This window comes from Ciconia boyciana, chromosome 1, assembly GCF_034638445.1.
Source record: "Ciconia boyciana chromosome 1, ASM3463844v1, whole genome shotgun sequence".
Taxonomy (NCBI): domain Eukaryota; kingdom Metazoa; phylum Chordata; class Aves; order Ciconiiformes; family Ciconiidae; genus Ciconia; species Ciconia boyciana.
The window spans coordinates 25,012,120-25,084,208 of NC_132934.1; positions in this window are offsets into that span (position 1 = coordinate 25,012,120).

The following is a 72,089-nucleotide window of genomic DNA, read 5'->3' on the forward strand; positions in this document are numbered from 1 at the left end:
CAAACTATGCTCAGACTGTTGAAAAAGCACAGACCAAAGCTCAGCTAATGGATTTCATAAATTCTTTTTTTTTTATTCTGAAAATTATGCTGAAACCTTTAAGGAACTCAAAGTTATGATGTGTGCACTTCTTAAATGGATTACTTGAGGTCAATAGTCTTTTTAAAGTGTTACATACTTAGACCTTTAAAACTTGCAATTCATTGAAAGAATTATGTAGGGCTCTACCTCATGTTTCAGCAGAGTAAAGTGACTGTTGCACAGTACCTGCACTTTCTGATGGGAATAACTTCTTAGGAGGTCACTAACATTCAACCTTTTTTAACTTTGTTCTTAAAAGTTGAAGGTGGGGAGATACTAAGGAGCTTTTTATGAGTTACTGCATTGGCATCACCCAGAACTACCTCACAAAAGGTTAGGAAGTTCAGCATAACATCAAAACTCAGACACGTATGGCTTTTCTGCCCAAACTGTGACAGCATAGTCATGATTAAAGGCTCTTTTGGAAACTCAGAGCATTCCCCAAGCAAAACAGAAGATAACACAAAAAACAGGGCCCCGGAGGATAATAAAGGCAGATGAGCACTGACAAATGTTGCCAATCTGTTCCTCGTCTTGCTCCTCACAGCTATTCTTCAAAGAAGAATAACTTAGCAGAGAAAAGAATTTGTTCCTTTGTGATAAAGAAAGAAATGAAACAAACTAGAAACCCAGTGTTCTGCACAAAGAAACAACTAAAATTATCTAAATGCTTATTTGAATATAAATCTCTTCAAAGAAATACGAGTGAGGCAAATTCTGAGCCTCTGTTAACTGATGTAATTCCCTTGAATCGAATGATGATTTAAATTAGCTAAAACTCTGGCCTTAGAAATATTTTCCTTTTCCTATTACCAGAGAAGAGGTTCTACTTGAACAATTTTGTCTGTTCCCCCCCTCCCCTCCACACACACACCCCCTGCTTCTCATTTTCTTACAATTCCAAAAACTGGAAAGGTTTTCTCTCTGAATTCTCCTTAGCTTCCCTTCTTTATAGCAGAAGGGCTTTTATGTCTTTCACCTGCTCCTTCAGAAGGTAGTGTGGTGACTTATTCTGGAAACCTGCAAGCACTGAAGGGAGACGGTGATGATTTTATATGCACAGTGATGGATATCCAAGGACTGAGGTGCTTTGTTCTTTGCTAGGTCAGGTCCTCTGCTTCTATGTCTTCTGTCCTGTTTTCTATGGTTTCTCTGGAGGTTTTTGTTTGTTTGTTTGTTTGTTTTATTTAAACCATATAATAAAAATATCTGCAACTGGGTAATATTTTTGTGTACAACATGGCATCCAGCGCATAATTCAATACTTAATGCTTCAATGCCTTACTAGAAAGGAAACAATGCAGCCAGGTGAAGATAATCTTTTCCTTTCCCTCTGTACTTTCTACACTTTACACACAAATCCAGACAGAGAGCCAAGAATACAGGGTTTTTTTCTTTTTGGAAATACATTGTGGAGGACTTTCTTCTCTCTAGTGTTCGTTTTCTCTACCAAGCTCAGACTTCTCATGACTACCCAAACTACATCAAGTATAAGAAATGTTGAACTGAACTGAAATCTCACCTCTCAGGGATTCAGGAATGGCCCTGCAATGTGGTGTTACTGGGAGCTTTTTTAAGGACTTCTCTTTCAGCCTTTGGGTAGAGATAACTGCTTCATTCTTTCTTGTAAATTTTTCAACAGAAGTAGGACTTAATTTTTATATAAATGCCCATACTGTCACCCCTGTCTCTCCTTTCCCAGAATGGTGCCCTAGAACACCAGGCTTTTAAACTAGGTAGAAGTGTGGGAGAGAGAGGAGGGGAAGGGATAGTGAGGAGCTGAATTCCACAGCTCGTGTGAAAGCCATGGCACTTCACAGCAGAGAATGAAAGATTTCTGGGGTCAGAAAAAGAGTTCACAACCAAGGAAGGGCATAAATCTGTGGCTTAGTCATTAACTCCCTCTCAAAACCCAATGATTCCCAGGATCCCATTTGTCTTGGATGCCTTAGGCATTTTTCATTAGACACTCATTGGATGAAATGTAAAACTAATCAAAGGAGTGGGCTGTAGTCACCTCTGCCAGGGGCTGCCTTGCTCTACAAGTTTTGCTCTCCCATCCGCACCACTCTTGTGTCCCCTCACTTTGACCCTCTGACTTTTTTGTGTCTTGTGATGCCCAGTTTCAGCAGTGTCCTGGTTTCAGCTGGAATATAGAGTTAATTTTCTTAGCCGAAACCAGGACAAAGAGGCATTGATATGGGCCACAACACAGCCCTGCCTCCATACCGGTGATTGCAGCACTCACCTGTGAATGTCAGCTGTGAGATACCCTAAGACAACTCTAGGAAATGCTAAAGAGAGGACCTGAAATCATCTGAGCCAGTACTGAGTCAGAGCTATAAGTGCTTATTACCTCTTGCACTGGCACAGAGGTGACTCATTGGTACAACCTGACTGGGTTAAATGGGGGTTAGGCACTGAGAGGCTCTGCGTTTTCCAACTGGGGGCTGTTCTTGGCAATAACAGTAACCTGGCAGTACCCTGCAATAACAGTAACCTAACCGTAACCCACGCAACCTGAGAACATTAGTAGCCCACTAATTAGTAAATAATAAGCAGTTATAGCCTCAGAGTGGTTAATCAGGGCTTTCATGAATAAAAAATTCATCTCCTGAGTGCTAAACTTCAGTTTTTGGTGAAAGTGGGATTTAGGGCTTGTCTGTTGGAGACTCATCCACAGTGAGACAGGGTGAGAATAGATGCTGTTCTGGCTAGCCCACACTGACATGCCCTGTAAATGCTCTCACTAAGCTCTGCAACCAGACCAGTTCTGCCCAGCGTTCGATGCCTGGTGGAGGTGCCAATGGCAGGAGCCTGCTCAAGCTTAGCCCCTCCAGGCTCAGCAGAGGGAGATGGACACTGTCAAAAGGACCAGGGGGACACTTTCAAATGGGAAACAATTAAAAAATAAGTTATAAACGAAGGAAAAATTACTACTGGTAGTTTATAAATTACTACAATTAATTGAGTTACAGTCTAATTAATCCATATCCATTGCTTCTTCTGTCTTGTTTCCCAATATTTGGAGGAAAAGTTATCATGTGACTCAGTAGGATGCTTGTTGAGTAAGGACTAATAAATTGGGTCTTATGAATTTCTCTTAATCAAGTGCAAATCAATACTTCTTAAATGAATTATAGCGTGATTTTTGTAGGATTTGCCTCTCCCCTGCTCTCCAGAATATACCTGAAAGCTTTGACTAGTTAAGCTACAGTGAGTCAGTTAGAGTTTTCCTTTGGTGCTTAAAATGTTTGGTTTGGGGTTTGGGGTTTTTTTTTTCCCCCAAATAATGTTTACATCATAGAAATAGTCCTACTGTACTCTGCTAAGTAGAGTCCTTATGTTTTCCAATGTTTCTGTATTTTTAAAGATACTGGGGAAAAATATCCCTCCAAATCAAGAAAGCTCCTATTTTCTGTTTTGTTTGGGTTTTTTGTTTGTTTTGTTGTTTGTGGGTTGTTTTTTTTTTTTTGTGGCTACTGTGTTGTAATGCAATTACTTCAGACAAAGGACAACAAGGCTGTTTCTCGGAGATGTTGGTAAACTGATGATGTCAAGTGAATATTAATTGGTCACTGAAGCATAACTCTTTAATTGCTTCATGGAGACTATGGAAATCCTGTAACTGGTCATAAACTACAAAGGAGGGTGTGGTATCTGTGTCCTCTCTTGTTATATTGTTGTTAGCGTCATTTTTGTCCCTTCCCTTTGCCACTTCCGTGACTGCCAAAGTAACTCCTTGGAGCTGAGCAGAAGATATATAGTTAGTAAGCGGCAACCAACATTTGGGCTTTCTTCACTGCAATTAGTGTGTGTGTGTGTGTGTGTGTTGGTTTTGTTTGTTTGTTTCCAATTGCCTTGCTAATGAAGCAGTGACCAAGCTATGCCTCTCACAAATGAGGGTTTGCCCCAGGCAGCTGCTTTGCCAAATCCTTGTGCTTCCTTAGGTCACTGCCTTGTTGTCTGCCCTTTAGAGGTCCTTTTCCAAGACATCCCAGACTGATTGTACACTGCATGCACCTTAGATCATCTTTTGTGCCTGTGAATATAAAACACACTTAATCCAAATTCACTCTAAAATGCCACTTGCACTAGTAGCAGTATTTCCTGGCCTTCCTTCACTGCTACCCTCTCTTTCATAAAATGAAATTACCATAATAAGAATGAGAACAGTGTAGAACCAGTCCTAACTTCTTTCTTCATGGTAATGTTGGTTATTAATGCATTGGCGGTAGAGACAACACAGGATTTATACATCTGTGAGTTAGGCATCGGTTGTGGAGCAGGATTCAGAAGCCAGCTGGAGGAGGGGTGGAGAAAACCCCTAGAACTTCTGCATCTGAACTCAAGCTTCTCTCCAGGACCTGTACACATGAATCAGAGTTGTAAACAGTCATATTTCCATTTGGAAACTTTATCTCAGTATTTTTGCCTGCTGGTGCATTGATTTTTATAGAAAAGCAAAGCAGGACCCATCATTTTGGAGGTGGTGGGCCAGCTTTTCATGTAATACTGTCTGACTAGAGAGAACACTTCACTGAAAACAAAAAACCATGCTTCAGACATTTCTTCATAGTGAAGGCCTATGACCTGTAACCACTAAATTATGGGGCATGAAGAGGCACCTCACAGATTCTGTTAAAAATGCAAGACTCAAGGAGCCAGACAGCAAGCAGAAGCCCTCAGCAGGAGTCTGGCTTCTGCTCCCAGGACTGCTTCTGTGCTTGGTCAATTATTGAATATAACTTACCTGAATATTTTGAGATCAGAGTCTAGAACTCCATTCTATGAAGGCACTACAGATATCATGAAGCTACTATGCACTGCTGCTGCTCGCTGCTTATCTTTCTGGCCACATAACTTCTGTGCTGTAATTCAGCTCCAACAAAAAGTAGAGCGATGCCTTAACATACTTCACATTACAGCAGGTGGCTAGGGCACTCTCCTGAGAAGAGTTTAGTTCAAATCCCTTTGGCTGACATGGATAGAAATTCCCAGCCTTTCACACCCTACATATTTGGCTGTATTGCCAGTTTAATATGAAATATGCAGGTAGGTGCATCACCTTTTTCAGACCTACCTTTATTTCTGCTATATTTTTCGCATGCTCCATTACTTTTCAGAAAGACAAATGTGAGTATGTATAATACACAAACATTCATCTTTAACTGTTATTATTTTGGCTGCTTTTCTCCTGACATAATTTGCTATTTTGTAAAAACTCATTATTTACTGAATTATTTTTTCATGCATGTTTGATCATTCATATTTAGGAATCAAGTTTATTAAATGTAGTGGTCAGAAGTTTGAGATAAACTTGCATAGGGGTAGTACCTCAGCTGACAGTATGCTTGACTGCAGTCCAGCTATCACACTACTAATGCTTCAGTTGATTTGTAACATTAAAATGTAATGGATTCTGTTTGTAAATTTTATCATGACATTCCTGTTATGGAAGTTGGTATAAATATTTCTACTGTAAGTTCATTTAACTTGCACCATATAAAAGTGCTGTTATAAAGAGCTATGGGCCAAACTGAAATAACTAAGAAAGGAGTTTTGTGTAGTATGGGGTCTGCAAGGTTAAAGTTCTCGAAAAGTATTTTTAAACACAGATTTTTTTTCATCTTGGAAAAGGAAGAACTGAAAAGTTCCAGAAAAAGTAGAGAAGATTCAAGATCACAGGCTAACTGGTTTACCTGTGTGTTTCATGCTCTTGTCTAGCTGCATGCTAGAACGTTACATTTCAACCAGGCTCCTCCTGCACCCATGTGACCCATAGGATTTCTATGAGCTATTCTAGCCACCAGTGTAAATAAGCAAAGCAGCAGGACTGAAGTTTTCCAGTTTGGAAACGCTTCCACAAAGCTGCAACAAGAGCTTGAAGTCTGAGTGTGGTCGGGACTGCTCCAGTACCACCAGAGGCTGAGCTTCATATTTCCTATTTCCAAGTGCCCTGTTTCTGTGTCATGGACACACCAATAATGTAAAGTAAACCTCAGGTCTGAGCCTTCTTGCTCAGGTGGCAAGTTATCTGCTAAAGCTCAAAATAACAGAAAACCTAACTTAGCATGTGCTGAAGTGGTCATTTACATTAGACTGTCTTTTCCAGTGGAATTCTATAATGTACCAATCTATAACAATATGAGTGTTCCTGAGCATATGAAGAAACAAAACAGAGCAAACAAAAAAATCCATCCTTCAGGAGATGACAGTGTTGGTAGTTGTTAAGAAGGCTGCAAAATTTCAGTAGGCAGCTGCAACTTATGCTACACAACAACAAAAAATTATATTCAAAAAACTTTGGCTCCTGAATAATTTTAACTTCTGACTGTTACAAGCAATGATAAAGCAGTGAGTAACAATCCACTCACAAGGTAATTTTTATGGAAAAAGTTATTTTCAGAGCTGAACTGCACAGAGAATCAGATGTCCATGGGAACATTTGACTTTGTGCTATGCAGTTTGTGAGATATTTGTAATGCAAGTAAATTGTACATTTTTATTTCTTACTATTATTGTTATAGAAGCCAGATCATTATCCATTCTTTGTAACACTGCTGTAGCAGATATGTACAAGTCAGTGACCTACCTGATCCACCCACAGGACCTAAGGAATCACCCCAAGTTTCAGAATGGTGTGGTTTGCAAACACTATTGCACTTTGTCATTTTATCTTCATAACTTTTTAAAGGGAGAATTATATCAGACATGCTTTACAAGTCTGTTCTGGCGAATTAGCAATTGGTGTGATTCCCCATGGGCATTAAAAGTAGCAAAATGTACTTACCAACTTGGCAAACATGCCTGGCATTTTGTAGAATGGGGCCTTCAAAATCCATGCATCCTCACTGCAAATTTTTTTTTAGATTTTATTTCTGCATTTTATATTGGTTTTGCGCATTATATTCCACAGAAGACACATATTATCATATATCATTAGATGTAATTTTTTTAAACAGTGATGTAATAAATCATTGGAAGAAGCTAAAAAGGAATACTGTAACTTCTCCATCACTTTCACTCTTTAATTGAGATTAAGTGTCAATCTGAACTCTCATCCACAGTTTTTCAATAATTTTATATAGGCACGTAGATATAAAAAAAATTTGTGCAAACAGTTGTAATATTTTATGTATGGTCTCAAGAAAATGATTCTGGAAATGTTGCTTTCCTTTGCTTTCTTATTTTTCTTAAAAGTAATATTATTTTACAGGTTTCCCTACTTGACTTTCTGGGCTTCCCATATTTTGAGGAGGAACGAAGGGAATCAAACACACAAGTTAAGAAAAGCTACTTCAACAGAATGTTGTCAGTCAACTTGCTCAATCACTGGTTCAAATTCCTTGGACTTTTTCTGCAGGATGTAAGAGCTAACAGCAGTGTTAGCTCTTTAGCAGTTTTAGATTTTCAATATGTGAAGCTTTGCTGAAAGATCTGGACAGTGCAGGTTTACTGTTTACCATGCTTAGCTATCAAGTTCCTTTAGAGAGAGAGTAACAAAAGTTTGTGTCCCTTCCACTGTAATCAACTACAATTGTAAAGGTGGAGACAACTGACAGGATCAGTTAGCTGGTGTAAGAGAGGATCAGTTAGATTAAGCATCATATCACCTAATTGTAATCAAACCCTGCTGGAACTAGTATTTATGTGTATCAAACTGACATGATGCTGAACTCAACTTGCTTTTTATTTGTTTTACAAAACCACTCTAGCAGACTGTGTCCAGGTCTGGTTGTAATAACATCGCTGACAAATCTGAAGACAAAAATTCACATGCCCATAAATAGAATTACTTTCTGTTTATAAATACAACAGTAAAGATTGTGATTATGTTTGGTTTTGCCTCAGTCTTGTTAATTGGGGGTGATACTGGCCCAAACCTTTTTCTGTCTTTAGAAATCTGGGAATAACCCCTTTTCCTGACGAGCACATGTCCTGCCCTACACCGCCATTTTATATTTTAAATAAATCCGTTCATCCTGTCTTCATTTGAGGCTTACAATCTCACTAATTCCTTTGCATATAGGCTCTATAGATGTGAGACATGTCAAGCAATACCCACTGAAATCAGTGGAGTGCCTGTCACAGGGGACTTGGTTGCCCAAGAGCAGAACCCTATTGCCAGGTGAGATGCTGTAGGGTACCCTGAAAGCCTCCAGCCACTGCCCCAGGAGGGCAGGAGTCTATCGTGGATTCATTGTCCTACTGCCACCCCCACCACCCTCAGGCACTGAGGTTGACACTAGCTGCCTGTCTATAGCCTACTGATGCCACCCTCTTTGATCAGTAAGGGCCCTTGGGGGGCAGGATTTAAATATAATTTGCTCTTGTGTGTGTCTTCTGCACATCTCTGTTGGAGCACTGTTGAATTTAGTGGAGTTTACATATCTATGCAGCAGAACAGAATTTGTTTCACTGCATTAAAATCGGTGTACACTGTAAATCCCCAGAATCTCTTTGGCACAGCTTGTGAAACTGTACATCTCAGAGAATAGCTTCAGATCTGTGTCAAGGCTTCTGACTCAGAAACCCTCATATAATCACAAAACTGTATAAATTTCAGATAAAATAATGCATTCTGTTTCTGGAGGGTTTTTTTTTACCTAAATCACATTTTTGTGATCACAACTTTACAAATCAGCAACCTTGATATGCCTTTGAAAGTTTTCTGAAACTTGCAATCCTAAGTCTTTGCCAGCAAGAACTTAATCATTCAGTTATTTTTACTTTCACCTTTTTTCTTAATGTCTTCCCTATTCCAGATGCTCTCTGGTGTCCAGTTTTGTGTTTCAAAAGAGGACCAGAGAGACTGATGATGCAACCAGCCCTGTAGATGTCAGTGTTCTTGGCAGACTCTAGTTGAACTTCTGCTGCAGGTAGGAGTAGGTGGGACAACTCTCAAAACGGCCCCAAAAGCAGACATGTGAGAGATGGAGAAGCCTTCCAAGGTGAAAAGAAGAGGTGATGCAGTTGTGTTCACAGCTCTAAACATCAGCAGGAAAGGCAGATAATGTTCCCTCAGAGACTGTCTATGGAGACATTCAGGAAAGTTCAGAAAGATTAACTAGAGCTATAAAGTTAAATCTCATAAGTAGAATACAGAAATGAAGGGCAGGTTTGTTGAGCTGAAAGAGCACACAGGAAGGCAGGAGACTTGGCTTCTGTTTCTGCCTCTGTTACTGACCTTCTGCATGACCACCATGGTTGGCTGTTGTCACTCTTCTCTCAGCAAAAAAGTAATAAGGATATTTGCCTACTCTGAAAATGGTTTGAGATCTATCTAATATTATTATTGAGTTACTGTTTTATGGATGCTGTTATTCAGAAATGGTTATGCTTTAGAACTTTCTGAGACGGCCCTGTCTCATATAAGGCAGGAAAGACAGGAAACTAAAGGCCATCCTGTTTCTGAAAGAGGTATTTACCTCTAGGTTTGTGGTCTGGGTTTCATTTATAGATAATGGAGACTTCTATGGTTCAGTTCATCTTCTCTAAAAGTAGATGCTGTGAAAATATCACATCAGTCATGTCCTAAAATTGCTTTTTTCTTTCCATTGACTATAAAGAGCACCTAGAATGACCAGCTTACAACCGACATCAGACATTAGGTGAAATGAATGCCATCTTCTGAATTAACTTTCCCAAGCATGCCAAGACACTGACTGTTCACATAGCACCAAAATTAATCTATTTTCCAGGAAAATTTTGCTAACGTCTCTATTAACTCCTTAATTTGGTCAAAAAAAATGCTGGGAGAAGATGGGTAGTTGTTCATCTTAGCCATTTTAAAATTGAACAGTGTTTGTCTTTTGAATTTTGTTTAATTATGTGATCAACTTATTCTTCCTTCTGACCGCCACGCAAATATATTAGGTTTCCCACTGTGATAGATTTCTACATGTTTCACTTACCCTTAAACCTAGGTAATGGTGGATTACTTAGACATCAGAGGTAACATGGAAAGAGTATCAGAAAAAAGTTATTTTTTATTTCTTCTTCAGCTTGATCGGACACTAAAATGGATCAATAAAAAGTGCTATGTTATTGTATCCAAGCTGTATCCAGGAGAGAGGTCCCTACAGTGTTTAAAATTATAGTGCATACCATTATGTTGACAATGCTGGCTCTGAGGAGGTACATTCAAAACTTGCAGTGCTAGAGAGGGAAAATGCACCTTCCCACAGTGGATCGTGGACAGATAAGTCATCTTATTCTCTGTCATCTTTTCTCCTCCTGCTGTCATAGCATTTGCCTGGGGGTTGTTAGCAATGCTTTTGGCTGCAGGGCAGGACTCATGGTCACATGTCTGCAAACATATGTTTTCCCCTAATGGCTGTATGCCTTTACTCCCTTCTGCTGACATCTCAAGGCTCAACTTTCAACGGAAAGTGGAGGCTCCTCCTATGTATTTTACCTATCATTTCTATTACGTTATCTCCTCATTGGAAAGGATCAGAGATGTTGCCAGAGAGAGATGCCCGTTTCTACCCTGGACAATCGGGCAAACTGTAAAAGCAGAGGAACCTCCCCAGAACTGCTAAAAGTTTTTTTATGCTCTGTGGTTCATCAGATTCTGTTATTTATGCCACTAGTGTAAATCCAGTGCTGGTTTTTTATGCCGTTTGAAATGAGGTCATGAGCTGACTTCTTTTGTCGGTTATGGTCTCATTTTTCTATTTATAGATACTGAGATATAACAGTTTTTAAAGAGAGCAGTAATAGTGCATTTGCAGCATATGCTATTGAAAAGATTGCATTGCAGAGGTTCAGAAGCATGAAAACAGCAAAAACAGCAGCCAAGCTCTCCAAAGAGAAAAGGTTAGCTAAAATTGTGAGTTCCTCTCATTGTGATATCTTGCCAACAAGTCACAGATGTACAACACATGAGCAAGTGAAAAAGTGATTATGAGGGTTATAATGGCAGCCCTGAATCCATAATGCATAATGCATTAATCCCAAGGTGCATTTGTGCATCTGTTAAGGTATTTTCACTAGTACTGTAAGAGCTTTTAAAACCATTTTCTGAACTGTTTAGCTCATTTGCAGTGTTTAATTGATATTTTATATTTTTGTCCTTATTACTTTCTGACATTAAGCCATGACACAATGCATGAATATATTATAGTGACAGTTGTTCCAGCTTCCGTTTGTGATTCATCCCTGTGAGCCCTGTCATAATTTTTGCATATTTCTTTGTGCCCTCTTCTGCTTTTGCAGAGTCCCTGAGACATTAAGTTGGCCCTAGCTAGGCATGGTAGTGTATCTGAGTCTGGGCTTGCTTCCCTAGAGGCTCATGTAAGCCAGAATGTGGCCTAAGGTCCTTTGCTGAGAAATAAAGTAATTTCTGTTCATTTCTGCTCTTCCTCTTGTCATACAAGCAGCATTCTGTTCCAATTTGTCTTTGATCTCTCTGATCTCTCAAGTAACACCCAGACAGTTCCTCACTGAGTTTATTTCTTCCCTTACCAATTTTGTACAAAATAAAAACTGAGATTATTCTTGAACTACAGCAGTGGGAGTGAGAAGAGATTCTGGCCCAGTGATCCATTTCCACCCTCACCTATCTAGGTGCTGCTCATGCTGATTTAAATGACGGCTGAAGCTGGTCTTTTGCCATCTGAATTCTAATTTCTTTTCCAAGCTACCACATCTCCCTGCTGTATTTACAGAGAATACCACATCCTCCCTGCTGCCTTTGGCCTTGAGGCCTAAAACTTATCTTGCTTTTGAAATTAGTCTTTTTCTTTGTGTTTCCTTTTTTTTTTTTTTTTTTTAATACCATAATCCCAAATTGCCAGACACCCCATACAGCCATTTATACCAATGACACACAAGAATAAAGCGGATGGGAAAAGAAGAGTTGTTAGAGTGACACTTGCTTGGCTTCAGTATGAGGTACTCTATATATGGTGGAAGTTAATGGAGACCTTGTCAGCACAATTAAGTCATTTGTAAGTGGGGAGAAAAATAAAGCTGTATAATTCTCCATTTATCATCTCCCTGAGCTGTTCCCTCCCACAGCAGTGATATCACCAGCACAAAGCCCTTCAGACAGATCTTTATCCTGACCAGAATGATGCTCTCTGAGCTTGTTGCTAACCCCTTGTTTCAGTCTCCTCTGAGGTACAGCTTTTTTTTTTCTCAGTCAATGTAGATTATGTTCACTGTTTCACACCTCTCAGCTTTATGAATTATTTCCTTTAAAAATAACTCCAGCAGATATGTCAGCCATGATTTATTCTGTATGATATTATAACAAATTGCTTTCATGAGCTGATACTTTGCCAGACATTTTGTGGCCTCCAGGCCTGAGTCCCTCTGTGTTCACCCCAGTGTAAAGCAGGCATCACTGAATTCACTACTGATAAGCACACGGGTAAAACCAGCATCTTTGAAAACAGAACAAGATCTTAAACTAACTAAGAACAAGATCTTAACTAACTTAAACTATCACCTTTGAAAGGTGATAAGTGATTTGGGGCATAAAATTTGAGGATGCATGAAATGCAACTTAAAGGAGTCATGGTATGACAAAGGACAAAAAGCCAAGTGTGGATTCATTTGGTAGACTAAAGAAATATTAGCCTGTCCATCATTTAAGTTATCCAGTGAAGCATATGGTCCTGCATCAGATACTGGAGAACATGACTGCAAAATCCCACTGCTGTTCCTGGATGAGCCCCCACATTACAGAGCCACCACCTCTACTCCTTTTCCATCAGCAAAACTCCTGCTGACCTTGACAAGAGCAGGTTTGTACTTTGGCAAGAGCTGCTTTGAACTGTTTGAGTCTATTTTATCTTTTTATTCTATTGCGTTGGAAGGCAAATAAGTACTTAGAGCTCTAGATAAAGCACCACACTTACTGACCAGCATAATAAAAAAGACTGATTGATTGATTGATTGATAAATTAATTAGTACCTAATAGCCAGAGGAGTTGTGGAGAGTTGTGCAGGCTGGAAGAGATCAGTTAAATGTTAAGCACACATGAGAGAAGGATGAGGTACAGTAGTGGTATATAGGAACACATGTACTGTGGTAAACAAGAACAGAGAGCAGAAAGAAAGGTGGATGAATGTCTTGAGACAAGCCAGGTGCACAAACACACATTTAAAAATTAGAGTTAAACGAAATGTTTTCCTGAGGCTCTGAAATGCGGGATCTATAAAGAAGACACAGGGCTAGGACAGAACTTGCAGTTCCCTTCAGTGTCTGGGGGTTTTGCATCTCAAAGCAAAGAACACCCACACAGCTGGTGGCATGGGCAGATGCAGCTCTGACAGCCCCTACAGAAAGTGCCTTCAGGTTTATTGTGTGATGAGGTAAGGCCTTTGCATTGGGTGATGTGTGGGCCATGACTGCATCATGGTGCCATAATGCACCTTCTGAGCAACCTGGGCAACCTGTCTGGTCTTCTTTGCTACTGAGGGAACACAAGAGGAGGTGGTGAAGGCACGAGTGTGAGGATTAATGGGATGTCAGAAGACTCCCTTGGCCTTCCTCATAAGTTTGATCCTCACTGGAAGCTCTTAGCTGCCAGAATGAATATTAAGGTTACTCATCTGAGACAGTCTGATACCTATCCTGAAGCAGTAATATGTTATTTCTGAGGCAGTAATATATTATTTCTGCTATATAGAGTGGGAGGATGCAGAAGGACTAGGGGTCAGATTCAGTAAAGTTATCTCTACCTTTAGAAACCTGCATTTCTCACTAACAAGTTACTGGGCAAAACACAGAAATAAGGATCGAATTGTTCCTTAAACATCTTTAAATACAGAGTCATTGCTATCTGTCTTCCTTTTACTCTTTACGATTGTTTAAATGATGCTCTCGAGTCCCAAGGTATAGAATATATTTTTAAAGAAACTTCACAAGTTTGCTCCTCATTATATCTTTATACAATATACAGTAACCTTATTTGCCCCCAAATTGTCCTATTCAAATACAGTGAATAACCTGAATAACCTCTGTGTGAACCCTGATCTTTATTATCTTGCAATTTCTGTTGCTCCAGTGTACTCCTTTTATCATCTCTGTGACTAACAGCAGTTTCCTTTGAAACCTGCTCAGTTGCTTCTCTCTGTGTAGTCCTTTATACTGGCAGAAAAGGCATCTGTCCCCTAGCATTTGCACAAACAGTGTGGAGCTGCCATTCGCGTGTTGCAGGCGCTGTGACTGTGGGATAAGTGTGGGCCCCCCCGCTCCGGCCGCCGGGTCAGGAGTGCTCTCCCAAGCCCCACGGCCTTTCTCAGCTCCACGGCTGGGAGGTGGAGAACACGTCAGAGTGTTCTCCGAGGTACTGGCAAAGCACCTCGCTCATTTTACACCACCAGCATCTCCCCCATAACGCTAGAAAATTGTTCCAGGAAAAAAACATTGCCAGAAGAGCTTTTGCAGTAAAAGGCAGGCAGAATCATCAAGGTGGTTTGGAGGGGTTATTTCTGAGTAAGCTAACATTCTCGCTCTTTGTGAATGTTTCTGTGCTTGAATAGTTTTACCCCTATTTTCTGCTATTTTTATACCCCTTTTCTCCCCGAATCTTTGTTCTGGGACATCTTTACAGAACCTTACCCATCTTTTCTCCCTGGAATATTTAAGCTGATGTCCACTAGTGTACTATATGCCAACATTTACCATGGGGAGTATCTTTCCTTCTGTACCTCTTAATCAAAAGAAAAAAAATTAGATGGAATGAAAAGTGTGGAGGCCCAGAGTGACAGGGGAAGTCAAGTTAATTCCGTTGCTTCAAAACACAGGAAAAAAGGTGTGCCAAGTCCCAGTAAGATTGTTATTTTGGTGGTGCTGGTAGAGCACAACATACTGATGCTAATAGGTGGAAACAAATCCTGTCTCACAAAGCTCATTTTACTTTAAGCAGGAGCTGAGGAATTGGCCCTCTTCTCTCTATGCAACTTTCATGAGTCTGGAATTGGCACAGCCTCAAGCTCCACTTCTAGTCCCAAAACAAGATTTCGAAAGCAACTTAGCTTCTTGGTTTTTCATCGTCAAGGAGACTGGGCCATTTCAAGACCCATTCCATAATAAATTACTACTAACTGCCAGCTGTTAACAAACTCAACATTGTCTCCCTTCTGTATAAACAGCTGTGTTACAAGAACGAAAGAAAAAGGGAGAGAGGAAAGGGCTTGTTACAGCCCCACGGTGCCAGTGAACTTCATGTGCTCTGATTTGTGAAGAATTCAGCGATTGTGTTTTAATAGAACATGAAAGTATTGAAATAGGAAAGTGAGCAAGCATTAGATGACCCTCAATATTGTGATATGTTTTCTTGCTGCATGGCAGAGCTTGGACCATGAGCTATACAGAAAAAACTCCTTGCATCTCCAAAGTACATATAGACTATGGCAGAGTGCACTGCTCATTGGAATAACTTATTTGTCCTTTCAGTACTCAGAGTTTACAAGTTTGATAATGAAGCCTGTGGGAACAGTATCAATACAATCAATATACACAATACTTCTACAGAAACTTCGCAGCAACAATCTATCAACATACTAGAGAAAAAAAGGTTCACTAAGTTGCCTGTATACTTCAGTAACTCAGAATTGCTCAGCTCTAATGCAACACTCGCTTGCCAGGTCAATCTGGTAATAGTCATTGTGACAAAATGCATTTACATATGTGCATCAGTGAACAAATTTAATGATGTTGGGTAGCACAGTAATAAGAAGTTGTGCAAAATGTTTTGCTAGAGACTACAATGAGGTGGGACGTGGATAAAGCATGAAAAAATTCAAGTATTGAAATTAGGCTTAAAAAAAAGGGTTTGAAAACACAAACCTCTTTTGTGCCACTTGAAATGTACTCTGCTGGCAAAGCCAGACACAAAGCAAAGCATTCTGAGGCACCGTCAAGGGTTTGTTAAAATATGGCTGGACACTGAAGCAAAGCCAATTTACACAGTACCAGTTGGCAAGCACAGGGGTGTTTATTCTGCTTGATAAGCATCTCCTTAGTAACTCTATGAGTCAATAAATTGGGTTGATGAGCAGCATGTGGGGGAAAAATCTTGAGTGCCATAATAGTGCAACATGGAGAATCTTAACTGAATGTTAGGAATAGTAACCTGAAATCAAGGCTGCAGAGGTTGCTTTTTGCAAGGGGATTCAGGGTAAGTATGTGAAAGGTGAATAACGAGAAATATGCAAGGGAAGATAATGGGCCAAATTAGCCTGCAGCTCACATCCATGCGTATTTCCCTCTGCTTGCTCAGGTTAGATTCTGAACCAGTTTTCCCTGTTTGACAGTCCTTTATGTGAATTGCTGTTGACTGAGTGCCAATAATTGTGGGAAAATGAGGTCTTTGTTCAGGTGGGGTATATCTGACCCATAGGCAAGCTAACATTTGTAATTGTAGCTTAAAGGATTTCTTTACATCTCAAGGCTAATTTGGTTCCACGCCCCTAACAGCTACTGTATTCGATGCCATTTACCAATGACAGACAAGGGACAGGTAATAGAAAGACTAAGCAGTGGAAATCCCATTCCTGAGATGAAGTTACATAGGAATCCCTACCACCACCAGGGCAGGCCTTTATTGTTGATCACAAATCTGTCAAAACCTTGATTCTTGTTATGTATCTCTCCTTTCCCAATCCTTTACTTCTAGGCTAGCCTCTCTGGGGAAATTTCAGATGAGGTAAAACTGCCTGAAATGATCAGAAATAGTAATAGCATAGAGAATGGAATTTTAAATTCCAGCCATACATTTAATAATCTCCATTGCTGTCTAAGGGAGCCAAGCATATCTAAAATCAAATGCAGAAGGTCTAATGCATTAGATGAATAGCCTATGAGGTCACAGAGAACAGTTATGATTATCTAGTCTGACCTTTTGAATAACTCAGATCCTGCAGTTTCACCTAATCATCCCTACACCAAACCCATAACTTTTGATTACACTATGACAGATATTTCAGAAACACATCCAGAACAGATTTAAAGAATTAAAGTGACAAAGAATCAATTGTATCATTAGTAAGCTGTTCCTGTGGTCAATTACTGAAGCTGATTCACAGAAAATGTTGGCAGAATCATGCCCCCCCTTCCCCCCCCCAAGTGCACTCTGATGAAATGAAAGTGCTCCACAAAATGCTGTAGAGTGGTGTGGTTTTGCTTCAGGTAAGAGAAGAGTTTCAGGTAGACAAATTAAAATTCTTTATGTTTTGAAATGGCTTCACTAGAAATTCTGATTTTATATTATACTATAACAAAATGAAATAAATGCATTCCAACTTCCTGAATTTTTCTTTACTAAGAAATTTGGATTCTTGGGCTTCTTTCAGTCAAAATACAGGTGTATATTAAAAAGAGATATTTTATACTCTTAGTTGTTCCAGCCATTTATTAATTACCCTCACAATTAAACTCTCTTAAAAGCCAGGCTGAACTTGAGCTGAATTGACTTCAACTCTAGACAGAGGATCTTGGTTTTTATGTAGTAGTGTGCCTGATGACCAGCTTTTACGATTTTCTTTATTTCTCCTTTGTGAACAAGTCAATTTTTTAACTTTCTCCTGGAAAACAGGACAGATTGAGGTTCTCTAGACTCTCAACAGCAAGTGGTTTTTCTACACTTTTAATCCTTATGATGGCTTTTTTAAGCTCTTTCCAGTTTTCAGCATCCTTTCTAATCATGTGATTATGTTATTACAACAACCACTGAACTATTGGCACTTTTTACATTCAGTGTATAGTCACTGCCATTAACTTCTAACAAGCCTCTTAGCTCTCTTCAGTATTGTATTAAGATTTATGTGATCAAACTTAGGGAGCATTGCATCTCATCTTAAGGATGCTTAAAATACGGTGGATGAATCATGCCCTAAAAGTGCTGACTTCTTTTCATTGACTAAAAGTGGAGCCTTGATGACAGCTCAAAAGTAGACATCAGCACTGTAGATATTGAAAGGTAGGCGGGATTAATTCCTTTGCAAGAAACCAACAGTCTGAATCAGTTATTGGCTCAGAGACATATAGTTTCTAAATCTTTTTTGTATTATACTTACAACAGTTTTCTTGTCTTTGTGTAAATGGAAAACATATTCCAAGGTGAAAATGATGACTCATCCACCCATGAGAGTTTCTATCATTGATTTAAAATATTTTTTTTCTATGTCCAGCACTGACTGTTGATAGAGTCATTCAGGCTAACCAGAGTTTAAATGATGAAATTAGTATGAGAATTATATTTTAAATTCAAGTCTCACCAAAAAAGAAAAGCAATGGCAGGGGGATAAGTTTATGTATCATTGAAAATTGTAAAGACACCTCTAAGTTGCACCTGAACAGTCAGTGCTGCTTCCCACTATCACAGTATTTCGCTTCCTGCATGTGGACACAGCATTTCTGCTTCACAGGAAAGACAGGCTCATGTCCCTGACTCATAAGACTTAAAAGGTTTTTCCTTAAAAGCGGTTTGTCTGCTCCATTTTTGGTCTCTCTAACAAGGCAGTCAGTAAGCATCCATGCTGGATGGTGAGTCAGGAAATTTGTAATTTGTTCTCACAGAATCATAGAATCACAGAATTGTTTGGGTTAGAAGGGACCTCTGGAGATCATCTAGTCCAACTCCCCTGCCATGGGCAGGAACATCTTTCACTAGACCAGGTTGCTCAAAGACCCATCTAACCTGGCCTTGAACACTTCCAATGATGGGGCATCCACAACTTCTCTGGGCAACCTGTTCCATCCCTCTGATCATTTTTGTGGCCCTCCTCTGGACCCTCTCTAACAGGTCCATGTCTTTCCTGTACTGGGCACCCCAGCACTGGATGCAGTACTCCAGGTGAGATCTCACGAGAGCAGAATAAAGGGGGAGAATCACCTCCCTCGGCCTGCTGGCCGTGCTTCTTTTGATGCAGCCCAGGCTATGGTTGGCTTTCTGGGCTGCAAACGCACATTGCTGGCTCATGTCCAGTTGTCCATTTATCAGTATCCCTAAGTCCTTCTCCACAGGGCTACTCTCAATCCATTCATCCCCCACTCTGTATTGATATTGGGGATTGCCCTGGCCCAGGTGCAGGACCTTGCACTTGGCCTTGTTGAATTTCATGAGGTTCACATGGGCACACTCCTCAAGCCCATCAAGGTCCCTCTGGATGGCATCCCTTCCCTCAAGTGAATCAACTGCACCACTCAGCTTGGTGTCATCTGCAAACTTGCTGAGGGTGCACTCGATCCCACTGTCTATATCGTCGATGAAAATATTAAATAATATTGGTCCCAGTACAGACCCTTGAGGGACATCACCTGTTACTGGTTTCCAGTCGGACATTGAGCCATTGACTGTAACTCTTTGGATGTGGCCATCCAGTCAATAAACTACTAAACTTCTCAGTTACATCATTGTTCTATGGAAGTCTCTGACTAAAGCACTTCATCACTTATTTAGCTTCTCACCTTTTGTCTCTCACTATAAAGTCTGGAAACTGGGTCTCTTTCTTAATATGCAAGTGCCTAAAGCAGCAGGACTTTCCTCTGGGGCCTCTAAACTTATTGGGATGAATAAATAGGTAAATAGTGTTAACTGTTGACTGAGAACTCACTTTACAGTCATAATGCTCCTAATTGTCAATAAAGGAAGAGTTGAGATCCCAGACTGAGTAACTTCTGTGCAGAGAATTCCTCCTGGCTTCAGTGGGACTTCTCCATACGCAGAGGGATTAGAAGACCAGATGTTTGGGCAGGATCTGAGCTGGCATCAAAAGGGTAAAAAGCTGTACAACTCAACCTCATTTGTGTTATACAGTCAGCTTGTCTCCATCACAATTAAAGCCTGTTTGTCTTTCATATCACAAGAGAATTATTACTTTGTTCCATGCAAAAAGGGCTATATTGTGTAGTAATAATAAGAATACATTAAAAATATTTGAAATGTTTTAATCATTTCAAGTATGGAGGATAATTTATATCCTTCCATTTCATTTATTTAAAAATAACTTATTTTCAGGGATTTTTATTGTATTAAGCATATAATAAGTATGGAATGAAACCATCAGATCACTTACTGTAGTGTATTATGCTCTTCAACAGCTATTTCACCCTAAGGCATGGATTAAATGGTGTCCCATGATAATATTTCTTCCTTCTTTGTTTATATAATTTCTTATGGTATTTTCTAAGTCTGCCATTCTTGTTAGACCGGTATATTATTCTATTTTAGACAGAGAAGTTAATATTTTCCAATTTCTTGTGACAATATATCTTGATAAAGGAAATGAAAAATGTAATTTTTTTTCCTCTTTAATGAAAGACTGACTTTTATCCAAACTATACTAAGTTAAAATAAATTTATAGCTGAAAGTCCAGAATTTGCTACACTTTAGTAGATATTTCATGGAAAGCACTGTAAGAAATAGGCAGTAAGAGCAGGATTTTGAGATACTGTTTGAAGTACCCTACAGTATTAAAGATTATAATGATATCCAAATCTGGCAGGTATAACTCAGGACTTCTAGAAAAGCCAGACATTGCAGGAGGTGGAGCTGGGTGTGATGTCTTAAGGCATCTCAGATGGCACTAATATTTACATAAGTGTTGGGTGTCTGCTTTAGGATGAGCTGAGTTGCTCTCTATGGTCCATTGACTGTGTTAACTGAAACTTCATTAACTTTGACAAGAGACTAGACACCTAATGGACAAGGAGACATCTACATTTAAATGACTTAATCTGCAAACTGAATTCTATCCTCAGCCAAAAATGGTTGTCTAGGCTTCCACTGATGCCATTAAAGTAGCATCTCCTTAGGTAATTCATCCAGTCTAGACCCCATGACTCACCTCCTACAGATGCCTCGTTTACTCATACCTACTTTAGTTTATGTGCCATAGAAGCAATATGTAGTCATGTAGGCAGAAAAACAACCTTTGACAAGAAATACTGTGTCTACCTTAGAGAATTTTCATTACAACTGTGCCTAGTAGATGATCAGCAATATAGACATACACTGATTCCCTCTATAGCTGTAATTCCACCCTTCTGTGACTTTGAATTATGATGTTGCTTTTAAAGTAAGTAATCACATTTCAAAGGAGTCCTGTATCTTTTGGTGTGTTCTGAGGGACAGACACAAACACAGCCTAGTTCTTCAGGGCAGTGTTTGGATGTCTTAACTAAAAGGCCATGGTTTCTCTTTAGGCAATTCCTTACTCTTATTTTCTGCATTGCCTCTACATTTCCTCAGAAATGAAACAAAAGATTTGTGAACAAATACTCTTGACTGTGACACCTTATCGCTCTTGAAAAGGATTAATTTTTTTTTTTTTAAATTAACCCCTTTAAAAAGTTATAAAAACATAATTGGTTTAAACTTTTTATCAATAAACGTGAGGATTGATTCTTTCAGATCTATAGCACAGAACTTTACTGCTTGAGTTAGCAGTAACTTTAGAAGCCATAAGAGTTTAAATTTCCTTTTGTGGGACATCCCCTAGCAAGAAAGGGCATCTGGTGCAGGACATCACAGTAGCAAACAACTGAAAGAAGAAGAAATTACTGGAAAATAGCTCAGTCTTTGCTTTTTTGAAATGGAGTAAGCTTGTTTTAATTAATATGTAAGCACTATGGGAGGATAGAGCATGTGTAGTATTGTTCAGTGTGTGGTCCTGTCAGGCACAAAAAAACACTTTTAAGCATGAGTAAACTATGCTTCCCAGACGTTTACAGTTAGGCTAAATTTTGTTTTGTTTTGTTTTATTTTTTTAATAGCAGGGATAGCAAAAGGTTATTATTCTTCTGGCAGTTTCCAGTCAAAATTTCAAATCTTGCTGGGCATCTCTTTAAGAGGTTATAAAAATTTGTGAGCAGGAGCAAAGCATGATATCCTCTAACTTATCATTGGAAATGACTACACAAATGTTATTTAAATGTATCAGATAGAAAGTCCTTCTGTGGATGACACCAATTTGGGAGAGTGCCTAATTTTGGTTTAAATTATTAGGAAAATGAAAATAAAGTATTAATAATTTACGTTAAGAAGTTGTAGGTGCTGATATCTGTGCTGTTTACTGCAGTTTCAGTCCTGGTGTACTCATATGAGATGCCTGCCATGCCAGAGTAATTCTTCTGAAGACAACAGGGTAGGTGGATTATACATGTTTTGAAATGGATATGCGCTTTGTCACTCCTGAATCTAAGAAGCCTGAAGCTGGAACTGAATCACACTGAACGATACCTAACATACAATATTCCAGCTGTAGAAATACAACCATAGCCTTTTGGCATCTGCTGGGTATGAGTAACAGAATTTGTAAGATTTGGTACTAAGGGGTAGCAGTGCATACTGAATGAATGCTATACAGTCTCACTGCACAGCAAATCTTGGAGTATTAACTTCTTTCCAATTGCTGCATCCTTATTTAAATCCACTGCTGCAAACTGGGATTTTACCCTCTGTAAGTGTTGCTGTACTTTTATAGAAACCATTACACGGGTGTCGGATGCTCAGGATTGGTCCTGCAGGGCAACAAGTCAGTCATGCAAATTCTTAAAGTTAATAAAAGCTACAATACAGTTTTCTGGAAAAAAGGGTTTCATTTCCCCATATTGCTTTTTGAGGGGTTTGCTGAGCCATTTTGCTGATGTCACATTGCTCTCTAAATCACCCAAGAAACTTACATGTGATGTCACCATTTGATCTTGGTAACAGGCATCCACTTGCTATGAGAATGGAGAATAAAGGAATAGCATGGGGAAAGGGGAGGAAAGTAAAACAACAGCAGTTTGGAGTTTTGGAATATCCAATCATTCTAATATATGCAATACATACTTTATAACAATCATGCTTCAAAGTTTTTTTTAAAAATGCCAACTTAATCCTTGCTCCTCTGAAACCAGCTCCTCCTCTTCTCCCAGCTGTCTGCTTAAGCCATCTATTATCTGTCATAAAAGCTCTTTTAAAAAGCTCTTCCTAAATGGGGAGATGCATAACAATCTTGTTTTAATATTCTTAGTGAACTAAACATTATTTGGCTATTGGCATGAGACTGCTGACTCCTGACAAAGGTCATGCTGGGGCTGGACAATCTACTTTGTCTAGAGGATTGACAAAATAAGACCATCACTAAGGAATTATATGTTCCAGTTTTTTACAGACACAAATGATTGCATATGCAAAAGAGCAAATCTACAATTAAAAGTAACCTTGAGACATATGTAAACCTTTCCCTTATGTTAGTCATAAAATTCATAAATAAAATGCTCTAAAATTAGTTTTAAAATTTAAAAGCTGTCTTGTAATAGCATTTTATTGCTCCAGGGTTATAATAGCATTCTGTCAAATTATACCATAGCTGGCTTAGAATGGACTCCTGAACCACAGCCTGCTATGAAGGAATACTAGTATTTCTTAGAAATTATGATGTTTAGTAAGAATTGATTTTCCCAGCTCCTCCTTATGCCTTTCATCAGCTCTGGAAAGCTCTTGCTATCTATACACTGAAATTCTCTCTAGAAGAGCTTTCTAGAACTTAATAAAGTTTTTTTAACCAGATGTAGGAGTCTTTTGGAAACTAAAAAATGTATTTTAAGATTTAACAAAATGAATTCTCCAAGAACATATTTGTGGTTTACTTTGAATATGGCTTTAAAAATTGTTACCTGTGGAAGCCTGATGATTCTGTCCTATTGAAATCCAAAATTCTGTTTCATAAAGTTAATGTTAATTTAACCTAAAAACTATGAACAAATGGAAAGGCTAAGTAGGTACTGGCTACAAAAGAAGCGTAAGTGTGTTATGAAAAATATTCTCATCTCTTAATGGGCTAGAAATCCTATTCTTGATTTCTGTTTTCTGAAATAATTTAATGCTATAACACAAAGGAAATGCAAGCTAACAGTGAAGACTTCTAGCTCCCTTTTTAAAATGCATACTGTGTCACTGCTGTTGCACACCTTTGATCTGTTGCTGGTTTGTTGTCATGTGAAGTCTTTTATTGTTGAATAAATATCTTACCAATAAGTATTTTCAATAGTGCTCTGCCATGGTTGACTGGATGGCCTGAGACGAGGTCACATTTTAAGAAGCTTTCTCTGTCCATTTCTTTCTGGATGATTTGGGGAGACATTGCATTTAGAACCATGTTGAGTTATTTTGTTGGACTTAAATGTCTAAAAAGATAACCTATTTGTGAAATTAAGGCTGGCAAGGAGTGAAAAATTGACTGCAAAAGGGTCAATCCCCCCCACACACTCCCTGCAAATTTTAATTATCAGATTATAACTTGTCTGTGTTTTAAATGTGGGCCTTTAGATCTTTGCTTGCTGAATGTTAATATTCAATTTATGCTGTCTCAGTAGCAGCCTTCCAGAGTTACTGGCAAAATGAAATTGCTTTTGTTAGCAAAAAAATTTCCAGTCTATGCAAAGAAATGAATCCTAGGGAACCCACTGACATTTATTTTGACTTGCTAAAAAAATTTTTTTGAAGCATGAAGATACATTTTCCTGAAAAATGCCAAATCTAAATTTCTGTTATTTAAGTAAAAGCATCTGAAATAATAAAAACAGTGTGAAAAAGCTAAAAGAGCTTTGAAGAAAAATAACACACACCTACAAAGGAGTATTTCATCAGTAGAGAAGCACTGTGTCTGCTTTGTTCAGCTCACCTTTACCCAGTGCTGGGTCATATCATATCATACACATCACACAAGACATCAGACACCAGGATACAGCAGCAAGCATTGGCAGGGGCTCTGCTTGCATTCCTCTCCTTCCCTGCATGTGAGCACCCCAAGCTTGCTTTGAGGTGCAATTTTATTCTCCAGCATTTATTCAGAAGGACAACCTTCCTCCTCATACCCTGCTGAGGTCAGTGCCTGCTCCCTGCACCGACCCACACAGCCAGGTACTACAATTCAACAGCCCCTGCCCCAGCTTGCTCACACTTCAGCCCCTGATGCTGCCCTTATGCCCCTGGGAAGGGAGAGCTGCCTTCTGCCCTTGCTGAATCCTCTCCTTGTCCTGCCCATGAAGTGATGGCAAAAGCATTTCTTGTTTCTTTCTGACCACTGCCTAGTTTTGGGTGAGCCTAAACAGAAAGCGGGAAAAGGAAGCTTCCTGACAAGCTGTGGAAGGGATAAGCAGAATCTGGCCCTCAGAATGTGAATCTGAAGTATGTCTTACTAGACCATTTTAATTACTTGGCATGAAAATGCATGCCAGAAAGGAAGTACAGCCTCAGCCTGTGTACAAAGTAAGATTCAAGTGAGGAAAAAATCTGAATAAACAGGTGTTTCTTCTGTTACTACTAACAAGGCTCGATGGATGCTGCTTTTCTACAAGTCTTTTTGTCATTGTTGGAAACAGAAATAATTTTTGAGAGAATCTTTTATATGGATATATGGATATATGGATATACAATGTGTATATATATATCTATTTTTCTATACTATATATACATCTCTTTATACATATATACATTGTGTATGTATATGTATATACATATATGCACTTTGTCATATGGCTCTCATCCTTGTAAGCTGAAATACTTTGTAGGTTCTGGTGCTTTCTGTGAAAAATTTCAAGAGATCTTGGCTTGACGTCCCTGCAGTAGGGGGCTTTTTTAAATCACAAAAACTGTCTTTCTCACTGTTAAGCACAGCACCTCTGCATGTATATAGTTGAAAGATTTAATTCCATGACTACACAATGACATAGCTTCTAAAACAATGGTAACAATCTATATCCAGGTAGGATTTTTCAATAACTGCTTTATATGAGCTATAGATGCAGCTGGGGACATTATAATATCATCTTCAGAAATGGTTTTCATTTAAAGTATATCACACAGGGCAAAAGCTAATAAAATAAAAATGTGTTGGAGTCCAAATGACTTGCGACCAGATTGTTTCTACCTATGGAATAAAAAATAACTTAGTCTCAGTCATGTTTAACTCTCCAACTCTCTACCAAGCTAGACATTTATGTCAGATGCATTATATGTTTCTTCCTTGCTCAGCAGCACTGCCACCAGTAAACCCAACAACCAAAGAGTAAGAAAGGAACAGAAAGGCATAACATCACAAATACTGAATTCAAGGTTGTTTCACTTGGTATTTGCTTACTATGTAGCAAACAAAGAAAATAGTCAAAAACCAGAACAGGACAGCTATGGCTGAGAATCAAAATATTCAGTTTGGCATTTTGTTTAAGTGGATGCTCATACGTGACAGTTTTGCATTTACAATTAATCGATATAACTGGCAGCCTGATTCACCAAATATACAGGGGCACATTTTGTTCTTCCTTTTTCTACTGAAAATCTCCAGTGAAATCAATTAATTTCCATGAAGGTACTCTAAATTTAGGACCTGAAATTAGATGACCTCAACAGACAGTGGATCAGACTCCTTTAGCAATGAAACAGAGCAAAATTGAAGATTACTATCAAGATACTTCAGTTACTGTGCTCTTTGGATTGTGCATCTTACTGGATGTTCTTCAGCCTTTGGAGTAGGTATTGCAAGATCATTTCCCATCCAACTTTGTTTCAGTCAGTCATTTTAGCTTATCCTATGACAAATGTGAAAGAAGATTCATACACCTTTAAAGGATTTGTGAACTCTTTGGGGAAAATCAAATCGCTCAGAATTCCTCTTATTGCACAGATTTCTTCAGATAGTGAGGAAAAAAACCACTGCAGCACAGCAGAGCGGTGAGCTGAGTACGAATGCCAAGTAGTAAGCAAATCTATGACTGCAGCTAAAAGTAAACAACTGTTGCTAGCCACAGCTGCTTCCTTATTTTTAATTTTTTAAAACCTCTTTTAAGATTCATAGTTGATTCTTGTCAAGGAAATGTTCTTCCTTAATTGCAATACTCAGCTACTGATTTGCTAGTCTGGAAATGAGAGCTTTCCTGTATAGTGTCTTTGATTTTTTTCCCTCTCATAAGCTAATGGAGTTAAAAGTCATGTTTGTTTGCGCTGCAGCTTCTTCCCTACTGATGCTGCCTGTTCTCTTTGCCCAGTCCCCTTTCTCGATGTATTTGCTCATCATCAGCAAATCTATTTTTAGGTACTCTCCTTGAGAAAGGGGAGTAAGGAGAAAAAAAATAATGTGGATGATCTTATTTAGGAAATTCAAGGCTGCATGAAACTGTGGAATGAGGTGAAACAGGGGAAAGGGAAGAGTATATCCAGCTGTCAGTGGTGCTAAGGAGGGTACAAACTTCACCTTCTTTGTCTCACCAGTAAATCTGTTTGAAAAGCATTTGTAAACCTCTGATGTCCAGGGTAGCAAAGGTTTCCTATTGACTTTTATCATTTATCTCCTTACAACATGCAGACTCAGAACGATAGAACTGCTGTGGGTGCCAAAGATATGAAGGCTTCCTAGCAGAGCTAAGCTGGAACATTTTTCTTCTTCAGGTACTTTCTTTCTTTTCTCTTGATATAAAGTTTCAGATATAGTCATGGTAGAACTCCAAAAACTAGTTGCTTACATCAAAATTGGCAAAGAACCATGCTAGCCTTATGACAATAGATACATTAAACATGCTAGAGAAGCTCAGTACAAACCCTTCAAATGTTAATTAAACATTTTTTTAAAGGATGCTGGTCCCTGTGGACTTGAACGAGAAACATTGGTTGCTCAAGAGTAGACTTAATGCCATATAAGATGCTCTCAGTATCTTACCTGGCCTTCAACTATCATTCTGGACAGCATATGTATCCCACAGCTCCTGGGCTGTGGGATCTGCCTGACCAGGTAAGTGCCTTAGAGACCTTAAGTAAATTGGCACACAGGGGTAGGCAAATGAGCTGGAGCCTAAAAGCCAGTCCCTGGACCTCTCATGGGCAGTGTTGGGTGCCAGTAGCCAGTGAATCCCTGGGGAGGGCAGAGATGAGCTACTTCTTCACCTTCCACGTAATCGGCTGCAAGACAGGCCTGGGTATTTGGGGACGTCTGGTGCCTCTTAGCCAGCAGGGCATTCTGAAAGGGAAAAACAGTTCAGAATCACCTGAAAAGATTCAGAGGGTTGAATTATGGAAAGAAGTCTTACAACACCTTTTTTCCTTGGCAGTGCCAGATAGAGGTAAATAAGGTTAAATCTCTTTAACCTCTTAAAGTTAAAGAATACTTCACTGCTCTTTGGAAAAAATGTTTTCTGATTATCTGATGGAATGTATTATTTAGGCAAGAAGTATTTTTAATTAATGCATTATTATTAAATTCCAATCTTTCCAAACATTTGTGGTTCCAACCTCTTCCTTCCTGTCCCATATGGACAATAAGCTTTTAATTTCTTACAGAAATGTCACACAAAATTCTCCTAGCAGAGGTAGGAATAGGTGTTCCCACAAGGGGAGAGAACATTCTCAGTTGAAGCTGTAGTTGTCAGAGTCAGCAGATAAAAACCTACCATATGAAATTTTTTCCTCACTTGCAGGTCCCTTCCTCATATATACTTAACCAACTTGTTTAATTAATTATTTTCTTTAGCCATAATGGAAGAATTGTAGAAAAAGTTTTCTTTATTTCTTTCCTTATTCACTCCCAATATTCAAAAATCATAGAGTTCCAAGAAGAGTCTCAGCAGCACTTCTGATCCTTGTTGTCTCCACTGTTTTCTCAATTCACACATGAACTAGCCATTCCTTGAAGGGTAAGCATTTCAAAGAGGAAAAAACCAGCTGTTGTACCTCTATACTGTATAGTCAGTTTAAGTCTTCCATTGTCTCCCATATCCAGGTTTTTTCCTCTTTTTAATGTGTTCCAGGTGGAACATCCATTCTACAAGGTCTGAACTATTTCATCATTGCCCTCGTCTTCTCTCCTTGCTGCAGGACTGCACCGCCACTACTCTCTAGAGCATTTCCTAAAGTCATTTCCTATGTGCCTTCAAGTAACTTTTTTTAGCACCCTCAATTTACTCAACCCTAACTCCCTCACACTGCTCCACCTGACTCTGCTCCGCATTTTTTCCTCTGGACTTTCCTTATTGTGTGCTGCGGTAGTCCTGCTAAAACTGGATCTCATTACCTAGAGGTCGAAAGAACTTGTAACAAACAGACTCAGAACATAACAATCCTACTGTTCAGAAAGCTTTTTTCAGCATCTTAATACATTGTCCATGGTTTATAACTGCCTTCTTGATCAAGCTCTTTCCTTGCAGAAAGGTGAATTTCAGGTTTTTGTAGGAAATCGAAAAGTTCTTAGTTTTCAGGGAGGAAAGACTTTACAGATAAATCTAACTGCAGCAACCTATACTCCCTGGGGTAATGTTTTCCATGAGAAAATTATTTCTATTACTTGTAATAAGTATTATGCAACTTATAACATTGCCAGAAATATGATCCAATATGAACAAGGAAGCCTTTATTATGCATTGAAACTAAAGCAAGCTCCAGCGATATGGAAATTCACCATCAGGAAAGCTACTGTAAGAAAAGCTGACTAAAGTTTGAGGTTAGTGAGAAATTTCTCAGTCTGATATAAGTTTAACTACTTACATGCCCACAGAGTCCATCAAGATAGTTTCACATTATTACAAAATGTTTTTTTCCTTTCAGATTTCTTTGGAGGTTTTGTTGTTATTCTTTCATGATTTTATTTCAAATGCCATGAAAGATTGTTCTTAGGCATGTTTGAGGAGGCAAATTCTTCATGTTTTGCCTTTATTGTATATCCACCCCCTGACATTTTTTTTCCCACAGTACCAGCTGCCCAAGTTGATACCTGGCTTTTGGTGACAGAAGCACACTGAACTTTTCTTCACCTGATAGTTCCTCCAAAGGTTCCTATGGAAAAAATGAACTAAACAGTAATACATATAGCACTTAATTTATCAGTGCTGTACAGAGTCCATCACAAGGTTTATCCAGCTTTAGAATCTTTTCCTGTCTTTTAAAACTGCAGAACCAGGCTAAATCTCCTCTCTTAAGAGTTTTTCCAGATGACTTTGCACCTTACAGCCATTTCACTTTGTCAGTGTGAACTCACAAATTCTCTGTAAGACAGTTCTGGCGAATCCAATGGCAAAGATATCTCTTGTACTCCAGGAGCCCCACAGAAGAAGCTATATTAGTCTTCAGCTCAAGGCCAAACATGACAACTGTACAACAACCATTTTTATTGACTGCTGTTGCAGAAGTCATCAAAAGGCACAGGTTATGCCGATCCTTTTCTAACTCTACAAAAGTAACCAGAAGCAGCTCTTCACCCTCCATCTCGGTGCTGTAGGGTTTGTTGATCCCTATTGTCTCACTCACTTGCCAAAAACTTGTGACTGTGTAAGATTTTTTTTCCCTGTGATTTGTGTGAGCCTCATTAAGCCCTTAGCCAGGGGAAGTATGCTATGGAATCCCTGCTAGAGCCACAATTTACTCATTTCTTGGTGGATGGTCTTTAGGCTTGATGTTAGTCCACAGCTTAGACTGAGTTCCAGCTTATGTCCCCAGCACAGGCTTAAGCACATCAACTGTGATGTATGTTCTCAGTGTCCTGAAGGGATATTAATATATCTTACCAAAACAGGTACCACACTACGCATCATTTTTCAGAATCCTATCTCTATTTCATATAACATAAATTTTCTCGAAGCTTAGTTAGGTTGTTAATAACTCAAAAAACATCCAGTGAGTTTAAAATTATGGGTCCATCAGAACCTTTAATGTTTCTAATGCATTAAGCTGATTGACACCTGTGATTGCTTCACCTCCACTGTAGTGGAGTATTTCTTCTTTACTCTCTGAGCTTTTCTACAGGTAGTGGGGGAAATATTTACTATGGCATTGTGAAGGGGTACTTGTGTATTTTCCAGCTGATTTTTTTCAGTGCCTCTCTTTTGATAGCAGATTGCCCTCTTTGGTATGCTACCAAGGTTTTTTAGATTGTCATAATGGGGATGGAGAAGAGTATACTGGTATAATTTAGAAGAGACATGCTAGCCCTTTGCTCTGAACTACCAGAGTAAAAAATTGGTCATCCAGTTACAATTTTGCAAACAGGGAAATTTTTATACCTTTTACTCTGCTACCAGCAGAGTTAATGAAAATCAGTCACATTGCCACAATGTTTCCCAATTTCTCCATTATAAGCTATGGCTTTTAGTTGCTAAGGCCACTTAAGCTCAATATAAAAAATTAAACGAATCCCTGCTGATTCAAGACAGAGCAATAAGGTTTAAATCCCATGTTCGTAGATTTAACGAAGAATTATGAGCTGATTTTTTGTGGATTTTTTTCCACCAAAATAATTACTTGATTATGCTCAGTAAATTCATCTCCTTTACTGTGCCCAGCTTCTAACATCCATTTGTTCTTCATTTGTGGTGTAACTGAAGGTAAAACCTTCTGCTACTCAGAACAAGAAAATAAAAAGTATTAAAGATTAATATCACAATCCAAGATTGTAAACCAATTTTTTTAAAAATACCATAGGTTTAAGATTGAATGCTTTGGCTTTGCAATTCAGAATGGTTGGTGACATTTTGCTTATTTTACTTATATATAGACATACGCATGAAATGAAATTACAATGGATACTCTTAACTATAGCCAACAGCTCACTGAGAAAAGCCCAACATGAAAGCAACAGCCCTAGGTGAAGTAAAGAACTTCATCAACAGTAAAGTCTATGATGACATAATGATTTATGCCAAACAAAAATATGTGCCTAAAATGGACAAAATTGACTAACACCTGTTTTTGTAACACCACCTGCATACATGCATTCTACCTCATCTAGACATAGAAATAACAGAAATATTTTTCTGAGGTGTTGAGATTAAAGGCAACAGTAATCTGTAAATACATAGAAAATGCTGTAAAGATTGAAAAAAATGTGTATTTGCTTCAAAAATGTAAATAAGCAAATAAATACATTAAAAATGGAAGCTACTTTTAATGTATAACATTGTGGACATTAGATATACTGAAGCCACCAGAAAACCTGTTGTCGGTACAGTTTTGCTTTTTATCATATGTTGAGTTCTGTTGGTTGAGCAGTTCTAATTCAATTGTATAAAGAACATTTTTTTTTTTTTACAGAAAGTGCTTGAATGGAACAGCAGAAACACGAATAGTGACAGTTGCTAATTTCATCTATGAATCACACTGGTTTGAGATTTGCATGTGGAAAGGCTTGTGTCTCAACTTTTTGAGAAAGTCCTAGCAGTCTTACAGGGAGAGATGCATCCTACTTCACATCTGACATTCTCCTATTCCTCAAAAGAAGATATTAAGTTAAAAAACTTCACATGTTCTCATGTTTTCTCAACTTGCAGCCCTCCTCTGCTGGAAAAATGACATTAACCATTTGAATTTTCTAGGATAGTCTGCCTTAACATCAACAACAACAGCAAAAGCTTAGGACTGCATGAAAATATAAAGCAATATGTAATTGAATTGGGAGGAAAGTTTGTCCATGGGCATAACAGTATATAATGGTCCACTATTGTACCTTGCTGTAAAGGACTTGATATTGGTAACTGATTGACAGGAAGCCTGAGCAGGTGGATTTCTCACTTCATTCGGAAAAGCATGTTCATGATAAAAGAAGTGAAGAAATTTTCAAGAAAATGAAGCCATAGTGTCATCAACATTTCTTTTCAAACTTTGCACAGATACACCATAGATTTTACTTTACTACTAATGGGGGAAAGATGTAGAGTATTGTGCTATCAATCCCACCTTCCCTCCAATCACTGTGTCCCCTGAATATCTCTTCTTTGTTCCCTTAATTTTGAAGTTCTTGTATAATCAAGCCACTTCTGTGTATGCAGAGAATGATTCTACGTACATTGTATTCTGTGAAGAAATAGTATTTTAAAGAGGATCAGGGTATGACTACTGAGAGAATAGAGACATGCACGCAGTCCAAAATGAAGTTAGACCAGAGTACTTGGGTTTCCTTACTTTAAATGCTTAAGCAAAGCATGCGCATTAGGACTTTAGTCTTCTCATAGAGTCTATGGAAAGAGCTAGATATAATCTATAATCACCCACCCCATCTAAGCTCTAGATCACTCTCTGCAAATAACCTCCTTTCTCCACTCACTCTAGCTAATGTTAGATGTTCTGGAGTCCATGTCAGTTGTGTCAGTGCCTAAAGCTAGGTGAAATTAACCTTGGCCCATGTGATTTTATCTAAAGTTCTTGTATTTCAGTTTACACCTAAAAATAAATTGGAACTCCTTCAGCAAGAGAATTACTCATTCATTACTTATGATAATTCTTTAAAATAACATTCAGCATTTGTGGAGGAAGGGAGGAAGGGAAGGGAGGCAAAACCAACACATGACCTCAATAAACCTTTAGGCCAGGTTATGCACTGCTACTGGATTTTATAAACTCCATTCAATTTATTAATAGATTTGCTTCGATCTTTTCTCTTAGCTACTGTGCTTATTGTCTGCACAAATCTCTCACCTTTTGACTGACAGAGTTCCAAGGGTAAAAGATGTATTTCCATTATGTTTAATTAGATTCATTTGCTGCTTATCAAATCAAGAACCTATTACATACACAAGAGACTTTATAATTTACTCACAGAGATTTTTATTGTTATTATTTTCATAAGGAATGGCTTAGACAATGCTTTTTAACTATAGGTCTTTTGCTTTATGCTTTTTAACTATAGGTTGTTATAGCTCCTAACCCAAGTAGATTAAAAGAGGGATATCACAAATATTCTGCTGTCAAAACATGCACTAAATAACTGTGAAAACCACATGCATAGCTAATGTTATGATTTATTTGCCTTATGAATGTATTACATCCCAAACAGAAAAACAACTTGTGGCTTCAGTAAGGTGAAGGGAAACTATATCCAGGATAATTGTCACAAGAAGGACACCAATAGCACAGTCTGGTACGACTGGTGGTGAGTAATAAATGTGGCTTTCTCTTAGCTTTTCAGCTGAGAAGCAACCACAGAAGTTTGGCCCGAGGCACAGTCTCAGAGGCGGCAGCCTGCACTGTCTTACCAGAAGGCCATTATTTTATATATATATACAAAATACATATATATATATATATATTAGTGGGGTTTATCAGAGTGTACCGATGTCTAACCACACTCCCTCCAGTCCACAGGCCCAGGGTATGAGCCGAGGAGATACACTGGGGCAGCCAGGGTTTCCTACACAGCAGCAGCAACCTCAAAGTGCATCCCCTCCTGTACACTGTGCCTCCTCACAGGCCGTGACCCCCTCAGAGATGGGAGCAGGGGCCAGTGGAGACCCCAAACCCTGAAGCCTTACTAGGGTCACTGCTAGTGATCTGAATTTTCTGAAAAGTCAACATTATTGCCAAAGGCTCTTGCATTAAAAACTGAATTTGAATCAAGGATTTGGCATAAGCCCTGGCACAATGCAAGGCATATCATGGATCTAATACTGTCTTCCTCTCAGTCGAGCGAAGTGCTGACACAAATATAACAAGTGGTAGAATGTGACCCTATAATACTGTATGCTTCCTCATTCAGAAAATGCTGTGGCAAATCTCTCACAGTGGCAAATCACAATGAATTAAGGGGCCAGGAACCTGACAGCATACAAGTGCCATTACAGGCTTCCACCCCACACAAGCACCACATTCAGCATCCTGGCAGCCGCACAGCAGATTTTTTCACTTTTGCAAAAGTGCATTCCTTGATAAAGAGGCAGAGCTGATTATTTGAACTGACAATTTCTAAAACGCATTTACCAACATTTTTTTTCCAATGGAGCAATAAATATTTGAAATAAATGTTTCACGCTTCAGAGCACAGAATTCCAGCATTCAGTTAAAAATATTCTGCTAAAATACTGCCATCTTACAATAAAATCTGAAGGTAAATGGACTCTTATGAACTAATCTAGTGCATTATAATTTTGTTCTACAACTTTGTGTTACTTTTATTAGCACTTTCTCTTTGGGTATTGAGGGAAAGATGTGTAATAGTGAATACTAAGAATATACGTGATGTACAGTGAGTTTGATATATCCATTTTCTTTTCATAGTGTCCCTTCTTCCCTCAGAACAGTGACTTCCACTTCTATCAGCCTTCAGGACTGATTTACTATGACTGGTTTAAACTAGTAATGGCTTAATTGCCAAAGGTTTAGCAGTTCAGGCAGGAGAGCAGGGGATGGCTCTCTGAAGTGGTATTCATATTTCCACTGTCTACAAATTGGCGTTTAAGAATTTTGAAAATCCCAGTGTTTCATGATTTTAGGGGAATTAGTGGCACTGAATGCTCTGCGTTTCTGCTTCAGATCCCATCCAAAAGTAGGCATGCAAACTTTATGAACCTAGGTTAAAATGACTGTATTTTTCTTTAAATGACAGATCTCTAACCCCAGTCTAAATTTGCAAGATTTAGTTCAGCCCTGTTGCTGTGTAAAATATTCACAAAATACTGCACACACATATTTTAGATGCGCTTTCATTATTAGCTTTTGTAAATGTCAGTGAAATCCCCAAGTTCTCAAGAAGCATTCAAGAACCCAGGCTGACAAGCAGTTCTTGAGCTGTTCTCTACTGTCCTGTCTTTGCGAACAAAGTTATTCCCTGTTTGCTGAAGCAAAGTATCTTCCCTTTCCAGAAAGTCTTAAAGAGTGACCATCCTATGTACTCCTGTACCAGACAGATGGGAAGGAGGTACAATGTTCCCGTAGCCAGTTCTCCACTGGGCAGAAGCAGCAACGATTTAGGGATCTTTAGTGAGAATTTTCTTCCCAGTTAGCACCTTATGTTTTGTATGTGATATTATATGTGTGAGATCTACAGCTATACCCTCAGAAAAGGGAATTATATTTCTGTGTAGCAAGAAGAGGGCATTATCTGAGTGAGGATCTTGAAATCTACTACCATAGTCAATCCAAATTTCTTAACCTGTAAGATCATCGCCTGTGCACATTTTCAATCTTTAGCATTCACAGAAAACAAATACAGATGAAACCATCACTAAAATAATTTAGTAAGCCTGCATAAATGGATACTTTAAAATGGGGAGCAGAAAAAAAATAGAAATCATTCTCTGGGGCATAAGAATTTCAAATGTTTTCCTGTTTTGGTACTGGTGTATTTTGTAACTTCAGCAAATTTTGCAAGTCAACCATTTGAGCGTAAGAAGTCTAATTTTTACAAGAAAACAACAAAAGAAACTAATCAAAACTAAACAGAGTAATAGGTACTGTCACACTATTCCCATCATAAAAATAAAATAAATACCAATGGGATGGTAAGTAGTTTCTTTCTGTTTTCCAAGAGATTCCCACAAAAAGGAGTGAATTACATTCAGAACACAGAGAGCAGAAGCACTGTAAAGTAAAACAACAACATGTAGCAATACTCAGGTAACTCACTCTTCATACAAACACGGTAATGAAGAAAACATGCCAAAACCTCTTCACAATTAGTCTGTGGTTTTGCTTTTCTTCTTATTGCTCTTTATTGGTTTTTCTCCCCTCTGCTAGCCTAGGTAGGCTTGCTAGTGAGCAATGGACTTGTAAGGAGGCCACAAACACATAGCTACTGAGCAATTCTGTCTTGGTTCCTTCTTTCTGGTCAAATTCAGAGCTGTTTGGATTTTTCTGAGTAAATTTCAGCCAGGAGAGTCTACATATAGGCTCAGAGTAGGCCTACCAGAAGTTCAGAAGTTAGCGTTGTCCAAATGGATAAGGTTACTAAAATACAATGCAAAAATCAGGCTTAATAAATAGCCTATGGTTTATATTACAAGCAATGCTACTTCCACTGGAAAATGCTCCAGTGCTTTGCAAGTGTAGACTACAACTTTGGTTTTCTCTCTCTTTTTTTTTTCTCCTGTCAGTGAAAATAAAATTAAAATTAGCCTGCACAACTAGGAATTCCCCACTTTATACATGATAAAACAGATGGAAGAGGAAGATACTCTTTTTCTGTTCTGATACAAACACACACGTTCATCAGAATTTATGCAAAGAAGCACCAAATGGCAAAAAATAGAAATACCAGCACCAGATAATGTTGATAGATTAATGATTATTTTAGCACGTAGATTAGGTTGGGATGGCCAGAGGACCTTTGTGATCACCTAGAGGAAATTCCATCGCCTATATTACTGAATTTTATGTAGTCAAATCCTGCACTGAGCTCATTTCAGCAGGTTTTTGTCTGGAGATCCTATGCACGGCCAGAACAAATGACATCTGCAGGGGTGCCTAAGTGAGCTTGGGCATAGAACAAAAAAAGTGCTATATCATTTCAGACAAATTTGAAAGTAAAGCATTTAAAACTTCATTGGGTGGCATTGGATTGATGGGTACAGCTCTAGCAATCACCATGCCCTCTGACTTCACACTACATCTATCTTCATCCCACCTCAGTCAACACTGGATATTGAAACTATCCCAGCATATCTGTCTTTAATTTGCCACAGACACCTTTAGTCCAGATTAATTATTTTCAATCTTCGGGTCAGCTGCCTTATACATGAATATTAAAACTTGAAAGTATGCCCTCCAGTAAGAAACTTGCATGACTTTCCAGAATAAGCAAGATTAATCAGACATGATAATTATGATAATAAATGTAATACTAACTTATCACATCATATAAATTCAGCTAAATGAGCTCTGTGGCAATAGCAGTTAAGAATTAAGAGGAAAGGCAACGACAATCTACATTATTGAAAATAAACCCTTCAGAGGCTTAATCAAAGCCATTTTTCACAGTCCATATACAGCTCATGTTCTTATCTATATGCTCTGCATGTCTGGAGGCAGCAAAAATACATGAACCTAAGGCCTCAGCAAGTTAACCTTAACAAGTCAAACTTTGACACAGCATAGAAAGGTGTAAGGTAGGGAATTATTCTTATTCTGGCTTTCTTAGAGTTGGGTACAGGCTTTTCCTGAAAATATGGTATTGAATGCTCCATTAGAGCTCTGTTGCCTGAATTCTGGTTCAGCCAATAGGCCTCACTTAATTTGTAATTTCACCATTTTGAATTGCTTAAAACTAGGCCATTTTTAATTTCAGCTTCCTATATGCATTTTAATGTTTAGCTTGTCTACTGAAGGCCGAAAGAGGTACTCTGTACAAATACCATCTCAGCATGTTGTCTAATTGGTGACACTAGAGCTATGAGAGGCAATGTATAGCATACATTAAAAAAGCTGAAAGATATCCACTTTCTGGCCCTCATAATCCTCTCAGAAAAGATTAGCTCAGCTTCTCCAGCCCTCACACCTGATATTTCTTACTCTAACCTTATTTTCCAGGTGATCAATTCAATTTCACAGCATTCTATAGTCATCTTTGGTATTCTCAGTTGGAATAGACTCTGTCCATCAATTGTTATCTCCATGTCTTCAATTTCTATCTCAACTTCATTCAATTTTACAGGGAAGCTTTCGAAATTCTTATCAGTTGTAGCTTGTCCAGCATTTTATTAATCTCTGTCATGTCCTTAATAAATAAAGTCTGACATTGCATTGTAACTCAAATTCATAGACTGTGAAAACTATGAAAACTGTGAAAAAAACAAGAGAAAATTTCAAAATCCAACTATTGGAAGGTTGAAAGTAAACTCCTTTGAGCAGCTAGTTTTATTTATTCAGACTATCAGTGTCTAATAAAAATAAATTTAAAAATATCAAAAGCAAACAAATCCTGTTTGCTTCAAATCTTACCAAATTAAGAGAACTAAGAATAGTTCATCTTTGGCTATGTTGACTTTATCTGAGTAACCTTATCACATAAATTTAGTTAACAGAAAAAAATATGGTATAAGAGTCATTAGGCCACAATTTTATTTTGCCTGATTAACTGAGTCCCCAGTATAGAAAATAAAATGTGTTGATTCAAAAAATGTTTTCAAAATGGCATATTTGAATTAATTGAATTTTGTATTCATTCTCCCTAACTTGCTGTCAGAAAGCTAGATTGAAATATTTTAAATAGACTGTTTGGAATTTTATTTCAATGTCATTTTATTTGAGAAATGAATATTTAAATCTTCAGGATTGAAAGTTCTGTGCAAGATAAAAATGACATTTTCATCACTTGCTTTTTTACACTGTCAAATGTTTTGGTGAGTGTTTAAATTTTTTTCCCTTTCCAGTTACATCAAAATTAAAACACAAAACCATAGCAAGACGTCAGTTAACTAAATTTGCTCACATTCATTCTCAGAACAGATCTGCTGTAGTTACAATGACCAAAAACTGAAGACCATGTTTCTGTTCACCACTACCTCCAAAACAAAAAGAGGTTCTGCTTTCTTGGTGTACCCCCTTGCCCTCCACTCCAGTAGCAGAGAAATGATTGAACAGAAGTGTGGCTGGGCTGCTCCCCTCTCTCTATCTTCACAGGTCATGCCAAACCTTTAAATGCCCTCTGCCCCGTCCCAGTGGAGAGGTGATGCCATGCAGTAGCAGGCCAGCAGACATTCCTTTCTGGTCAGGGGGATGGTAAGCAAGTCCATAATGTGTCAAATGTACAACATCATCAAAACCTCTTATTCTCAGGCTAAGTGCAGCTACTCTATATGGGAACACTGCATATTAGCATGCTTGATTGATCCATCTATAGATTTCAAGTTGGCACTGCAAACAACTTCATGGCCAGAGGCGATACATCAACCACTTGAGAAAGCTGTGGAAAGGTCTTTACCTTCATTAATATAATAAGGCAATATCTACATACCATTACATATGCCAGTGAACCCATAAATGTCAATATTAATGTTTTCAAAATTCAATATGTCAAAAGGATATCACATATCAACATGTTTTGAAAAAGGGACATTATATACTGAGCAAAATGAAGATTATGCTGGGAAGCAACAGAAAAATCCAACAGCAGTGGTGTTCCTTTATACAGCTTGCACTTCTTAGGAGCAACTCATCATTCCTTTTTAATCAAGGAGGATGTTTTTCAGTGTGGTCAGGATGATGTAGCTCTCCTTCACCCTGAAACTAGCAAATACAAAAAGCAACCAAAACTAGTATCCTGGAACAACCACATGATATATTTATCCGTGTTCTTGTTGTTTCTGCTATGCCATCTATGTATCTGCTTCTTGCATTAAAATTTTGGGGATGAAAAAGTATATATTTTTTCTATGCTACCTACCTCTTAAATAGTTTGTGACTTTAAATTGCAAATAATCTAGTGAGATAGACAATACCAGCCAACATCCAACACAGAAAGTATTTCTATTTTTATTAAAATACCTCTGAAAATTATTTTTGTTATTAATTTCTAATGGCATCATTACCATTTGAGTGGAACAAAAAAGCCAGATCAATTTTTCTTCTCCAAAATGTAATTTCAAAAGCTTTGGTAAACTAGGAAACATCAGGTTCTTTTGCCTTGTGAGTTCTGTTCTGCTCTAAGCGAGTGAAAGTGCTATGTAATGATCTAAAGTCTTTTGTTTTGATATTTTGCACTTAAAAAATATTCAGTGTTTCAAAATAAAATACCTTCTCACTTAATGTCTTTACATTCACTAATGCATTTGTTTTAAAGAGCTCAGGATTTAGCCAATAATTGTGTACACGTGAAGACTGTCCCTGCTCAACAGAGCTGATGGAGCAGGCACGGACGGCTGCAAACCGACGGAGCTGTGCAAGGACACAAGGAGACAGTGGTGGTCAGCCAAACAATTAATGTGGTCCCTCACTTCTCGTAGACAAGGAAATACATTTCCCTGGAGAAGGACCATTCCTCTCCTCACACGAAGGAAGTACTGGTGTGAGGTGTGCTACCTCCAAGCTCCCCCAGCCCCAGGCACCTCCCACTGCCACGGCAGACAGGAGGGGAAACAACAGAAAGCAGTCTTCATCAAGCTGGCAATATCAAAACAACTGTGAAGGTTTCACAGCCAGGGGAATGGATCCAGATTCAGCGATGTCATGCTCACTTTTGAAAAGCAAAAAAGATACAGATCTTGAGGACTAGAGAGGTGCCTGAAGCTAGAAATTCAGTGAAAGCAGAATTGCAGCTAGCTACTAGGAGCCAGAGAGGAGGCTAAGCCAAAACGGAACAGTGACAGCTTTTATACAATTAATACAGGCTCTTTTCCAACAAAATAACCTTTTCTGCTTTATTTAATCATCCAAATGAAATGAATAATAAGGGGTGGTGGAGGGGAATTGCCTGGTTCAAGAACATCCTGGACGATGGAAACTCGCTGGACTTGGTTGCTGCTTTTTTCATTGTAATTTTCCTCCTTGGAGGCAAGGATGGAAGAAGAAAAGGGAGAGAATCAAAATTAAGTGAGGTTAGGAGTGGACAGTTACTTGCCGTTGGGACATTTTTGTGTCTGCGTGGTCAAGAGAATGAAAGAGTCACATTGAGCGTTGAGGGGGGAAGCAGGGGAGGGACTTGATAGCCATTAGGGCCATTATTTCCACCTTCGTGATGAATAGTCAGGGTCAGGAAAAAGGAAAATAGTATGAAACCCCCATTGTTGTGCAAGAGCAAGGCAGCAAGATAGATGAGCTGGCAACAGCTAACACTGACCCTGCTATCCGTCAGAGAAAGTGGTATGCAAGTGTTCACAGCTGCGCAAAAATATAATGGCAGCAGCAAGAAAAGCAGTAGTTACCTCTTCCATCTCTTCTGCCTTAGCTACTGAGTGTGAGGATTGAAATAGCATTGAAAAATATGTGTAAAGGTAAAGAAAAATAAAGAATGAGCTCCTGCAAGGCAAGTGCTGAAGAGTTAGTGCATACCAAAATGTATGCTTTATTCATGTAAATATTTTTAGTGGCAAGTTCTGATGCTGTTGCTCCCACTTTCCCTTGCACATTATTGCATGACCTAAATAACTCTTGAAAGGAGAGCATGGGTACATTGGACTATCATGACTATGCATGTAAAAAACTTGTTATCATGGCTACATGGTTTCTTGCACTTGAAATTATTATAAGTGGAAAATTTAAGGCATAAAATGGGAAAGTGAGTAGAAAAAGAAAATAAAAGACATATTAGTCCCTAAGGAAGGATTCACCTCACCTAAATTTAGATGTCTGAAGGGCTGAAATATTGAATCCCTCTATTCTCAGAGGTACCACTGGAGACAATAATTTCATCATAGGATAAATGTCTAAAATGGATTAGATTAATTTAGATTAATTGTCTCTTGGAATTGCCTGTGTTTATCCAGTGACTCCAGAGGGAGAATACACAAACTAACTTTTAAAGGGATAAAGTTATGTGAGATTATTCCATCATGAGGGTCAGCTGAGTATTATGTGCAACGGCACATCTCAGAGAATCTTATTATTAAGTCATATACATTACCTTCTACTTCCCATAGAAATGGTAATACACTAGTTCTATATATAAATATCGTAAAAGGAGGGACTGGAAACAATCGTTGCCTTTACAAGAACAGAAATGAGAAAATAAGAAAATAATGTTTGCTTTACTAAGTAAAATATTAAAATGAGCTACTTCTATAAGTGTTATCTAATATTTACTAGGCAGCTTTTTGGGGTAAAAATCATTGCCTTGAGGGTAAAATTACTGAGTACTGCCTAACTGAGCTCTAAATTATCCAAATGTATAAGCAAACACTACTGTGGGGTTTTCTGGGCATAGGATCATACAATACTATGGCAAAAGTGGCATATAAACTTGTTTTCTACCTGTTTTGAAACAAAATTATTGCTTCAGCTTAGTAAAATTCAGTGCAGAAGACTTTTGATTGCATTCTTCCTTAGTAAGACCCCCTCTGTTCCTCTTACAACCAGAGTAACATGATTCATCTGTACTGTTGAATTATTTCTAGCTCACTAAACAAAGTCACTGCCTTTTTTCATGTTTATACACTCTTCAAAAGCCCCTGCAGACCATTAAGAGCCTTCTTCTTGAGTCTCACAGTAGCCAATATGTCTTTTGTTTGAACAAAAACACACAGTCCTGATTGTCAGTTTGGGAACAGGCATCTCTTTCTTTATCATCATGCCCAGATATTATTGCTCATCTTTTCCAAAGCATTTTGATCCAAAGTACCATGTGGGAGGAAATAAAAAGGCTCAGCAGGAGACGGATGTTAAGGATGGAGTTTCAGACTTTGAATTTGCTGCCTTTTATAAATTCAAATAAGATTATTTATACAGAGTGATCAAATGATGGTCAAACATGGAAGCACTCAGAAGTTCAGTTAGGGTCAGCTCCCAGGATTTGCTTAACCAAGTAGCTAACAGTTCTTCCCTCCCATGTGTACTCCCACGTGACTCCTTTCTGAAATACCATACCAGCTCCTTCACTCTTGGCTTCAAAACCATTTTTTTCTTCAAGGGGATGCTTTAAAGGTTTCTATTAAAGCTTATAACTCTTCTAATTCCAGTGATGATATCCTTCATGGTCACAGTTCCCAGCTCCATATTCTGGACAGGCAGGTTTTGTGGGTGACTACACCCCTCCTTCTCTGCAGTCACTACACCCCTTCTCCCTCCATGAGTCCCAGTGGTGGGAGCTGATCCCTGTGCTGGCAGATCCCAACCCTCTCTCTGTTTGAATCACAGCATACACATGCCTTTTTTATTTCTTCTTCAGTGGGGATCCAAACCTGCCTCTAACTCCCAGGGTCACTATGCTGTGTAAACTCACTTGAAAAGAGAGAATGGGAAAGCAGCTGGGGACAGGAACTGAGGTGAGAGGTGTTCTTGACCTCAGTAATTTTTTATATAGCCTAAACATGTAGTACAGTTCAACAGACCAAAGTCTGCCTTGGTTATTGAGACAACTGTATTTTGATACATGTATGCAGCAGTCTGCCCATTTAAAAAATCTAGTGATTGAGCAGCAGTGCAAGTTATAGGGACATGCAGACAGTAAAAGTAAAATTTTACTTCTCATTCTTCTGTTCCCTGGTAGTTTCCTCATTTGTTCTGCCTGCCCCTGCCCTCATCTGCACCTTCTTCCTCAAGACCTTTTGACTCCTGTCTACCTCTGATCTCACTAGCTTGTTCCTCTGATTTAGTGTTGATTAACAAATATAGGAGTTAATCTGAGCACTTATCTTCAAGGAGCAGTACTTTTGAAGAAATGCAAGTTACCTGAGGTGTGAATGATAAAAGTGAAAAATCTGATCATTCCATCAATCTGGAATGTCCATCTGCAGTTTTTAAAACTTGTTATGACTCTGAACAACCTCATCTAAATTCAGATTTAGGCATCCTTTGAGCAGGATATTGGGCTAAATGATCTCCAGAGGTCTCTTCCAACCTAATTTTTATCTATAATTCTAGAAATAGGGGTTATCACTCTAATAAGTAGTTGTTCAGCAATATCATGAGAACTAGAACCACACCATTCTGTCAGCGGTGTGTGTAACATTGGAGCCATTTCCTTAGCTTTACTTTTGGGAAAGATTGGTCTACACAGCAGTTTCAAAATGGAAAAATAATATAAATTTGTCATTGTAGAAGAAAGCAATGATTCCCTTACTTCGCTGTCCCAGTTATGACAGTGGCTACTAAGTATATAGTAGTGTGACTGCATGAAAAGTGACTTCCTAGCTCTGTTTAAGGGTTGTGCTTTTCAAGTCTGTATTTATATTCCTAAGACATTTTTCTTCAGTCTTGTATAAATGAATGTTACAGTTATCCATGTAAAAACATGTAAATTTCAGTGGAAGTCTCATGTTTACTTACATTAAAATAACCTGTTTATGGAAAAGCCAAGACAAGATCCGATAAGCTTCCAAATAATTCAACAGTATATCCCCCAGATCCACCACGCAGATTATGAAAGTCTCAAATTCAGCAAAAAAGTACCGCCAAAGCCTAGGATAAGCTCAGCAATGTGATACCTCTGCCTCACACCACATGAACAGATTTTCTCCAAAAGCACTTGTGTGCACTCTTGTGTGCAAGTGTGAAGAGAAGCAACCATACTGATACTTATTCAAAAGCTGCCACCTTGCAAATTTCAATCTCAGATTCATGCAACTGAATAAAGGTAACTAATGAAAAGTAAACTTCAGGAGATTTTACAATGAAGGGCTCATTGCATTTGCCCAGCAAATCTCATCAAATGAGCTCAGCTTGTTTTAAGATGATGGTGCTTCATTTATCATGTAGGCAGGTAGCAGGTGCTTTGCCATCTGAAGAGATCCTGAACATGAGCTCAGAATTAAAAATGTAATAGTCTGAGAACAGAGAAGGTAATACTGCCATGGCTCCACCATGGAAAAATGACTTAGGGCAATCATTTGTAATTTGTATAACACCCTGAAGTAATTCCTCCTTCTCTATGTGCAGTAGAGATTATTTTGATTTACCCAGTCCTTAGACACTGATAGCTGTTCCTTTGGTGCCCTTTTCATACAGTCTGCTAGCTTCCTCTAGTGTGAGCAGGCTCCCTTTTTCATAGAGACAAATCTCTCCTTCCAATAGCTGTAAAAAAGGTATTCTTTCCCAGCAGCAAAGTTGATGACCTTGCCCCAAGAGACTTACCCCTTGGAAATGAAGTCAGATTGGTGTGAAAGCTCAGAACTTACTGAGGATATGCTTACTGTCCTTCTGCTGATAAAGACATGTTGCTGAAATAACTATTAAGACATAGTATTGGCTCTGAGTCTTTATCCAAGCTCCTCTTCTGTCATTACATCAAGAGGGATCTTTGCAGCTCTGACACTCCCAAACTGTCTGCTTTGGTCACTTTTGCTGAATTGTCTTCAATCTTGTCCATGCCATCCACAGGTCCCTATTTCACCCTGTGACAGCACTTCCCAGAATATTCTCCGAATCCTTCTTCAGGCTGCCTCCATGCATAGAGATTTCTGTTCAGGCAACTCCAGAGTTCCTTATTACCCTTTTCCTTTTCATAGCCTATCTGAATATCCACTTTTGCCATAACCTCCAGAAACACTCAGCACTGGGTGAGTCCAAGGAGCACTTAATAAAAAAGTTTAAGGTTTTGAATCAATAGAAAGCATAACATTGTGAAAACACAAAAACTTGTAAACTTCATTAGTCTGCAGACAACAATACAAAATAATTTGGGTAATGTGGGTGACACCAGACTTTGTTGTCTTTGCCGGTTGCAGCAGCCTCTGTTAACTTTTTTATTTACTGTGTCCTTCAGCATCATTGCAAATCCCTCAAAAATGGAGGTTTCTGCTACTTTTCTGTGAAGTTTAATAGATTTTTCTTTCAGGGATCTTTACTGATTTATGTGGTCTCTCTTTTTTTTGCATGGTGTCTCTTCCTTTTTACATTTTTTCCTTCTTACTGCATACCTTAATGGACAACCTTAAACAACTAGTAGGCACTAACTTTGATACCAGTGAAACATCAACAGCCAGCATCAGTACACTACAGGCTTGCATAGTCACAGTACCTAATGTAGCATGAATTACAGCTGTCCAAATATTCAAGCCTTATTTACCATCAAGTACTATACTTCTGAAGAAAAGTATTATGGATATTTCATTTCTTGGCTTTCTAACAGACTTCCTCTGAAACTTTTGACAAATTATTTACTTCCGTTATAGCACTCTGTTTCCATGTACTTTGTCCTTTAATATATTTTTTTTAGGGTATGATCAAACTCTTAATGGATTTACACAGGACCTAGCTCAAGAAAATGAGTCTTGATTGCAGTTGCTAGGTACAATCTGTACAATAAAAATATGAATATTTTTAATGCTTAAAAGTTAGTCTCTATTTTCACTCTTTCACAGTTTTCCTTCCTTTGTCTCTCTGTTGACATATTTACCTTCCCCTAAAGTTTCCACAATGTTAGATACAGGGCTGCAGGCATCTACCTTGACATGGAGCTGGGCAGCTATGGCTAAGCCTCACCAAGTGCTGCATTGCCTTCGGAAGAGGTTGGGTAGGCACATGGCATGCTCTGATGTGACTTTCTGCACTCTATTTCCTCTCTAGTGTCCTCTTCTGCTACGTTGTGGTGTTTGTTCCACCTATCCTCTGCTTCTTTTCTGATTCACTATACTCTTCTCCACAGCTCAGCTGGCTCAGCAAGTGTCTCATGATGCCTTTCACACTGAAGTGGGCAGTGGATGTAACCTATATCTGGGGCAACACACAAGCAGCAACTGGTTACCAATTTGCTCCTTGTCCTTGTGTGGAAACAGAGAAGGGAATGCAGAAGCACAGACAGTTTGGAAGGGGGGGTGGGGGGGCACCTGTCCTTGGCACTGGCAGCTATTCTTTATTTCCTATGGGTGATTTCAAATACTTGGAGTTTACAACCAAGTAGGGGCTGGAGAAGGTAGCAGAAAGGTTGTGAAGCTTGGCCTTAGCAAGAAAAAAGTCTCCCTGTTTAAGCCTCTTGTTTTTAGTTTTCCTCATCAACACTGACAACGCATTTTTGCACCCAGGGGCTTTTAACTGATGGAAATCAAGCTTGCTGGGGAGGCAGGCCAGGTCTTACAAGCTCTCTGTATGAGATGACTTAAGAGTTTGAGAATATCTGGGGATACCACAAAATCACAATTGGGGTTAGAAAATTACAATATTTTTTTTATTTTTTTAAAGGAAAAGGTCTTATAGAATATATGTATGGCCTTAATAAGCACTTTAAAATGTTTCCTATCATTGTGAAACTTGGTGATAAGTGTAGATACTAACCCAAGCCTTGTCATCATAGCCTCTGAACAGCTTCCAGCCTGAAGCTGTATTTCTAAAGGCAATAGTCACACTTGATATAGAAACAATAGGAAACAAGAAAAAATGCTTTCATAACTGGAAACCAACCATTTTTATGATTACCAGGGACACTGCTTATCTGTCCATTTGTCTGTTAGAGCCTTAGAGGGTCATAATATTGCCAAGGTAAAAGCAAAATGTAAATGGTTAAGCTGGTGCTGTTTCCTATTTCTGTTATGTTCTGTGATGTGTCAATGAATCATGCAGTTATTTTCTCCCTTTCATGTCACATGAATGGGTTTTTAGAACCTCACACAGCCTGTGAAGGACAGCAATCTATTGACTCCTCTGACCTTTTACTTATTCTAGACTTTGATTGACTGGTCTCCTCTCTTCTTGCAGTGTCGGCAGCTGCCAGAAAGAACCACAGCCTCAGCCAGTCGAATGACTGAATTTTGAAAAGGTGAAAGCAGCACAGCTTAGTTATGCTGTGATATCTCATAAGCCTATGTCGGGCATTGAAATTCAGATGTCTTGTTCTTGTGACAAAGACAAGTGCAGGAACAGGAAGATGAATGAGAATATCAGAAGAATGAATATTCTTTCAATAAAGACTTGAACAAAACACTGTGATGGTACAAATTTAATCTGCCTTGTTACAATAGTGTACTAACTGACCTCTCTTAGATACAGAGACAAATTCTCACTTTTCATCACTATATAACAATGGCTTTTTGTGCAATTCTTATATGAATACACACATTGATTGAGTCAATATTTACATATTTCTAGGAAGACATCTTTAACAAATATAGCACCTTTTTAACTAATGGACTATTATGATAGTGAGGCCTATCCCTTCTTCTGCTAAATACTCAATTTGGTTACACTTCAGGGTAATAGGATATTATGAAATATCTGGAAATCTTTCTTTTCCTTTGAAATGTGTAGGGTATCAAGTGTAATATTGTCTTCTGCAACAATTGCATTGTTGTAGTTCTTGATACCATCTTCACTCATGCTGCAGCAAAACAGCACTGACCCTAACTTGGGCTTCACAAGCAGAAAAATCTCCCACATAAGTAGACAGTATAAATAAGTTCATGCAAATGATCCCATTGTTAGTTCTCAGAAGGTATTTTGCAGTGTATTCCAGCTTAAAGTACAAGACCTTAGGAATGTTTAAATGTTCAAAGACCATATGTAGTGTGTAACATGTGAAAAGGATGTAGAAAACTGGGCAGAAGACAGATGTCCCAGAAGAGACAAATTTTGTAGCATTCCAAGAATGAATCCTGAAAGACGGTTTGTAGTAACATTGGCAAGCAAGCCTGAACTATACCAACACCACGAGTAATATATTAATAAAAACCCATATAGGTAAACATCATAGACTGATAGAATTGTGCCAAATTGCATTGTATTCTTCAACCTGATTAATAGATAATTCTTTAAATTACATCATCCTACTTAAGTAAATGGAGTATGTCAAAAAGGAACAACAATCTCCAGTCCAAGAACAGCTAAAGATAGTTGGATTGACATGGGGGTGTAGGAAGCATGATAGATGTAATCATGGTACTCTGTGACCGCCTAAGAGGGACTTCTGCTGATTGAATTAACTCATGAGCGGACTGCACCTTAATGTTGATCTCTAGTGAACATTATATAATAAAAGACCAGTTAGCAAGTAGCGAGGAAAGCTTGAGAATATTTTTAGTTCACATAGGTCTATACTCAATTTTATTTTGACACCAATTACTGATTGCTGTATGGCATCTCAGAGACAATTATCCGCCCTCAGCTCCTCTATTCCCTAATCCTTCTCTACTAAAGGAAAGCTGCTTATTAAGCACTTCCTGGCATGCTTTGCCAGCCTTTGAGTCTCTGCATGTTCTTTCTGCTCAAGTCCTGTAAGTAAAAAGCTTGATCAGGAGCTACTCTTAAAAGACAAAATGCCCCCTGACAACTTCCAATAAATATTTTTCATACAACACAATATGAATGAAAAGTTTAGGAGGTAAGATTGCTGCCACAAGTTTTCTGCATGTACATAAATCCTCACAAAGGCCTGTGGTTTAATCTTTGAGGTACAAGCTGTTGGAGCAAGACTTTCAAGATAATAGGCATAGTCTTCTTGGACTTACAGACTTAATATTGAAGCTTCTGTAATTCATGAAAACAAAGCTGTGTGTGAGTGTTTGGGTGTGAAGATGATATAAAATGACTTAGAAGCTACAAGATTTTGCAGACTTCTTTACTGATAAACTGAAGAAAGAGAGGTGAAAATAATTAAGAAATTTTTTAATGACTCATTCCATGATAAAGCTTGGCCACCTTCTTATTGTACTTTGACATCTGTGAATAAAAATATTTTGCATGAAATTATTAACAATAGTAACAGCAATAATTCACTTAGCTATTAGGCTGAAGAAGACATATTTCCATGACAATGTCTCTAGGATTAGATTGAGTACTCTTTCTAATTGGCTTTCAATGACTCTTAAGAAAAAGCTGGATATGAAGAACTTGGGCCATGGATACTATTTGGATCAGGCTTCAGGTGGGCTGTAGCCAAATATAATGTAACAGCACTTAGATAAAAGTCATCCTTTATTTCTATGAAAAACTGGGAATGGGTATATATACATACAGTGTCAAGGAAATTAATGCTTACTTCATCCTTTGTGTTTGACTGCTGAAGTTTGGTTTGGTAAGCTACAAGTAAAGAAAGATAGTTGGAATACAGCTAAGAAAAGGAAAGCACCTATGTGGATGGTCATTAATATGTATTCCTTTGTCTGCATTTCTTATCTGACAGCTATATTTTGGAGATTTTTTTGCAAAGGCATTGGGGGTGGGTTTCAGTTGTCAGAGGAAGAAACCTACTTTTCCTTAACTACAGGTGCATGAGGATGCTTAAGTTACCATCACAATCACTGAAGATCTGGTCAATACAGCCATGGTATCTAGAAAAACTCAGAGAAATTAGGCACCATCTTTGGTCAGCTAAGTCCCTTCACAGATTTTATTGACTTTACTGCTGATAAACTTGATTCAGTTGCCTGCAGGTAGGTATCTAGGATAGGGTATCCTGCCTGGACTCCAGCCGTTTCTACAGAAGGAAACAGACCTCCCACTGGTCCTTTGCCATATTTATCAGCAGTGTATCATGTCATTGATACCCCACCATGTCTCAAAGGGCTCTAGAGACCTGAGTGTGGACGTCTTCATAGAACCCTAGTTCTCCTCTGAGTATATGCACCTAAGCTTAGATGTGTGACAGTGCGAGATGAACTCCACCCCAGATGTCAATGTTCTCTAATCTCTACATGTCATAAATTGACAGGACAAAGACATGAACTGGCAACATAATTTTACCTTCTGTTGAGTAATGACTGTCCTTCTTATTATAAGGTTAAGATCAAGAAGCTGCACCAAGAAGGCTGGGAAACTGCAGAGACTTCTGCAGGAAGAGGGAAAGTTCTTTAATTGTTAGAAACCAGGTACTCAAGAAAAAATGAATAATTTATTGCAACCAAGGCTGGATTATACTGTCATTTATGTTTAATGTCTTTCATTGTAAAGGGCTCCTACATCAAAAGAAGTACATGCCTTACAATTGTAACACAATTACCTCTCTACAGGAACAATCTCAATCAAGTAGCACATAGGGTATTGCTAAATAATCTAGGAAGAAAGCAAAGTTTGACAGAGGACACTAGGATATACTCTTATTTTTAGCAAAAATGTGCCTTAAAGCTGAGTTTTCAAATAGAGGCAATTGAACAACTCTCATAACTGCACGAGACACAGTGATTTGAAATGCCAATCAGGTAATTTCACATACAAATGCAGAGTTCAGCGCTATTTGCATATGTATAAGCTGTTTTCCCGGCATAGCTGTGGAGAGTGCATGGCATCCATGAATAAACATTTGTAGGCACTTTCAAAAAACACTTCAGCCTTGTTGTCTATCACTTGAAAATTGTCTTTAAATGTTCATGCAGTGAAAAGAAGACCTCAGTTTTTCAGGAGTTGGTGGCCTTTTTCCCACTGTGTGGGATTTATTACATGATTGGCCCATAGCTCTTGGGCCTCAGAAGGACCATATATTCCTGTAAGTATTCCAGTAAGTATAGCTGCCTTTTTTTTTTTTTTTTTTTTTTTTTTTTAATGAGCATGGGTAGATCACACATTCCTGAAGCAATCACAGGTGCAAATATTTCCAAGGAACTGCTTAAGCTTGACATACCCAAGTTCTGATTATTCTCCTTTTAATTTTCCCACTCTTTGCCCTCTTCAGTCATTTATTCTGTGGAAAGGAATGAAAATTGGTACCCTCATAAAAAGAAGGATTTTTCACATCTGTTTCTATAGTGTCAGAAGGTGTGATGTCTGAAATATCCTAAGACACTAATGTTCAGAACTAGCAACATTAGATTCTCTTGTATGCTTAATAAATGAAAACAGGTAAATATTGACTGAGTGAAGAGGTTGGTTGTGTGAGGTAATAAACAGGGAAATGGTAGGGCTAATTCATGGTTTGTTTCAGAATCAGCCTTTCAAGGTTGCTTAAATAAGATGTAGACATTCACCAGCCAGCATATATTGCAATATTTCAATCCCAGAGCCAATTTACATAGATCTTCAAAATCTCCATGAAAAATCCAGTTAGAATAGTGAAGCTGAAATAGAGTGGTCAATTAAGAACATGGACAATCTCTCATATCTTTTTATTTTTTCATTTATTGAACTCCAGCATACTGTTGAGTTTTCTTAATATTCAAAGAGTGTGTGAAAAATTGAATAGGTTTTGTCACTATTTCTCAAAACCTCACTACTAAAAGGGGTTTTTATTATTTATTTTCCCCTGAGAGTTATAGAACTGAACTGCAGTGAGTAGCTTTTTCTGGTTTTGTAATTTGTTAGTTTATCGTTCCCACAAAGAATCTAAAAAATACAAAATCAAGTGCCTATAGTAGCAACTAAAAAAGCTAAACAAAAATACAATAGGAGACAATTTCCTGCACATACCGATATATCACAAAAGGATGAATTAGAAAATTCACACTTAGGTGTATCTTTCAACAGCCACAGTTTGTCTTTCTTTTTCAGAGGACATCCTAATTTTCCAGCAAGACTTTTTAAGTGCATGATTACTTATTTAGAGAAGAACAGAGAAGAACTTTAACTGTCTCTTCAGTGACCTTCATCCTCCTCTTCAGTTCTCTCTCTATCTTAAATGTGATATTCTTTCGATCTGCAATATAATACATATTTCCTTGGCTGGGTGTGAATTACGGTATTAAGAGGGTGAAGACAGTGCGGTAGCTCCTGCTATTAGCCAAAGTTCCATCCAGGCTCTCTGCAGAAAGCTTCATCAAATTCTGTGCCAAACCCCTAGCTTATATTGCACTCTTTTGCAACAGTCGACAAATTCAGGTGCACCTCAGATCAACTAAAAGTTAAAGTGTTTGTTCAGTTGAATGTGTACATGAGTAATATGATCAGAAAACAGATGAGCAAAATAATCACATGGAAATCTTTTGAGACGAAAAAATGTGCTTTGTTTGGGAACAACTTTTTCATTGGGAGAATCCATCTGCTTTTATTAATGTTAAATGAAATGTTAAGGATAAAAGTAGTTCTCTTTTGCTGGAAGAACTTCCCTGCTATCTATGGACAAAGAAAAAGGGGGAAAATGCCATTTACAGGTAAGTTTTGTACCCTTCTTAAAATGCCACAGAGCCAGAGTCCAGCGTGCTCTCAGAAAGGAAAAAAAAAAAATCTTGGTGAAAATATGCTCTTCTTTCAACCAGCCTAAACTGCAGGTAATGACACGACATACATTTGTTAATTTCTCATCATTATGCTTCCAAAGTAGAGATAACCTAATAATGTTTTGAACCTTTCTGTTTCTCCTCCTAGACAAGTTGCCTGTCAAGCTTTGTCAGAACTGGTTTATACCAGAAGTTTCTCTTCTCCTAAGTACGGTTGTTCAAGAAATACCAAACAACACCATATCAACCATCTGGAAGAGGCATTGCCACTTTTAAGCCATGGTAAGAAAAATTAAAAAACAAGGACTTTCTCCTGCACACACATTGACTATGTCTCTGTTGGTAAATAGATGTGCCTGAGGCACATCTATGGCACCAGGATGAGGCAGGGACTGGCTCAGTTTCATGCTGTTGAACTCTCCAAAATTGGGTTGCTTCATCCAACCTGTCTATTGGGAATGGTTCCTGATCTGTTCCAGCTCCCTGAGACTTGTCTGAGAAAGTGTGAGCTGATAAGCCAAAACCATATCAGGGACCAATCCAACCACTGAAAAACAGAGACAGTGGCAGGCCAATGCGTGGGGATGTTCCTTGGCTATGATCAATTTACTAGCATAGACATTGCCTTTGAGTCTAATATTGCCAGCAACGCCATGGTGATTTTTTTTCTCTTTGATATATTTCTAATTATTCTTTTAATCCCAAATGTGCTACATCAAGACACTTCTGTCAAGTAGAAGTAGCTTTTTAACTGATCTCTTCCTGTAGCTACTTTGTAGTAAAATGGAAAGTAGCATAGTGAGAAGAGTGCATTATATTTGCTTTGAGATAGCACCTAAATGCTCTGAGATCAGGACATGGTACAAATGCAGAATAAAACAGAGGGCTCAGTCCTTGTGGCCTTAATAAGAAATCTGGCAGCCATTTTTTAAAGCACCATAAGGAACAACATATCAATAAATTATCTTTATAATGCTCTAAGCCAATGTATCTCAAGAATGACTCAAGGGCTCAGGAGGGTATCAGAAAATGGGTCATGGAAACAGAAAAAAAATGGCAAACTTCTAACACAAGCAAGTGAACAAGGAGTGAAATACAAAAAATAAATGAGCATTCTTATTTGGGTAGTAAATGAAAACCGTGAGGGTAACAACTGTGTGAGATACTTAACAGGTGTTATTTCAAAAAGACGAGGTGACCATTGTTCAGGAAATACTGCTGTAGGACAAGCAACAACATTGCTTGCTACCCGCGACAGCTTAAACTAATGGCACCTGAGCAGCTGTTTCCTACTGAAAGTCCTTAGGTTCAAGGTATGTAACATACTGCTGAACTGTGTGGGGCACACGTGACCTTACTCCAAAGAATTAATACATATATATGACAGTGCTGCACAGGTCTGTTCAGAGACACTGTCTGGGCTTTCAGAAATATCTTAGCTGCACCATCTCAGGAAGCTATCATCTCACACATTATCAGGCAGTGAAGACTTACATCAACCCCTTTTGAAAATCTACCAGCCTATGACCAGTTTGACCTTCCATATAGTACGGACATGATCTCTTCTGCTTTTCTCCCAGATAGAGGCCTCTGACAAAGATCTCTGGGGAGCTTCAGATGCAGGAAGTTTTGCATGCATTTGTATTTTGTGCAGTGCTATCTCTCAGTCATGTTCCCAGCTTCAAATATTCCCAAGTGCAAAATGAAAAATAAAGCTAAAATAAAGCCACTGAATCTGCTGCCAGTAAATACACATACAATAGAAAAGGATCTTCATAGACTTTCTTTTCCTGCAGGCATGGAGCAATTGTATTGTTCATCAGATTTCCTGAGAGCATCATTTTCTCTCCTTTCTCCTGTGTTCATCTATCAGGCTAACTGCTGCTTGGAGAAAAATAAAGAAAAATATTATACTACGCAAGATCAGTTAGTACTGAGAGGAAAAGTTCTTTTGTGAAGCCTTAGAAATAAAAGGAGATTTCAGTGTCACTCTTGGATTTCATTAATTTAAGTAAAAAATCGGATATTGCTGTCTTTTTTTCTGTTAGTTAAGCAGACATCTGTAGCGAGCGAATGACACGTTTCCCTTCGCTTACACAATATTTACATCTGTTCCAGAAACAGGTGGAAAAAAATTTCTGTATTATCAGGTTAGGATAGCACAGGGAGGAAGAAGAGGTCCAAGATTTCTAAAGAAGGAAAGATATATCAAGGGAATACAAAGCTATTAACCCATCCTTACCCTTGTCCCCTTTGAGTCCTGTAAAAAAACAAATTATTTGAACTTTTGCGTGGGACAAAAATTTATGTTTAGAACAAAAATCTTATATTTTACTGTAAGCTAAAGAAATGGGGATGATGTCATGGACTGGCAGATATCAAATGACCTTATCAACTAGATTTTACTCATCTTTTAAAGTCTTGGTGTGGGATTCATCTCACCCAGGTTTAGATATCTGTTCTGTAGGTTTGCAAGCTAGTCATCAAGGTCTCGTTAAAGTCAGTGGAGAAAATTGAATTCACTGGTCTAATTCAGTACTTTACAGAGGTAACTGGTGATTCAGCAGTTTGGATTTGGTTGGAGATTTTATTAACTGCTAGTAGGTGACGATTTTTTTGCCACTTTATTCCTGAATTTTTGAAGTCAGTATCAGGGAGTTGTTGCCTTGAAAGCCTTAAGAAGTCTTTCCCCTACTCTTACCTGATGCAGTGGCAATGATGGATAAAGAGTGAGTCTTCTTTTTATCAAGTCTTATTATCTTTTTGACTGCCTGTCTGGAGTACATCTCTATATTAACTTTGCAATGGAGCCAGGGTACAGCAAATGCAATTATGGTTTACAAAATAAGAAAGGCATTTTAATACTTCTCAAGAAAAGGAAAAAAAAAGAAGAAGAAAAAAGAAAAAGGAGATTGCAATGTTGACTTTCTCCAGTTATTGATTTCTGGACTTTATGTTTGTACTTTAGTGCTCTCTTTCTTTTTTTTCTTTTTTTTTTTTTTAATAGAATGATTTCTCTAGCTGAGATAGTTCTGTTCAGGTATCCAATAGCTGAGATCTCACTTGTAGGGATGGGTATTTGGTGTCTTTCCAATCTGCAGATCAGTAGCCTCTTACACTAAGCCGTAAGCTACGACACAGCTCTCTCCTTTGCACGCCTGTCAGACTTGCCTTTTCTTCTATTGCAGCTTAAGGCAGCATGTGAGGCAACACGCTTGACAGGAATTATGCTGGGCAGCATGGCTTCTTCACTTTTGTTTTCTGTTTTTTTGACAGGTTGTGGTAACCCTGGCAACCACCTTGCTGCATTGTTACTGCCCAGGTACAACGTGCCGGTGCATGTGCCTGAAAGCTGCTAAATGTTGTGAAAGGGTGCATGAAATGCTGCATTGGATTCTCTCTCTTGCCTTGTATTGTCCAAGGGAACCACAGAAGTTTGGCAGCAAAACACTTATTATTTAACAGTGGGAAGTCTTTTCACCTCCAGTGAATGAAGCACGAGCATTTTGCAGTTTCAGTTGAGATGCCTTGTTTTATGGGGATAAATTTTCACCCCCTTGCAGAAGGCTACAGGACAGAAGTACCTACCCCTAATCTCTGCAGTTATCCTGCCCGAGAAATTGTGTTGTTGACAGTGCTACCCAAGCACAGTTATTGCACTCCCACTTCGGGATGCTGTGAGACAAGCTACCCTCACTCTGCCCAGATAGGCCATATCAGGAAAAAGGCCATCACTGAAACTGCAGACCTCTGGGGTCCTTCCAGTAGCCTAGATCCCTTAGACAACTAGAGAGGTGGAGGGAGAGAGCAAAACAATTAACAGTCAAAGCAAATTTAGGCTTACTGTTGTGAGTTTTATTATTACTATTATATATTTGAAGAATAATGGCTTCACTGTGCATGGTTTCTTATCTACTGTTCTGTTTGGAAAGGGATGCCATGAGCCACAACTATATGTCTTCTCTCATGACAGTGAATGCAATAGAAGACAAAGACGGGTAGTTTGGGTAGTTTTCTTGGGGGAGTGAGGAGGTTAAAGACAGAAACAAGGTTTTGTTTTCACTTACAGCTTGAATGGGTAAGACTGCCCATGTTCAGAAAACTTCATTAATTGTGATGGGTAGCTATAGCAACACATCTACAAAAAGCAAAACTACGGCTTCCCAAGAGACTACAATTTACTGTTGTATTCTTATGAGAGTATGGATGTAGGTCATCACTGTAATACGTACTTGGGGAGCAATTAAGATGTTTATGGTCATGGTTGCATTGTTTTTGCTTAGCAGGACAATGGTATATTGAAAAAGAGGTATCTTTTTTCTTTTCTCCCCTAGTTAACTTTCCCAAACTGCATGTTTTCTATATTTTGAAAGGATCTTAACTATTTCACTATGTTTTATTCCTACAGAAAAGAAAATGAGTGTGTAACTAACATGGTGGTTTTGAGTCCTTTTCGCTAGCCAGACAACTTGACTTATGCTTAACATCTCTACAGTGCATTATGCATAATGGAGAAATCCTAAAACAGATGTGCCATTAAAGCCAGCACAAGATTCACTAAAACATGTAACAATAACTGTACCTGATGACTGATTTTTTAATGCAGAAATCCAAGACTGAGATACAGAACCAAATATATCTCAAAGGAAGGAGAGGTTTTGACAAAATGAAGTCCAAGTTTTCTAAAAATCCTCTTACAATGATCTGTACTGATCAACTTATTTCCATAACTGATATTACTGGGATAGAACATGGCCACTTTCTGAAAATTAAGATAAATGAGTTTTATCTTCCTAAGGGTGTAATTTTGTTGCATAAAGCCCAGCACAGAATAGGACTCTGCATAGCTGCCTTGCCCAACAGTGATAGCAGGTAAGAGAGGTAGAAGTGAAAACTTAAAAGGATGCACGAACATACAGAAAAATGATGATGCTATTGCTACCCCAGCTTACTGAGTGTATCTATCTTGTCAGACTAGACCCAGTCTATTGGCTTACACCGAGAAAGCAGAGCTGTGATCCTGCCGCCTCAGGGTCATGGCAGCAAGGAAAAATACAGTAAGGAAGCATAATTTTACTTAGACTCTGTGAACTGCTTAAGGGAGTGGAGGAACAGGCATATAATAAACCCTATAACTCCGTATTCACATTATGGCCATGCTGAAAGCAAGAGTTTAGTATATGCCTACAGCTATAAACAAACAAACAAACAAAAAGGAAAAAATCTAACAAATAAATTAAAATCTTGTTCAATTAAAAATAAGATTTGTGTTTGAATTTATGTGTTTGCTTTCCCATATATTTTCTTCCCTGTCATCCTTCTTCCCTCTGAAAAGTGTGAAGTATGGGAATTTCAGAAGCACTGTCTGTGCCTTGTTTTTTAATTCTACTCTGTCTTACTCTGGAAATAGCTATTAGAGTGCTGATCTTTTAATCCAACTTACATGGGATTCCTGTTAAAGTCAATGCCAGTTCTCCAGACAGAGAAATGCTTTACAAGGCTTTCCAATAATACCCTTCAGAGCTGTTCACTGCTTCTCCAGCAGTCCCATTTGGGTGGGTCAACCAGTTACAGAATTTTAGCCAGCTTCATATTCTGATTCCAATAAAGTAGAAGAATTCAGTGCCAAAACTTTATTGAAATTCATAAAAACTGTTCTCCTTAATGCCCTAATATCAGTCAAAAGTGCACATAATGTCTGCTTTGATTAAAAGAAGAGAAAAACAACAGCAAGACACTCTCATAGTTGGTTTGGTAGGAAAACCTTGGCTATGTGCACACAAAAAAAAGCTCAGAAGAGAGACTAAATATGAGAGAAATCTGTAAAAGTGTATGCCTTAAAATTCATATTTTAAAAATACTTTTAATGTAAGGGAGAGGGCAATGAGACAGGCTTTTTAAGCACGGTGGTGGCATTACATTGTTGATACAGGGGTGAAATTGGGAAAGCCAAAGCTTGGATGGAGCTGAAACTGGCAAAGGTTGTGAAAGGGCAACAAGATGAGCTTCTGTGGGTACATCAGCAGCAAAAGGAGAGCCAAAGAAAACATGAGCCTGCTGGTGAGCTGGACAGGCAACCTAGATAAGGTACCTGATGCAGCTCTTGCCTCATTATTTTCTGGAAAGGTCTGTTCTCAGGCCTCCCATGTCTCCATGCCTCGTAGCAAGATCTGGAGGAGAAAGGTACACACAATAGAGGAGGTTGAAGCTAGGGACTACTTAGGTGAAATAAGCTGGAGAGAAATACATTATATGAGTAGACCATGATGTGGTGGACAACTGCCTGGACAGCTGAGCTCAGAGTGTAGAGATCAATAGTTCAAAGTCTAACCAGCAGCATTATGCATTATCCTCAGGAATGACACTAGGGACATTGTCACAGACGCCAGGATGATGGGAAGGAATGCTCCTTCACAAGAGCCCCTTAGCTCAGTGCCTTCAAATCAGGTCTGAGGACTCTTACAGAGCAGAGGAATGCCAACGTTCATAATTCACTGCACAAATATCCCAGTATAAAACTCTAGGTCTTTCCTTGTTCCTCTCCAGTCTTCCCTGACTATCTCTGGTTTCACACAAAGAGCTCCTACTTAAACCATTCTTTCAACATTATCTTGAAGCATGCAGTAAAACCATTTCCATTTAGACTCGTACATAGAAAACAGGCAGGTGCTACATTAGAGTTTTGTGCCTTTATTAGAAAACCTATTAAAGGATTAGATAACAAATTAGTATTAATTATATTAACATTTCTAGAGGCTCTGATAGTGACAGTCATTGTGCATACATGTAATAAAAAGATAATACCTGGGAAATGGAATTTTCCCTCTGATAGATGCATTGAACAAGTCCATAAACATATAGTAAAGGGAAGAGACAGGGACATACCTTCAAAAATCCCTAATCCAATGATTCCGGGAGCTGGGAAGGTACAGGTAAAGCAGACCACCGACTGTGGCCAGTCGCACATGCTCTCCCTAAGTAGCACCTTGTATTAGCACTGATATAGAGAGGCTACAAGGCTAGGTGGGCCATTTGCCTTACACTTTTGTTTTTACAAATGAAAGTTAAATTAGCAAAAGTTCATAAGAAGTCCCAGCTATGAAGTAAATCTAGAATTTACAGCTAAGAACTTTTGTGGCTTCTCGTGCCCTGAGTTTTTCTCTGAAAAAGTGGTGTGACCAGGCTCTGAAACAATTCTTTGCAAGAGTTGTGAGTCACACACAGAAAGGGCAGCAACCAAAGCAGGAAGTCTTTGTAGAACCTGATGAATGGATTAATGGAGTACTGTTATACTTTTTTTGTCATGAAATTTCATTACAAATCCAATTATGCATAAATCTTAGCAGACATTGATTATCACTCATTGATTATCCCAGTCTTAAAGCCTACAAAATGGAATAATGAAATTATAATTGAAAATAATGAATATTTGCAGTCTGCTTTATCAGCCTAACGTTCACATTTCTTCACCTATAGGCCTAATTCCTGCATCACAAATCTCTTAGAAATATGCAGTAAGTCCTAGTTCAAAGGAAGAAAACCTTTCAATGATTGTGGCACATGACTAGAGAAGTACAAGCAACAAAGAAACTGCTGAAAGAGAGGAATGGACAGTATTTGGAAATGTTATATTGAGAGTAGTCTTGAATGCCTCAGGTCCTTGATCTTTAGATATCCAGTGTACAAGGCTTCCCCAGACTTGTTTGTTTGATCCAGAAAACAATGCAAGAAGTAAGGTCAAAGTGTACTATCCTCAAAACCACAAGAACTCTGCTACATTATGGTCTGAAGGGAGAGATTGCTTAATTCTCTGTTTCAGAGGTTTTATAGACTCCCCTTATTATGAAACGATCCAAACAGTTTAGTACTTTCCTTTGTAGGCTCCAGCTCAGAAAGGTTGTTGAGAAAATTGTGAGAATAAAACGTTTCATCACCACCAGATGAAATGATCAAATAGAAAGTTTTTGAGAAGGGTTAGTCTCTCTTATTCTGCCTTTGCTCCCATTCCCACTTTCAACTACTTGCTCATGACAAGTGCTCACGAGCACTGCAAACATACCAATAATCAGTACTAGTTCTAAAGAGTCTTTGACCTCAGTGGAATTATTCACCTGCAGAAATTAGTTCTCTCTTACAAAAAGGTGGTTGTATCAGGGTAGAGGTTTGTATCACTGGCATTTTTTATAACCTTCCACATTAAGAGGCTGTCATCTTCCACAGAATGGAAGCAATTTCATGCATTTCATTGAGAAACTAGCTGTAAGTGTAAGAAAGGTAGATGACCAATTGAATTTAATATACGCGTACAGCAAATCTTCTTTGAACACAGATTTTCCACAAATCACTGCTTGCTGGAATTTGTATATATAGTATATATTTATGGCTTTTTTTCCCCAAAAAAATAAATGTTTCATTTTTTGTACAACAAAAACCTACACATGGATAGAATTATCATTTCATCTTTGGAAACCTGCCCCAAAAAAGCATTTACCACACAGCAGTGTCATCATAATCATAGCAGACAAAATTTTCAACCTTTTTGCCCCATTTCAATCATAATGTGCCTGAACTATAATGGAGTATAACAAATATTTTGTGTTAAATTTGACTGTTACCAGAAAAATATTGTAAGGTATGTTTGTCTTAGAATACTATGTCAACCTTTGAATAGAGTTTAGTGTAAAATCTTGCCAGTGATATAAAGCACACACAATAAGTATAATTTTTGCAGTATTGACATAATGATGAATACCATGGCTGTCAAGACTTTGGAGGTTTCGTGTGACATTCCTACACATGCTAATGCCTTCTTGTCCTCCTTCTTATTTAGCATTCAGGATCCTGAATTTCCCAAATCTGCTAACAATGCTCGGAGTTTATTAAAGCTTCACTGCACTGGGGAATAGTGTACACTGCAGTACTGCAGTACACTGATCTTTATTGCCCCCAGCTACTCACCACAGACAGATTCTTTAGGAGAGAGTAAACCTCCCAGGCTTGAATGCAGGTTCAAAATTCAGATTGCAATGGATTTTAGAAATACAACCTGAGCGTGAAATACAAATGCACGCTGTGGTATTTACAGAGTTATAGACAGCTGCTTTAACTATCTGTTTGGGAACAATTCAATAATCCATTCTAGTCACTTATTCTAGTGAGAGGAAGCCTCTGGGTAACTGAGAAGTGTTCACTGTCATATTTTCCAGTACTAGATAGAATATCTCAGCGTTTGAAAGTGTTTCCTATTGCCCCAGTCAAAGGAATTACTCCCTGGTTCATTAGATGTAGCATAGCTGACTCCGAGTCTGGTCTTGATAGCTCGTCTAATTTTATCACCTGACTAATACGAAAAATATGGGCATTCAATCTCCAAACATTGTCAGAAAACAAAGACAGGAAGACTGGTAAAGAAATACTTTTTTTTTCATATTTCCCTCTGTATAGGAATAAAGAAAAAGATTTTCAGGTGCACAAATGGGGATTAGGTATCCAAAGCATCAGGTTTTGATACCTAACTGTTGATACCTAATGCTTAACTGTTTCTTTTTTCTTTTTTTTTTCCCCTTTAAAAAGCCTCCCCTAAATAAATAATCTCCTCAGTCTACATTTGGCTACATGGCACAATGAGTGCATCCAACCATTTCTCCACTGCCTTCTATGAAAAAAAAAAAAAAAAAAAAAAAATTCGCTAAAGGCATTAAATTTTACCACCACTTTTCCCTTAACAAGACTGGAACCTGGACTCTCACTTGTCTATCTTTACAACTGTACAGCTTTCATTACTGTACTGCTTGAGTGGGTCACTGTCATTAAAAGGGGTTTTAGTCTGAAAATTTCCCTGTAGCTGAGGGATGTAAGGCCATTATACAGAAAGCAAAATGTTAAAGTTCACACAGGTGTCTGAGTTGGGAACTGCATCAAAATCTCCTGTCACATAGCTTGGAGCTCCACGTACTATATTCTTCTCTCCTGACCGAAAAAGCTTTCCAGGTCTCAGTATTTCCATTCCTCTACTCTTTGGGAGAATGGATCTGTATCACTTATCAAATTAGGCTTTTAATTATGTTTGGCATAAGATGTTCAGCAGCCAGAGCCTCTCCCTGCTTGCCATCAGCAGAGCTTCAGCACCACACCGGGGTCCCCGAGAGCTCTGCGCTGCAGCCTCTCCTCGTACCCCACACAGGGTCCCTGACAACACACACATCACCCCCTCACCACCACCCCACACAGTGCTCCCACACCAACCGAAGTACCCCATCCCATCCCCTGCATGCCACAACAGTCCCTAGATCCACACCCCAATCTCTCCTACCGCTAACCTGCGCACACCTCCCTAATCAGCTCCACTGGACTGGCACAGCACCAGTCCCCACATCCCAGAAAGCTCCTCCTGGCCCCTTTGGTGAGTGTTTCCCTCTGATTGCATGGCTCCTGACGTGCAGTAGCATCACCACAGTGTCTACCAGTGCCATCTTCCTGCCATGAGAGCGTGAAGCCAGCAGGAACGGTGCAGCGTGAAATGATACAGAACAAAGCAGCTCAGGCTGAAACACCGTGAATAAGTGCATGGAGACACAGGGGCTGAGAGCATGGGTGGCTCTGGAACAGGGAAGGACAGGGAAAAAGGAGGACTGCAGATGGACACAGGAATACTGGAGTGAAGAGGAAAAAAGCTGGGGTTAGCGTAGTGGTTTTATGTGGCCGAAAGCTGGGACCTGGCTCCCTAAGGCCAATTCTTCCATTTGCCAATTCTTCCATTTTATTTTGCTTAAAAAATTTTGGCTTTACTTGTCACACTCTTTTGCTATATTTTCCTACCCATTTTTCTTGCCTTTCTGTAGTTTCTTAAATCTTCACCTCTCCTTTACCTAGTGCCGGACTTTCTCCACTCCCCCTTCCCTCTCTTTCTTTCCATTATAACCTTCCTCTTTCTCCCTGTTAAAGATTCCTGTCCTTATCCCCATGCCACTCCTTCCTACCCCCCACATTTTCTTCATCCTGCTAAACTTCCAGCTGCCACAAATACCTCTCCTGGTCTTTCACGAGTCACATGCAATGATTAATTTCCATCCCTGCTGTTGAAGCAAACATGCCTCTCAGAATCTGTTCTTTCTGTAGCAACCTGATTTAGGAAGCGATAGAGACACAGCTGCTGTAGTGCCTGGGTGGGAGTGAAGGGTAACCCTGAGTGCGTGGTGGTGAAGTGGAGTTTGTGCTGCTGATTGAAGGAGTTGGAGGGTGGCCTGAGCACCAGCGGAGTTGGCGGAGAATTACGTTGTGTAGGAGACGTGCTCCACCAAAACAGTTTGCCCAGGGCCAGTTGGGTAGGTACATTTCCACGCAGACATGCTACAGAGGGAACTGTGGACTCATTTTCTGAAATTAATGATTAATAGAGTAAAGGCTGAATTTCAGCCTTCTCCTGTCACTTAGGGGAGATAATGCCTGACATTTTAATGGGTTCGCCAGCTGATGTCTTAATTCTTCTTAGCCATGTTATTTTTCTCAATCCTCTAATAGAGCTTTGAGGCAAGAGAGGGTCTTGACACAGACCTCTCTTCAGTTGGGGAGTTCAGGGAAAATAAAACAAGTTGCAGCTTGGGCTAATACAGCAGGTAGAAAATCTAGGGCAGGCTTTTTAGGGAGAGAATACCTGTCTCTGCCTTTATGAAAAATCACCCTTGAAGTATTTATTTATTTAAATGTATTTAAAATATTTAACCAAGAATTGTCTGCTGAACATCGGCCACCACATTTTCAAAGACAGGAAAGCTGATATAAGCTGTGCCATGTTTTTGTGTTGCAAGAAAAGAATCACACAGCAGCTGACTGAAACAACAAAAAATGGTGCAGTTCTCTGGAGCCTGAACCCAAACACAAACAAACTCTGGGGAAGTCTAATTTCAGAAGAGGACAGAAAATCATTTTATGCTTCCCTGCAAAGTATAATATTGTAGGTATAGATCACAGTGTGTGAGGTTTTTATCTAATCAAAAAGCTCCTTAGTTGCTCAGTACCAGTCACAGATCACAAGTATCAAACAGGAAGACATTAAAGTAGAGGCTGAGTCTGGTAATCCATCACACTTCGCATGGCCAGGCTGCTTTCAAATGCAACATTAAGCTTACAACAAAATCTTTCACCACGGTTCTTTTTGTATGGCCTTCCATTTTCTAAAATGTACTTTCTGGAGTTCACATGTCCATTCTCTGATTTGAAAGACAGAGTTTCGTCAGATGTCTTTGATTAATGAACATTTAGCTCTCTTGCTTAACATACAAATCCCAGTCATTCATTTCAGTACCATGAACACTGCTAGAAAAATCTAGGACATGTATAAATAGTTAGTACAGATAGAATACTATTTCAAAGGAATACCCCCAAACTGTTTTAAACTGCATAGCTGGGATAAATCTGAAGGAAATCATGCATTTGCTTCACTTCAGATGATAACATTTCTTTCACAACAGCATTTTGCAAGATAGACTAGGCATGAGCAGTAGAAAATCATAATATGAATTTACTACTGACTGCACATTTAATTCAAAATTCTTTCCTTCTCTTGTACAGAAGGGCTAAGAGCATTCAAGATTTGATTACACTTGTATTGACAGTGTAGGAATGACAGCTGAATAGCTTGTTCAATCATCACAGTAAAAAAAAATATATAAAACTGCTGATGAATTTGATGAAGCTAAATCCTGAAATCCACATACTTCAACAGGCAGACTAGAACAAATACTCTATAAAAAAACTTGCAGTAATATTTCCCTTAGATGTCACAGGATAAAGGGTTTTGCACTTGCGAAACCCTTGAACTACTAGAAAAAAGGTAATCAAATGCAAAATTTACACATTCATAAATACTGTTGTGTAGTTAGGTGACACAATATTCAAAATTAAGAAATTACTTCTGACCTTGATATGCAATTAAACTAGCCAATCCTCTTTCCACTCTGATTCTTTTGATAAATGTAAGCTTTTATGTGTTATTTTCCATTTCCGTTGCAAGGTAAAAAATATTCTAGGTATGCAGTGTGATTGTTGATAAGCAAGGAGAAAGAAATTCTAGTTTATGAATTTTTAAACAATTGAACTGAGAACAGTCACAAGTACTTTGTACATGGCATGATCTTTGAAAAACTGTGAAAACACTCCTCATCTGGAAAAACTAGCCACGTCTTTGAACACAGTTTTTACTAAACTATTTTTCATGAAATGCATGAAAAATGAAAACATGAAAATCATGTTTGAAACAATGCATTACAGGGTTTTTTCCACTTTTTTATGTATATTGCTACAGATACATCTTAGAGATTATTTTCTAACTGTCATTGATCTATGGTAAAGAGATTAGTAAAATGACCTGAACTTCATTAATGAACGATGTTGTCTTGATCTACTAAATTACATTAAAAAATGTTATTTTCCTTAGCACTTCAGCAAGGTCCAAGAGAGCTTGCATGCCAGTGCCCATAACGTTGTTGTGCCTCTGATGTGAGTTATTTCTGATTGATTCTGCCCTGAATGGGAAGCTTGCTCATTAATGTCTACGGCATGCCTGTGCCAGAGCTCACCACTCCCAGGGCAGGTGAGAATGTATGTTTGTGCCTCAGCTACTCACATTCACAGCCTCGTGAATCGATTTAAGGTAAATGTGTACAAAAATAGTGGAGGGATGGAGACCCCAGAGAGAGGAGAGTAACAAAAATGTGAAAATGGTAACACCTTGACTGTGGCTCAGCCAGAAGAAGTCAGGTCTGTAATAATGAAGGGCCCCAAGCATCAAGGACTGGCAAAAGCACACCAAGGGCTGTACAGAAGAAAGTTATTAAAATCTATGGCTGGATGTACAAGCTTTATTTCAGAAGAGCCTGAGAAATTATGGAACATTTTCATATCCCCCCTGGGTGAGAAGGTCTCTTGCTATCTCTGTGAGAAAGCCTGGACCATGATGACTGTATTCTCAGCCTGCCTACATTAGGCAACAATCTCAGTATTAAGTCAGTAACAACATATGGGTAAAATATGCTCCAAGCAGCACATTTTTGTTAGCCCATATCTGTCAGTAATTCTTATCAAGCTTTCTAAATTCTTTCCTGCTCAACTCTTTGGGGGATATGTAACACAGCCCCAGTCCTGAAGACACCTATTCACTTATTTCAGCCTAACTCACAATTTTTCATTATAAGGATCTATGTAAAAATGTTGCCATGGGCTACTGAAGTCTACTCATGAGGTAGACTGGGGTGGGATGTTTATGGATAAGTCCTCTTAAGAATTTGTTAACTAAATAGAGTAAAACAGATTCTTTACACAACACTTTCCTCAGTGTCATAGCGATTGGCTTAAAAAATCCCTGTATGTGATTCCTCCCCTAGCCCCTCTGCTGGTAACTGGGCAGACCACTTTGAATTCTGTTCTTGGGGGTTCTTAGAGGAACTAAATCATATAACTTCTAAGTGTGATAGAGAAAAACATAGAATTCCAAATAATTTCATGAAACCAGTCCTTGATCTACTCCAGGACTTTTATTCCTCTTGGTATAGGCAAAGCAATGATCCATGAATTAAAGACAATCCTTCTTTGAGAAAGATGGTCATCAACCAAAACATGTCTTCAAATTGTCTAATACAAGGCTGTGGTAGTGTTCCTTCTGATAACTTACTTAAACACTCAAAACAAGTCACAACTGACTACTGAGAAGAAATATTAATATAATGCATACATATGCCCCAAGTGTACCAGCCTATTTAGGAATATTAGTTTACTGATCAAGGTTCCTCCATAATGACAATTTTCATAGGATTACATGATCCCTTGTGATCTGAGCTAGTAGGAAAAGTTTTAATATTTTAACTCTCCTCCTGGGAGAGCCATGTATGATTCAAAAAGCAAACTCTTTCAAAGTGCATAATGTGCTTCAGGAAATTGGCTTAGTGCTGAAATCTACTAAAGCTGATGTCCAAGAGAATTCTGTGATCCCTACTGATCTGTGTAGCTGGGAAATGCCGGTTTGTAGTAGCTATTTTTATCTCTCCAACAGTTGAACCCTGCCTCCACAAGGGCAATGTATTTTTAATGCATATGATGTTATTATGTAAATTGGTTTAGCTGTGTAATCTACTAAAGGTGATTTCTCTGTCCCATGTGAACAACAAAGCCAATGATCGCATAATATTCATTAAAGATAAAATTGTCTTACTTTCCATAACCAATTCCCAAGTGCATTGCTCTGACAACTTCAATTTCTGTTCAATAGTGAACCTGATGCTCATTTGCAAAACTCTAATGAACGTACCAAATAAGAGGTAATGCATTTTTCCTGCTTGCATTCCCAAGCAGACTATAAATTATTTTCCAAGGAGCAACAGACACAGTAATTAAAGAACAAGTAAGGTCCCACCAGAAGTTCCATCCATATTTTTTTCTGCAGCAACCTATAAATCTATCCAAATAGTGTATCAAAACATCCTGCTTGGATACATTTCTGAAATTAGGTAGACATCAACCTTATTTCCATCTATAAATGGAAGTGCAAGGTCATGTCCATCAAAGTGAACCTACAAAACTGACCCTCTTGTACAAATGTACAGCTAGGCTCTCAAACAAACTTTATAATCTGCATACATGGATCTACATGAAGTCCTACAATTAATTTATTGAAGAGGGCACTAGATGTTTGTATGCAAAATTAAATGACAAGAGTTTCTTTGTTAGCAAAATATCAGATAACACCAGTGTCTACTGCAGTTCTATATCTAACTACTGTTGCCTGTATACAGAAATGAACAGGTGCAAAGCAAATGCCTGGATAAGCTCTCTTTAAAATATAACATTTCAGGTTAAACTGTAATTGCATCTCAACCCCCAGGGAAGCAAAGGAGTTCCTAAAAATAATTAAATGTATTTACACAGATCTGGGAATCTATACACTTTTTAAAAACATGAACAAAACCTTGTGAATAAGCCCTTTACAAGACCACTGAAAGAATAGATAGTAATAAAATAAGTACTATCTAAAATAATATTAAATAGTAATAAAATATTTTGAGTGAAGACTGAACAGCTCAGAAGTTCAGCATTTCAATAAATATTTAAAGGCAAGATACAATGTTCTCTGAATAGTAAAAACGTATTTTCCTGCGTGACACTTATGTGTTTTAAAAAGGAAAACATAATGTATTCTGAACAGGAAGTGACTTTAAATTTTGAAATTCAAAACAAGCTCTTGGCATTTTTTCTGTTGTGAAAACTACAATTTTGCAGTGACAGAATGTGAAAATAAACATTTTTATGGAAAGTTATTTATATAATTTCTTTAACCACTGTCATAAAACTGCAATATAGCCATTCTCAGAAATGAATATCCAGAGATAATTTCATTCAGTTTCCACTGATTGATTCTGGACCAGTTTTTAATTCAAAAGATGAGAATTACTGCTTTTCTTCGATTTCAAGAAACTCTGGGGTTTTTTGCTTTGGTGAAAGTATTTGTGAGGATGTCCTCCATGTGAGATGCATGTGTGGACTAGATTAGCTAATACTTAGTTCTTATGTTCCTGACTTTTTTGTCCTTTTGTTGCTAAGTCTTAGTACAATATCCAGTGATGTATAAGAAAGATAGAAAACAAGAATACAATCACATATATTGTTAGAATATAATCACATATATCACACACACACACATATATATATATTATATAGCATAAAAAGCAGATGAGAAACTTGTTTTTATTGCAGCCTCCTGGCTCACTATCATGGCTAATGTGGAAGATACAAATCTTTGGAAGAATTCAAATACTTGGAGGACTATGGTTATATGGAAAGGAGTGGAGCAATCATAACAGGGAAAAAAGGGACAATTTTTGCCTTTTTTCTTTGAGACTTGAATATTCTTTCCTAGCAAAGGAAAATATTACAATACAGAATTGACTAATAGGGATTTATTCATATTTGTTATAACAGGTCCACTTGTTAAGCATTGAGTTAGTCAATCATGTAATTAAGTTAGTATTGGTATCATATAGCCCTCATTAGACTGTTGAAAAATTTGAAAACTAAGATGCTCACTTTTTGTTGAAAGTCTTTTTCTTTTGTTGACACACCCCTAGATTTTAGGATTTTATACTAATTGTGCTGTATTTTACACACTTTTTCTGAGCTTTTCTTTCTCTCAAGCACTATAAGGATAGTCTTCACTCATTAAATTGCAAGGAAAAAATATTGTTTCATTGGGTAACTTTTTACTATTTAAACCAGCTGAATAATGCCCTGTGTGAATGAAATTCATCACAGCATAACAAAGTCTGTGTATCAGCCTGCATAGCCTTTTAAATCAAAAGATGAAGTCCAGTTCTTGGCTTTAATTTCTGGCTGCAGAAAATGGAGTAGAAACGGTATTGGAGACAAAAAGCAAGGAATAATCCTCCTTCCATATCCTATGAACACAGCATAGGCAGAGGCTGTCTTTTCACCTGTCTTTTCCTACACATGCTGGATCAGGTAGCTGCTGAAAACAGCATCTCTCTTGCAAGGATTAGCTAACCCCCCATTGCCTGGTGGCCTGACATAATGCGGGCACTCAGCACAGATCTTCCTCCTCTTCTCTTCATGTTGGTTGGTTCTGTGTTTCCTCTTCTTGAAAGTGGGGACTGTAGCATTCGTTTCTTTCGTAAAACTTTGAGATCTGAGCACTGGATTTTGGTATCATTGTTCATGAGGTGTTTATTCTCTAACTGGCCTGTCATAAGGAGCTTGTTGGAGTTTCCTGCTACTCAGGACTGAGTTCTGGAGTTTACATTCCTAATGACAGCTGTCACGTCCTCTTTTTGAGCCTACTCTAGGCAAAGCCATCATTTTCTTTTTCCAGAATAGAGTAATATCACTTCCTTGTGTGTGTCTCATAAGATGTAAATTCTCGTTTCGATTAATATTAAGCTATTGGCTCCATCCACAAATCACATCTTCCCCAGCAGCTTCATGGAATAGTGCAGTCCAAGAATGCAGGATCTGCATTTTCATTTCCATTTGTATTCCTCCTGTTTCTTTCCCCTAATTATTTGGTTATCACTCCCATGCTGAACTGTAAACATTACAGACAATTGATAAAAATTGTCAAAGAAGTTAGGTGTAACTAAAAAGGAGGGGAAAAAAAACAACTAAACCTAATAAAATTAAACTCAGAGGCTTCATACTTCCTAGTTTAATTTTAATATCTTAAGAAGAAGAGAACAAGATGTGAAAAGAATATTAAAGCAAATCACATAACCATGAAAGTATTTTACTTTGTCAAACTGAAAAAGACTTCACTTTCTGGCTAAACATAACCCAGTAAGTATGATGTAATTAAAAATATATGGAATCATCCTTTTCTCTCTAGATCTACATGTTGTTACTGTATGGTGTTATAAGAAAAGAAAAATCTGTTTAAAAAGACCTTCAGGGAATGGATCGCTACAAAAATCTACATATAACTAAAAGCCATGGAGAGAGTTCTGACTGAAACTTTTGGTGATATTTATTTTCCTAAAGGTAGGCATTAGAGGCCTTCAGTTAGCCCTCCTGGCCTCCAGCTGCCTCTTCAGAAGGACAGAGTTTTCCTGTATGTCTTGTGTGCTATCCACAAGTATCCTTAATAACTAAATTCTC